The sequence below is a fragment of the Cryptomeria japonica genome, chromosome 8 (assembly GCF_030272615.1).
Source record: "Cryptomeria japonica chromosome 8, Sugi_1.0, whole genome shotgun sequence".
NCBI classification, from domain to species: domain Eukaryota; kingdom Viridiplantae; phylum Streptophyta; class Pinopsida; order Cupressales; family Cupressaceae; genus Cryptomeria; species Cryptomeria japonica.
Genome location: NC_081412.1, coordinates 7457581 through 7529669, shown reverse-complemented (window position 1 = coordinate 7529669; position 72089 = coordinate 7457581). Strand labels below are relative to the sequence as shown.

Genomic DNA, 72089 nt, shown 5'->3' with positions numbered 1-72089 from the left:
ACACTTCATCTCACAAATGAGATCTTACGTTTATACAAAAACTAAGACCAAATGTGTAGGTCGGCTCACTAAGAATATTAAAATTAAATCAATTACAAATAAGTCTTGATGCGATACAACATGTCGGCTCAATACATTTACAACAATATCCAATCAATAAATCATCTCCATAAAGTGTCATGCTGATCTAGAATAGATAACGTATACCGGTCCATAACCTGGACCAAACTATTGGTAACAACAAATATGTCAACCCGATTAGACCAACAACCAAAACACCAAAACCAAGTATCCAAACCATGTCTTAGACATAATCAAGTGATCTTCAAATGATAACAAGTCATCATCTATGTCGGTGAACCATAAAACCTATTGGTGAGCATATACCGGTGACTGTGCATAAGTCATTGACCTTGCTGGTGAACACAATGTGTCGGTTCAACAGTAAACCAATATAACCATAGCGCCAAATCAACAATGTAGATCTCCAAAAGGATAAGTGTTGACATCAATGACAAAACCAATGCAACGCATCCATAATACCAACAATCTCTCCCTTTGGCATTAATGTCAACACTAGATGAAAAAATATCTAAGTGCCAAAACAGAATGCCAAAAACCAAAAATCAACAATCACTAGAATAGATCAATACCAGAAATCAAAACCAAAATACAAAGAGTATATATCTCTCCCCCAATGAATAATGTTTTTCCATAGATATCTCTCCCCCCTTTGACATCAAATTCTTCTTCATCATAAGTGTGTATCCATGTCTTGAGATATTGCAGCTTCTTCGACTTATTTTCTAAATCTTTGGGCTCAGGTTTCAATCATGAAAGTGAAATGACCTGGCTTGGATGAAATGGAAAGGAATGACAAGGTTGATGAGGGGAAGCTAAGATAATGTCACTAATTGAGAAAATAGTATAAAGTTGTCTTGCAAGATCCTAAGATGGTGATCCAAATGATAAGATTAGGACTATGATAGATAGCTACAAATTGATAACTTAAGCAAGATATGACCTCCTAGGAGATGACAAATTCCAAGACCCAACTCAAGAGACTAAGATGGCACCCAAGATGATAAATCTGATGGGGGAACCACCTAATGAAGTCAATGTATACTGCAAGATAGATGAGGACAACAAAACAACTTTTGACTTTTTAAGGAAGATTTAATGTTTACGCAAATGTAAGGACACCTAAAATGGGAGTATACACTACTTGCAAGGTTTTCATCTAAAATTAATAAATTCTCATTATCTGTATGCTGCGCAGCCATGATAACATTAATCAATGCGCAGCCTATGTCGTGGTTATGGAGTTCTTGAAGTTTGTATGAAGTTTTGCACTGCCATCCTTTTTTTATCTACTTGCAGAAACCAAGTAAATGGTTTCAAAACTAGTAGCACGTACGAAGATGTTTGAATTTTTATCTACTTGCATGGTGTTGGGAAAACAATGTAGTTTTAAAACTCTTTTTGGACTCTGAAGTTCGATTCAAAATTTTATAACTATTAAATTGTGCCAAAAGCAATTAAAACATCCACATGCCTTTAAACTTTGCAGTGAGTTCAAAACCTAGTGGGGTTTAGAAAACCTCCCATAAAGTTTTCAAATTCACGTTGGTCGTATTTGCTTTAGAAAACCTTGTTTGATAAATTTATTTTGTACATTTATGGGTCGCATTAGTTATACCCCATGAATTGATATTTCTTGGAGACATTTTCAGCAGGCAACCAATATATCTATCCCAGTCTTGAAAATTATTTGTGTGGACTGCCAATGATCTCAATTTTATTTGAAATTCGATGCAGATTTGCAATGCCAAGCTCATCTTATCATTTAATCTCACTTCCTCATGCAATATCTTTTCTATATTGGGACGATTAGTCTTAAATTGCACACATTAAGCAACATATTAAGTTTAGAGAATGTTAGTCAATTATGAGTGTTTAAGACTTTTAAGTCTAGAAGTGTATTCTTAATGTGACCACACACCTTAAGCAACATATTAAGCCAAAATAATGTTAGTCAACTTTCAGTGTTTAACACTTTTAAGCCTCAAAGTATAAGCTTAGTGTGTGTGATTTAAGTCATTTTGTCTTGGACATTATTCTTGCCAACTTTCACAAAGCATGATAATGATCTTCTCACATCTGTATTATAAGGTGATGGTATTCGTGGGGCCTATATTTTGCATTGGAAAAGGGTTTCAAAGGTGTTTATGATGGTTCAATAGGATATGAAAGACTAGGAAAGCTCAAATTTGGGTGTACTGAAAGTAGGCTAACAATCACGTAGTATATCATATTTATAATTTTTAATGTAAAAATTAATTAGACATTAAGAGAGAATAGATTTCCATAGTTCATTAGATTATTGCTTAGTTTTTTATTTCATTGTGTTAGCTTTATTTGCATTAACGTTTTATATCATACTCAATGATCCACCACCAAGATTGATCCAACTTTCATCCCAATGATGGATCATTGAGTATGATCCAAAACATTGATGCAAATGAAACTTACACAGTGAAATCCAAAAACTAAGAAGTAATTAGACATTATTTACTTACCAACACTAATGTTCATTCTACAACGAGGCAACCTTGTAGGAAGTTGGATGTTCTATCTTTTTTTATTTCAATAATTATAAGGTCTTCATCGTTAGTTAGGAGAACACTATCTAAATGAATAGATTGTATTTTCTTTTGTCTCTTATAATTGGCGCATTTGGCTTTTACTTGCCAACTTTTTTCTAAAGCTTTAGGTATTAATATATAATTTAAAATTGGAGTGTACCCTACTTAGTTAAGACTTTTGCTTCTTTATAATAAATTTGAACTTTTTAATTTGTGTCATTTATCTTTAATAAAGATCTTGTCCATTTAACAACTATGAGAAAGAAATGGCCTATTATTAGATAAATGGTTTATAAACATAAATATGTACATTTGGGTTAAATTTTATTTGGTTATGTGTTTTTACTGAGAAAACGGTTTGATGAAGTTGTATGTTAATGAATAGTGTAATTATTTTGTGAAAGTTAATTTATTTTTAAAATTTTAATGTTTTTTTCTACATACATTTTCATATATTTGATCTTACTTAACTTATTTCTATACATTGTTTTATATACTTAACAATTATATGTTGAAAATGTTATCTTAGTATAACATGTGCATCAACCTAGAATCAATATACTTTACACTACAAATTATTAAAGCAAGTGTGAATGGGGTTGACTATAGTCCTCAAGGGAGAGCCAAATAGTCTTGGTTATGATTAGGGATTTATTGAAGGTGTGTACTAAACTAGGTTAAATGAGAATTATGAACAAGATTGATAGAATACTTGAAACTTAGAATAGAAATACAAAACAAAAAGACAAATCTAGAAATGGAATGCAAACAAGAACTTGTCACTGCAATCTGGGGTTTATTGGATATAGGAGCATTGGACACTAGAGTCCAAGAGGAGGTGGTTGCAAAAGGCAATGTTAGAAATCACATCTTGAGGTCACTAGGTTGTTGTCATTAACAACTTAGTCAAAACCAAGAGGACACTAACATTGGGCGCTATATTCCTAGGGTTTTGGGCTCTATGCAATCTAGAATTGTTTGTTATTGTCTACTCTATCCATTTGTAACTTGTGATCATTGTCAATCTACATTTGTACACATGAATAGAAAGGAAAATCTTTTTGTTGTATGAGGGCTTGCCTAGTCAAGCTCCATGTTAGTGTTCCCACCTCCACAGTAGAAATGATGATGATGATAAAAAGTGTGTTCCATCATGGAAGTAGAGGAAAATAAATATCATAAAATGAAATGATTAGCTTAGGCATAAAAATCTTGCTTAGATCTCATGCAAGGTGATGTAGACATACTCTCATAAAGTCATATGTACAAAATATTAATGTATCATGATAACATCGACAATTGAAGATGTTTCATATTCTTGATTATAACCTTTAGATTTCTTTATTAGAGATTGTTGGACATTGGTTGATATGTTGCCATTGATGTCAACATATGGGGAGATTGACATATGGGGAGAATTGTTGGATAGAGGAATATATTAAATGTGTTCTCTCTGTGTTTTTGTGTTGCAGTCAGATTGAATGAGTTGATTTAGCCTGAGTGTTGCAGATGACCTGATGCGGATTAATGGGTTTTGAGATACTTATCTCTAGTTGATTCAACATAAGTTTTAGTGATCCACATGATGATTTGATCGGTTTATGAGGTTTGGTATTGTGGTTGATATTCAATTGTTCCTATTATTCCGTATTCTAGTTTGTGCTCCATATTGCTCCGGATTTGTAATATCTTTAGTTGTAGATGTGTGAGGTATATTTTGGACATTGATCTATGTGTCCTCAATTCGATTGGTACATGATTTGGAAATCCACAAGTAAATCTTTCAAGTTGACAGTCAATTATGTTAGTGTTCTTGAGCTCCGGTAGAGAGATGATAATGATTCTAGTAATCTAAGTTGTTGAACTTGTTGTGGTGCAATTCACGTTGATTGTGAATGTTTCTAGATCATGTTCTATGTGTATTGGCAGTCTACATTGATTATTGTGTACGTTATTGAAGATTTTCCTTGTCCAGTGATGTTCATCGTGTTATGCGACATTTGTGATATGGTAGCGTGTTGCGGATGATTGAGGCATAATTCTTGGAGGTGTTTCATATTTGTGGTTGTTGTTTAGGTCCAGACTATGTCTTAGCCGACATTATTTTGGCCTGCATGTATTGTTGTAGCATGTGAGGTTATTGTTTTGTAATTTGTGTTGAGCTTTTAGCCGACCTTGAAATATAGGTTGATGAATCATATAAATGAATGTAATAATCATTGAGAGGTATCATGTGCTATGTGCAAATATTGTATCAATCATTCAGTGGCAGGGATATTATGCAAAGTTACGCAAAGTAGTGTGTTGTAGAGAAGATTTAATAGTGAGGTAAATCAGAATTGTACTCAGACATGTGGAGATGATATTTCATCAGCTCATAATTCTTTGGATGTAATCTGAATGCTTTTGTAAGTCAGTGAGACTTCCTGTAAGACAATGAACCTTCCCTAAGGGTTGTATCCCTTCTGGGTTTCTTGTTTGAGCAGTGAGCTCTAGGCAATGTGCCTGAATGCATGTGCATTCACCATTGTAATATTTCACTTACTCCTAATAGGGTATTATCTCATTGTGGGTAGGTTCCCATCGTGTTTTTTCCCTTAACCAGGTTTTTCATGTCAAAAATCTTGGTGTCATGTGTGTTATTGATGTGGTGTTATTTCATCCTTCAAACTGTTAATTATCAGATCTGATTTTTGGTTTAAGTTGTAGTAAGTTTTTGAGAAAACTGATTCACCCCCCTCCCCCCCACCGCTCAGTTTGTTGCATTGTTGCCAACATTATTTTCTTGTTAAATATGCACTTTTGTAATAAATGAATTGAATTTATTGCTTGATCATTATAATTTATTACAAGATTGAATGGGTAGAGAATTAGACTTCCAAATGTGGAAGGGAGTCACATTAATATGTTTCTTGCACCTTTTCACAAATAAATTTTCAAGAGAGGTCGACAATAAGATACAATCATTAAAGGCCCGATATTGACATTCAAATACTTAAATTTGGTGCCAAATTAGGAGGACACTAGCGTTGGGTGCTAACAACCCACCATTTTTTGAAACACAAATGGTTAGGCCCTAGCTAGAGTGACTCATGTATTGCAAATCCAAATCAGGGACAAGCACATTCAAATAGGTTTAGGCACAACCACCAAAATGAGTGTTAAACTAAGATGAAATTGCCAAGGGTATACAATTTATGACGCTACATTTATCCCCTCTTTAATGGGGGTATTATCTTACACCCATACATGTGGTAAAGTGCGAAGAAGCCAAAATATTTCTATCTAAACACTAAATGGACATTATGACTCCAAGTTGAGAGATGTGATAGCCCCCAAACTTAGGATACTATCAATCCATAATGCCAAGATAAAAAGGGGTCATACACATAGAAGACACATGGAAAGAAGACACACACATGCACATAAGTTGTAACGTAATCATAGTTAGCATTATAAATAAATCCACATACATGAAGCATACATGACAAAAAAAGACATACAAGTTATGGCATCTCAGACTAGCATGATATCCAAATCCTAACAAAGATCCATATCCACAAATACACAAGGTATGGCATCTCAAACAAGCAAGATCTACATATCTTGACTAGGAGCCATATACAACAACATCCCTAAGTCAAGGGCTAACAAGCTTCGTTTTGCTAGGTGGCTTATGGACAAGTGAAGAAATCATTGGCTATCAAGTTGTGTTATGCTAGATGAGCTCCACAAGTAGCATATGAAAACAACATAAACTAGTAAAGTCCATTGTTTACTAGGCAAGTTTCATGTTGACAATGTTAGAAATTAAGCTAACCAAGCATAACATGTTGTTTGCTAGGTAACTCTAATAAAGTGCTACAAAGATGATTGACAAGTGTTGCAAGAGCACAACCAACTTCGTGACATGTACACAATGTGAAACGCATAATGAATGTATGCCTTCACCTTGAAGAAATTGCTAATGCCAACCAAGAGCAATTGACTTTAAGGTAGAATGAACGATACATGTAAAGAAAGTTACATCATTGCATCTAGGTGAATGTTAAGGTGAGTTATTCAAATGAGAGAAAAGTGGAAAGAAAGTTTAGTGAGAAATAAGAGTTATAGAGAAGGAATTGAAGCTAATAAGCTATGACTGAAGTTATTGAGCAAGGGTTAAGTTGTTAAGTGAGTGTTGAAGCAAAAAATTGTTATAACAACCAAGTCAACCCTTTTGCCTATCACAAAGGTTAAAGTGAAATCCAACTAGTTTAATTATGAGTACCCAAGATGATATTTAAGCATGAAAGAGAAGTTTAAAATTAGGTTACCTAATGATATACAACTAAGTGTAGAAGAACCTAACAGGTTATGGGGAAATGTTGTATCTATGAAAATGAAACAAAGAGACAACACAACAATTAAAAAAAGACCAATATAAAAAATAGGATACACTAAAATGAACTTGTGAAGAGATTCATATTAATGAAATCAACCCTCTTACAAATTGAAGAGAAAAATGTCTACATCTAAAATATGATTGACTTAAAATATAATGACCTATTTGAAGATCATCTAAAAGTCTAAGCATAGAAATATTATGTTGAACCTATTATATGATCATTGTAATGCACTGATAATATATTAAGGATATTTTTTATTACTTGAAAGGAATATATGAGAATTAATGATAAAAGGAAGAAATATTTAATCTATTATGTGATCTCTCTCTAAAAAAGAAATACTTGTTGACTAAATATTATTTCTGTTGGTGTAATTATTTATTCATGTTGGATATTATTACACCTTAAGATTATTTAGGAAATGCATTTCATAGTAGTTTGGGTATGAGACACTTGGGTGTTTATGCCACATTGGGATAGTGTGTGTAGTAGAATTTCCACCTTTTATGGTGTGATCTTGTTACTACTTTATCATATCCACTTATTGTGGAGTGATAATTCCACCTTCAGTGGGTGATCCGCCTCATGTGGAATATTATATTGTTTCTCTAACCTACCACACCTATTTCCTACCTATCCTTGTTTCTTATTGAGCCACATGTCATACTTGTGTACTCACATATCCATATAGCCTTGTCTTTATAAGCAAGTTTATCCTACATTGCCTACATCGTATGTAACAACAACAACAACAAATCTTGATGATCCAGTTGATCACATTTTGCATCAGTGATAGGAATACAGTTTATTCTTGTCACATTTTGTTCTCTCTTATTTGTGCTTTTCATTGCCTCTAGATCTTGGCAAATTCTCACAATTTCCATAAGTGAGAATAATTGGCATATGAGAGATTTTTTTAATGAGTATGCATATATAATTATTAACTATATTCTCTTTTCCTCTTCAATCAATTTTGTTCTCTTGCTATCATAGAGATCTAAAATGTTAGCAACAAAAAAATCTATATGATCGAATCCAAAAGAAAAATATTGAAATGCTTATTGACTAAATAGTATTTCCATCAAGTGAGAATAATTGACATATAAATTTTTTTATGAATTGTGGTAATGCTAAATCTTGAATTTTGAAATTGTCAATTCCCACATTTAGTAACTTCGAAATTAAAAATTTTCTCAAAATAATAATTTCAAATTACAAGACTGCATTGAGAATAATTTATCATAATATTATAAACACAAAATTTGAAACAAACAGTCTATGTTTCTCTTTCTAATTTTACTTTAAGAAACCATTAGTACATAACCATCTACTAGTTTTTACCATTTCAAAAAACAATATTTTTTTCTGTCATTTTTAATAATAAGTAACATGGTCCATTCTCGTACGAATTCTAAAATTTTAGTACTAATGGTGGATTAGAGTAGTATCCCTGTGGAATCACCGCTTTCCTATTCCCAATAACATCAAAATAATAAAATACACATGTTTTTGTGGCGAGCCAAGCATAAAGAATTCAGTTTGACTTCCTATGCTCACTTTAATATTCTTTTAGATTTATATATACTCCTGCAAAAGAAGAGGAAAAATGTTATACGAAAAGCGAAAGCGTTTAATGGTGGAATCATTCTTTCAGTGATCCATGGTGGAAGCGAAAGCGTTTAATGGTGGAAGCATGGCTTGAATCGCAAGTGAATATTTATTTTTATTATTATTACTTTTAAAACAACGATCAGAGGTCTGTGTTGAAGGGATAAAACAAAAAATATGATTTAATGATGCAGTGTAATTCAAAAATCTACTACATATCTTCATGCAGTGTGGAAACTAGTGGACTTTAATTAACATACATCACGCTATTAGCTTTTCAATTTGGAATTGTCCTTAAGAGTTTTGAGAATGGAGTGGGAAGTCTCATGAACCAGAAAAAATTATGCTACAAAATTATTTAGAATCTTTTCTTGAAAAATAGCAGCCCCTACTTTTTAGAACTGCAGATTTCCATAGGTGGAATCGGAGTAGGGCAGATTTCCATAGGTGGAATCAGAGTAGGGCTAAAAGTTAATCGTGCATAATGACAAACACAAAATTTTGACACCATTCCCAATTTAGCAAGCCTAAATTGTAACACTTCCATCTAAGGACATTGGGATCTCTAGTTAGACCTCACCACTAGTATTGATCATAATTCACAAGTGCACCCTTTGCCAAAGGACTATATGTGTTCTTGCTTCCAAATGAGACTGAAGTCACAAATAGTTTTCTTCACAAAGTTTCTTAAAGGATGCCTACACATAGGTTCCTATAATCAATGTTTTATTAATTACTATATCTTACTTCAATTGGATTATTTTAAATGATTTGCAATAGTTAATTGTGCATAATGACAAGCACAAAATTTGGACACCATTCTCAGTTTAGCAAGCCTAAATTATAACACTTCCATCTAAGGACATTGGGATCTCTAATTAGACCTCACCACTAGTATTGATCTTAATTCAATATGAGCATCCCAAAACCCTTACAATTACATATTGAGGATATCTAAAACATTTTCTTACATGAAGAATCAAGTTTCTTGGTGTGCTTGGTTTTCATTGGGATTAGACAACATTTCCTCCCAATTGTTACAATACAAATCATTCTTTTCCAATTTTTTGGAAAGGGAAGGTAACTATAACTGATGGATCGAATATATTTATGAATTCGCATGCTAAAGATTTGCCAAGTGATGTTCTTAAGCAAACAAGGGAATTTTATATTGACTTGATAATGCTATTTAAAAATGATTATTATCTAAGCATGTATGATCATTTATTTTTATGCACTTAATTTTCTTTTGCAATCATGACTCAATTTATGAGGTGAAGAACTACTAGTTAAAACACTTACCACAAAGGTTTGAGATTTTTTTTAAACTATTTATTTTATCTCCAACAGTCAAGGATCTATGAAAACTGTTGTAGAAACACCCATCTCAACAATGCTTTAAAACTATTAGATACCACCCTACATTTTTGTGTAATAAGATCACCATTATGAGTGCTGATAAGCTACAAAATGAATAGATTTCCTATGACGAGGTTAAAGGAGATGGAATCCTTCAATATATTTGTTATAGAGGAGGTATAACTCCTTTTTTGGGATGCCTAAATCATTACAATGAAACCTCTCCATTCAATTTGCCAATGCATGGAATGACAAGGAGGTCCAATGGGAGGGATTAGTTTTGAATTGAGTGAAGAGATCATCTCCCAAGCCGCAATAATTTCTTGCAAAGGTAAAAAATGAAAGCAATAGAGCATGTTACATAAAAAGAACATGGCCCTATTCTTCAAGGAGGGTGAAGCTCCTAAGAAGCTACATGGTGGGTTAAAAAAGGGAGATACTTCCTCCTCCCCCAGACAAGGTATGTTCATGATCATGAAGTACTTTACCTTAGAAGTTCATATAAACAACAACTACCATTATCATTTTATCTCTTGAATAATTTTCAAGATAGAGTTTGTCTCAATTTTCCCTTATACTTGCTTTCTTCGCTAGAATCCTCAATATAAAAAGCTAAGGACATGGTTGCTAAAAACCTTGACAAAGCCTATATTCCACTCTATCAAGGGCTAATTTTCACTTGTACAGATTTTGTTTATGTTTATGCCCACTGAAACCCATTAGAGTATGTCATAATGATTCCCTACCTACAAGTTAAGTATAGAGCCCTGCTAATGTTATGCCTCCCCCATCCCTCTCAAAAATAAAAAAAAAATTCCCCCATTTGGTGGTCATCCCAAAATCTTCTCTAAATGTTGCCATAAAACCAATATCTTCTCTAAGTCTACTCAAAATCAAATACCCTAGGACCCTTAGTTTTTCACCTTAGAAGGATGTTGTTGTGCCCGTCTTTGCACCCTTTTAAAAATAGTCCTTTGATGACATATTACAAGAAAGACACATGCAAATTGGGAGTCTTAAAAAACCTAAAGCTAAGAAGGCCATAAAAAGATTTAAAATAGTCCTTTGATTACATATTACAAGAAAGACACTTGCAAAAAGAGTTATTTTGGGAATCTAAAAAAACCCAAAGCTAAGAAGGTCATAAAAAGATTTAAAATAGTCATTTGATGACTCACATTATGGGAAAGACACTTGCAAAGAGTTATGTTGGGAATCTCAACAAACCCAAAGCTAAGAAGGCCATACAAAACTTTGTTTAGTTTATTGATGAGGAAGACACGTCTATCATGGGGGAAGGGTTTATCCCCAAGGAGAATTTTGAAGTCAGGGAAGTTAGTTTGGGGGTAGTTATGTTGAGAATAAGGAGATCCAACTATTATGGGGGTAGTTAGGGAAGGTGGCTATTACTCAAATTATTGGTATGGAAGTTAGTTTGGGGGTAGTTAGGGGATGTGGATATTACTCAAGTTATTGGTATGGAAGTTAGTTTGGGGGTAGTTTTGTTGAGAATAAGGAGATCCAACAAAGTCATTGGTTGCCCAACCCCTAATCTCATATATGTAGATGCTTACAATGATTCTATTTAGGATGACAAAAAAGATAACGAGGAAGAGAAAAGCAATGAGACCTCCAAAATTATTTGTGTAATCTATTCAAAGAGATGAATTCCACAATCTCTAATTTGCAAGAAATTGATCTACTAAGCTTGTTGATGAATTTTCCTAGAAAAGTTACCCCAAGTGTGATCAAATGATGTAGGGAACTTCCCTAACACACCCACAACACATTCTCTTTTACACTATATGAGGGTTACTCCACCCAAGATTCATGGATAACATAACAAATAAATTGCATACAAATTGCAAGAATAGAAATAACTAATTTTCTATTACTTTAATACTTCAATATAAAGAAACAAAAATGTTCAAACAATATTTTTTTTGTCAACTCTCCCCTATCTCAATCCTACCCTGAGATGAGTTGGTACTCATTGACATGAATATTTATATGTACTAATATTTAAATGTCCTCAATATTTTCCATTACTATAAAGTCAATTCTATCAAGAAGGTTAACCTAGGAGCAAACAACCCGTGGATTCTATACAAACTCCCCTATGCATTTATAAACATCACCAATCATTAACATTTAGAGAGGAGTAGAATTCAAGATTGAGTACAAAGTAGAAGCACGAATTTAGCAAGATCAACTCCATGTGTTATCGAATTGATTTGTTAATATAGAAATGATCTATTAGTGTGGATTCAACGTGTAGAAGATAGACCAATGATAGTTTATGAGATGGTCTAAATATTTTGGAATCATTTTTAGTATAGAGACATATATGTTCAATGTCACATCAAATTTATCCTCCGCCTATTGTTTTTAGATTTAAGTGCCTAAAATTCATATGCATTCTAATTTTCTAGCTTAGCATTTAATTGTTCAATTATCAACTCTATAGTTATAATTTATTAATCTAAGTTCATGTATATTTATGTATGCATTTTATTGGATGAGTATATATTAAGTTTAGAAGATATTATCTTCTTTTACATTTTTGGTGAACATATTCAATCTTACACCAACAAAAGGTTTTAGCTGTAGGATTTACACCTTCACTATTTTTAAGGCTTTAAATATATACTTTTTAATGGAATTAGTATTTTCAAGATATTGTTAGGGTTTACATTCATATGCATTTCTCTTTTAGTTTTATATTTCTTTTATTAGAGTTTGTTCTCTATTGCAAGATATCACTTTTTCCAACCCTTTCGTCACTGTAGAGTTAAAAATTACATACTTTGCAAATTCTACTCTTTGTATTCACTCATTTAAGTGTACATTCCCTTAGCATGTTATAGGGTGTATTTAACCTACTCAATATTTTTACCTTCACCAAATTCATTAATTTTATCTCTTTCTATTATTTATTAGATCATATATTTTTGTAAGCCCGTCTTTACTTGAAAATATTTGCAATTGTTGAGGTGGACTTGTATTTGTGATAGCATTCTTGATACTTGAATCGATATTTTCAAGCACTAAATTCCATGTCCATACCTTACAACATGAATAAAATCCAATTGGTGCCAAGGAGGAAGAACTCTTACAAAGTAAAGGTTTTTTTTAAAGAATTTACCATTTCAATATCGATAGTTTCTTTATTCTCTAAACTTAAGGTCTATTCCAATTGTCTTGCAATAGGGTAGGTGTCATGTGAGAAAAGCTTTAATGTATTGATTATAATGAGGATGAAAACAATAATTTCAAGAAAATATTTATTTATTTTGTTTCTAATGATAGTCAAAATTTATTGTTTTTGAATTTAAATTAGAAGGTGGGTGTTTGAACATTTCATGGTTTTTATTTCAATTAGTTTGAAATTTGGAACATTTTATGATTTTACCACCAAAAAAAAAGTTTTATTTTGTTTGCTTTAGATTAAAAAAAATATTTGAATTAAAATCTAAAATATTTAATTTAAGAAACATGTATAAACAAAAAAATATATAGAATTGAATAATTAATTATAGTGTTTTTAAAATTATGTTTTTGTTTTTTCAATTGAATAAAGAAACTTAAGTATTTGAACTAGTTGATGGAAAATTCCAAGATGAAAAATTTAACACTAATATTAGAAGATGCAATCACAAGAAAGATTTATTTTATTTAACATAAATTCACTTGATAGATAATTGAAATTATTCCTTTTAACTTTTCCATTTCAATGATTGTATTTATGAACAGGTTAATTATTCCTTGTAACTTTTCACTTTTCATTTCAAAGATTGTATTTATGAGCAAGTGAAAAGGCTATCAATTTTATATTTTATATTTTCATATTCAACTTTAGAAATTTATGCATGATAAGTTGATTACTAAAAATCTGTTGCAAATTTGTTGTTTTAATTGAACTTTAGAATTTTTTCATATTCAACTTTAGAATTTTATATTTTCATATTCAACTTTAGAATTTTTTTAGCTAGTATATATGACTTAACTTAAATACTAGTATACCTATCTTTAGAGAAATATAGGTAAAGTTCGCCGAAAGATATCATATTGTTCATTATTCCACTTAAAAACTAATTATATTATTATATTGTAATCAATATTAAATTATTATTATAATATTAGATTGACATAATTGATTAATAATCAAACTCAAAGTGAGTAGTAGTTGAGAGGGGAAAGTAAATAAAAATATTTTTTTATTTACTTTTCATTCATTTAAGTGTCACAAACACGTCAAATTTAATGCTTCTAATTTTTATTAACATTTGTACATCCATTATGTGATCGAGATAGACAAAATTGATTAATAGTTAAACTCAGAGTGAGTGGTAGTTGAGAGGAGAAAATAAATAAAATATTTTTTTACTTTTCATGCATTTAAGCATCAAAACACATCAAATTTAATGCTTCTAGTTCTTATTAACACATATTTGTGCATCCATTATGTGAATGTAATACATCTTCGACATAACAAGAAATTATTTAATAATTAATTTACTCATATTTTTATTGGTTGAATGCATTCCTACAATCTTTAGCTCAAATACTTATGAACGTTATTAGTTGAGAGGTTAATCATTGAAATTTTTAGTGGTAGAGGTCTATGGGTGTGGATGAATTTATAATTATGAGTGATAAATTTAATGTGTTAAGGTGAATCGAGTCTTTTGGTTCTCTTCAATTGGGTCTATAGTAGTTGAGTTATTTTTGTGCTTGGGAATTTAATCAATTGTTTATGAGATTATTAGTCTTTTGGCTCTATTCAATTCAGTCTAGAAATTATATATTTAAGTTGAATCCAAGGAAATCTTTAGTTGGTCAATGCTAATAAATGCAAATGTGAGAAAAAAAGTAATTAAGCAATAAAAAATTGAGAGTGGTATGAAACATATAGTTTTCTAATTAGATTCTTGTGAACACGACCTTACTACCATTTTAGCTTTGTATTTTCCACAAATTTAATTAATTATTTACATGCATGTTAGATTTGTGTTTTTTTCTTGATCATGTTGACCATTGAGATATATGAGTCATTTAAACTAGATTCAAGAATTTTTCAGTTGATTATTGAACTGATAGCTACAAGTGCAAGCAAATATTTAGTAAATTAACATGAATTTTAGTGTATATTCAAATATTTTGATGGTGAATAGATTCCTAGACATGACTTGATCTATAGAATATGGAGCTTTTTCTATTGCATTGACTTAATGGAATCAACTATATCTTCTTTGTATCTTAGTTGTTATATCGTTATACAATGCATACTATAACTTAGTTTTGAGAATTTGCCTTGTAAATTACTAAAATGATGTAAATTTTGGATAAATTGGATGATGAAAATGACACCTTAGAAATTTATGGATAATGTCATTAATTTTGTTATGGATCAAATTAAGAGAGATTTTTGGGATGATTTATTTCCACATTGTGTCAAAAAAGACTATACTTCATGAGTGCAAATACAACAATGTTATAAACAAAAATTTCATTATATTGTGATTGTCATAGCTAAGTAATTTTGTTAACAAAAATTGAATGGATGAATTGTAGAAGAGTTTAAATTGTCCACAAATTCATCCACTTATATATTAGTTTAAGTATGTTTTGTTTCTAAGGAAGGATTGCAAACACAAGTTAAACCTATACCTTTTAGCAGTAATTAGTGAGTTCTACAATAACTCGATGTCTATTGTATATTGGGTACTATTATTGATCATTTTATTTCATAATCTAGACTTATGAATACCTTAAGCATGTATGACACTTGAATTGTGACATTTCTTGTTTATCAATATACATTTAAAAAAATTAGATAAACAAAAAAATAAAATGACATTCATATGTAACAAAAATTGAAACAATTTAATAATATGATTAACCCACATAGCACTAAACTAACTCATCTACCATTTAATCCTTAATAAAATTTAATAATGATGAAATTGATCACCTTCAAAGTTATAGTCATAAGGGCATCACTCAATTAAATAGAATAAAATTTGATTAAATTACTTGAACATTTCTTTAACTAACAAGGATAACTAAAAATTCACAACTTTTACCTCATAATGAAGTTTATCACATTAATCATAAGTGTCATGCTTTGACCTTTTAAATTGAAAAAAAATGAACATATAGGGTAACTATATCAATGGTGATAGTATTGATTTTTTCCCCCTTGTTAATGGGGTTTATGGCATTGATTCCTCTTTTTTGTGAGTTAAGGCAACATGGACACCACCCAATTCAAGATGGGTAAAATTGAATTTTGATGAGGCCTTTAGGAGAAACCTTGGACCTTCTAGAGTTGGTTGTATTCTTTGCAATCCTGAAAGAAAAATGTTATTCTCATCCTATCCCCCTTTGGTTCTAGGAACCAACAATGAAACAAAATTTGAAGCACTCATTCATGGTTTGAAAATTTGTGTCTCATCAAATCTCCCACCTTGAAATAGAAGTGGATTCAGTGGTGTTATAAATTGATTAAGTAAGCGGTCTACACCTTGTTGGAAACCACAAAATATCTTAGAGGAGGCCTTAACATATGTGGAATGTATTCCTAATGTGATCGGTAATCATATTTTTTGTGAGGCCAATGGAGAAGCAGGTCAACTATCCAACTTAGCTACTAATGAGGTGGCCACCTATACCTCCATTTTTTGGCAAAGATTAGGAGATGTCGCTTGTGGGACTCCAGGAAGTGAAGGTGGATTCATGCTCTCAAATTTTCATTGCTTTCATCATCTTGAGGACAGTGTCAACCTAGTGCCTATTTTTGTGATGGCAAGGTCATTTTATTTGCAACCACCCTATACATGTGTTGTGTTTACATTGCTAATTTAGGACATATGGCTACTTGCATCAACTTATGGCTCAATTCATGTCATTTCCTTCTTATATCCATGCATTCACATCACATTTAGAAGATTGATATCTATTAAATGTTTAGTGTGGGATTTTACTCTCCCTAGTTTCATCTACGATAACCATTATTATCCTTAACCATGGCATGTAAAGTTTTAGCATGTGAAACTCACCCTGAGTGGATTATAAAGTGACGGTATAACCAATTCTTGGGCATTCATCTTCTTTCATCTAATAATATGATCCTAGGGTCTGAGAATGGGAATGTAATTTTATTATTATACATTCATTGTTATTTCATTTTGCTTGTTGTCCTCTAGATAAGAAAGAAAGAAATCGCAAAAAATGTTCTTCATATTTAAAATTGTGTTTATTCATTTGTTGCATGAAGATATATTGCTTGTTTTTTTTTTAAAAGAGAATTCAATGCTGTTAAAATAGAATAGCATTCTAGAAATAAGAAGAAACATCTTTAGAAGAAATAGATATTTCACTATAGTGTTACTTTTGAATGAATTATATATATATATATATATATATATATATATATATATATATATATATATATATATATATATATATATATATATATCATATTAACAGTTAAATAAACTATTTTAAAAAAATTAACATTAAACAAAAAATTGATGAATATCGAATGGGTGTTGGGGGGCCCGAAACTCTCTCTACACCCCCCCTTAAATTTGCAAGCCCACGCGGCCTTCCCTCAGCCTCCCCTCTCCCCTTCTCTTTGTTGTTGATGGTTTACACTTTGTCACCCGTAGATGGCACTCTGCCACTCGGGTTTGGGCTCGCCACCATCGACTATGTGGAAACATGGCTGCTATGACCTCGACCATGGCCTCCCATCTCATATATCATTTTAGAAGAAACCTAAAAGGGCAAGTTAAAAATATAATTTAAAAATAAACTTAGGGTTAGCATAAGGGCTAAATAAACATTTATATATATATAATCCCTAAATGAGCTAAATAGAATATGAATATAAAAGGGGATATCCCATTAAAAATAATATAATATTAAAAGAGGGGTTTATTTTGAAATTCAAATAAAGTTAATGGGGAAAAATTCCCTCCATTTTAGGCAAAGTAATTTTATAATGATATAATGAGTACTTTTATTTAGGAGGGAATTTCATTAATGGTAGATGATTATTTAAATCTCTAAGGGGATAATTTTATTGTATATAGTTATTTAAATCTTTTTAGGGGATCAGTTATCAATAATGGAAGAATTAATTTACTAGGCAAAATAATTAATGATTTAGTTAATTTAATGACATTTGAGAACTTTACATTTATTTGCCTAATTAATTAATTCTAACAATTGCACCTTAGTGTGCAATGGGTACGCTGAAGAGGAATGGAAGGTCAATTAGGGAGAAAAAATTCTAGAGTTTTGTATATATTTATATTATAGATGAGTTCAAATGGTAGAAAGAGATATAGGGGTAGAGAGAGAGGGAGATAAAGGGGTAGAGCTTGTTCATATAGAGGACTCATGTTAAGTGTGCCATTGTGCTCTTTAATATGCTTAATATCCTTAAATTGTCATATCATCCAAACTTGGTCTTTTCAATAAAATAATGCTCCATATTTGATTTAGATAGTAAAAAATCATTGATAGAGGGATTGATCCTTATGAATTGAATATTTTTTTATAGAGGGATAGTAAACAAATCACAACTGTCTGTTTGTTTTATTAGTTGCTGAGTATATAATTTGTAATTATATTATAAATAATTTATTTTCTATTATAACAAAATACAAATTATATTATAAATTATATTTATATTTTATAATTTTTAATCATATAAATTCTTTTAAATAAATATCAATAAAAATCAACTAAAATAACTCATCAGAAAAACAAAAGCTTTAAATGAAATTTAATAAGATTTCAAAACTTTTTAATTGAATGAAGCAGATTAAAAAAGTATACAATAACATTTTCAAAATTATAAAACTTATTAAGATTTCAATTTTGTAAGTCGTATCATGATTTTATGAGTATGAGAAGGATATGAATATATTAGAACGTGGAAAGCATATCTAAGCATCTTCCTTATTAGTTCCTACCCCGTTGGAACTATTGGCAAGGCTTTGCATAAATAGTTAATAATCATGTGTTTGTATGACCAATAGCGTGGTTGATTTATTCTTATTTCAAAGCTATCCTAAGTCTAATTCCACCTTTGATAGAGATATGTGATCCGTTTTTAACCATTGTCTGCAAAGTGGGAGCGTTGGCAGACTGTAGATGGCGGATATGAAGGCATTGTAGACCCCAATGCAAGAGAATGCTCATTTTCGCAAACAAGACACACACAAAACAAGTTTTGTGGGTGCGAGGAACAAAGTTTGTAGACAGATGGCTATTAGGGTTTTCGTTTTGGGCATGCAGGACACAGGTGCGAGATGATAATGTAATGTTTTTTTTTAATAAAGACATGATTTATAGTTCCTGCCTGCTGCAACTATTGCGAAGGCTTAAAACATTAAAAGGTGATTAAACTTTTGTTGTCCCACCAATAACATCGCTAAGATTTGTTGGATTTATTTCATTTTGTCAATGTCTAATATAGAAGTTGCATATTTTTTACCCAAATTTTGGGTACCAAACTTTTTTGGTCACATTTGATTAGCATGGGAAGCAACCTGAAGCATTCACAGAATTCAACCTTTTTGGCCACATTTGATTCGCATGGGAGACGACATGCAGAAGAATTCACAGAATTCAACCCTAGAGAACCTACGTCAAATAAGGTCTCTGGCAGTGAGCTGGTCCAGAAGATAGATAAGATAAAGATAATTAATCGTTTCTACAGTTGGCGATTAGGATTTTAGAACGCGTGGCAAGTAATTAGCATGCTCATGTCTTCATGTAGAGGAGCGTACAAGCCATTGTTTTTGCTCAGATGTCTCCATGTTCGAGTAAATTTTTCTTCTGAGCCTACGTCCCTGGTAAAGATGTTTCTCACTTTTCATGCAGCTGAAATGTTTATGCCAGATTGAATGGTTGGGTCAGTCTGTGTATTATTTTTTTCCTTGTATTGATTTAATTGCATCTACTTTTCATGAATCAACTCAAAGGAGAAGATGATCAATCACATTTTATAGCTGGACTATTTCCATGTATCGGTTCAAGCACTGGGAAAAGGATTTATTTTGCAATAGGGCTTGTGGCCATAGGCAGTTTCTCTCTTCAATCGCCTATAGGTATATTCTTTCTTTATCTTGTTTAGGGCTCTCTACACTCGAACAATTGGGATTTATGTTGTTGGAATGTTATTTTATTTCAGGTATTTTACAAGATGCTCTCTGTTTTTAGAAAGGGTTGCTTGCAGAACGGGTTGGCGGGGCTCAAAGACTGGAATAGCTGTAAAAATGACCACCATCCCTGTGTGCCTTGAAAAATTTATAGTGTAAGTTGTTCCTATAACTATACTCTTAGTTTTGACATACATCTTCTCTCTCATCTTGTCATGTTCTTACAGTAGTTAACTCCAGGTTTGCCTAAGCTCATTGTCATATTCTCCTATAGATTTTATGGTAAGCCTGGTTGTTGAACCATATCACATGCTCTCTTGGTTTGCTAAGTACCCAAGTCTATCTAATGAAGGATTATATAGCATCAGACTATGGCTCTGTGAAGCATTTAAATAGTTTTCTTACCCTTCCTACACTTCCAGATTTTGTATTTATTTCTCATTATAGCATTTGCAACGATAACGTAGATACTAGAAATCGTTTATTCACTATGCTTTCATGAATTCTTATAAATCGATTCTTGCCCCCATTTTGGTATAGCTTGCTGGGATGGTAGAAAGGATTTAGGAGGTTGACTTTGCAACCACTTGTTGCATTTTCATAAGTCCATTTGGCATTTCTATTGGCAATTTAAATGTTCCATGAGTCAATATTATTGTTGGGTACCGTTAAACATCTAATAGACCTTGTTTTTTCATACCTATCTGCCATAGCATTGTAACAAAAACACTTGTTGCAGCCATGCTACCTTCTTGGTGGGGCTATTGGGTTTATTCCTTTGAATTTTATCCTTTCAATGTTGCTTTATAATATAAGTTTCAGGCCAGCTCATGCTTCTATGATTTTCTCAATCAACAATCTAATCATGATCATTTCCGCATTTGTGGGAATCATGGGTACAATTTCCTTCGTCCGTCAAATAGTTGATGCAAAACCATTTAAGCTATTTAGCAGCATTCTAATTGGCTAATTGCTTCTCTTTTCCGCTGCGTAACTTCCACTAAATTTGCCCAGTAACAACATTTTTTATTTTTTATTCCATACTCATTATAAATGTTAAAATTTTGATAAGCCAAGTACAGAGGCCTTCTTTGACTGAGAATTTAAATTAAAAATTTGACTGTCTATATAGGATATTTTAGAATCCTTAATATCATATATTATCAATGACATACTTGACAGATTTTATTTGGGAAACTTCAATATCTAGTGTACAGCATGTATGCCTTGATTTTTTTTGGCGAAGCATGTATGTTATTCTTTGGTCATGTGTATTCTTCAAAAGCATCAGTGAAAGAAGATTCTTTATTTTGGGCACATATGCAGTTGGTTGCATCTCATGAAACTTTTACAGCCATACGGCCATCAAATAGTTATTATCAATCAAGTATATACTCTAACTTGTTTTCTCACCTGCATTTTGCATATGCGAAAAAATCAGGTTTCTCTCATTTTTTCCCAATATAGTTTTCCAAATTATTATGAATGAGTGTATATCCTATGTGGTTGGATCAGCTGAATGTACTTTCTTGTTTCTCTTTATCGTTAAATTATAATTATTAAATAGAAAATATTGTACATGTCTATTGATGATTATTCAATATACAATTCACTTGTATAAATTAGTCCCATTTCAAGAAGTCATTTCTACATTGCTTCCTACAGGAATGCATTAATTGGAATCAAATATCATATTTGCATAAAGATTTGTTTCTATACTACAACTTTGCGTCTCTACATATTAGTCATTTAAAAATATAGATTATTGAATTTTAAACTAGATTATTGTGTTTCAAAATTGCTACCAAAATATCTTGATATAACATAACAAAAATCTGAGCTATTAGTAATAGATATAATTTAAGCAAACTCCTAAAAAATAGAGTAAACAATAAAATCAATGAATGGCACATTTGTGAATACCCCATCAGAGGAGACAAATAAGGTGCACGATGCCAAGCCAACAAATAGAATTGATTTAGTTTGTTCCATGAGAAAATACAAAACCCTATACCCAAAAACATAATTTTCACTTACAAGACTCAAGTTCTAGATGAACTACATGTGTGCAGAGAGAGTCATTTTATGCCTATTTTAGAATTTTTTTCTCTATAATGGCTATGTTTTTACTTTTGGGGGACACAACTTGAATTTTGTACCAGATTACCAAAGCTGCATCTGGATAACAATACATCATTAGTATGATTTAAAAAAATAATATAAGAGACGCATATGGAGTAGTTGCTAATATAGCATGACATGAGCTCTGAACATTATTGTTTGCTATTGTGTTGGCACACTATTGCATAGTGTCTCATTTTAGAACTAGGCTCATGTCTAGCTAGGGGATGTTGGAGAATTTATCGGTAATGAAGTTAGGTATTACAATGTTAGAATTAATTTTACAGTTTTAGAAAACAAAACATACAAAAACAAAAGGGGATAATTTAATCAAGTTAGGTATTAGAATGTTAGAATTAATTTTACATTGTTACAAAACAAACAAAAACAAAAGGGGTCTTCCCTTCTTTGGCAGGAACTTCGCTGCTCTGCAGCACTTGTTAGTGTTTGAATTGAAGGTAATTAATTTTTAATATAAACAATAATCACTACACTATTGTTTCCTTATTAGTGTTTCAATTGAATGTAATTAATGTTTCTTGTTACTACATTATTGTTTAATCTTTACATATCTTGAAAATCAATCACATGCCCACTTTTTGCAGAAATCGGATTTACTTCACCTCCATCTTGGGAAAATCAATGTGGCTTGCTCTGGAGATTCCATCTACCATGGGCCAAATAAAGAGAAGAATATACTTCGTTTTTAGTTTCCCATTGTGTTTCTTTGATGGCTAAAGTAAAGCAAATATACAAACACATGGAAGTTCTCTCTTTCCTTGGGTGCCTAGCTTACTGGTAATCAGACAATAATTTCAAAGAATGGCACATTTGAATTAGGTTTTTTCAGCCCAACTGGAAGCAATAACTGGTATCTTGGCATCTGTTATGCCAACATAGCTGAGAAGATCATTGTTTGGGTGGCTAATAGGAAGAGCCTAGTGAAAAACAAGAATGGTGTTCTGAAGCTGTAAAAAGAAGGTACACTGCAGGTCATACCAGCCAATGACAAACAAAGAAAATCCACGGTCAAGATGGCTTGCATCATCTTACATAGCCTCTTGAACAGTTTCCATCATTGATTTCAAAATTCAAGTTGTACATTCCATAGTAGGAGATGCCTTCGGCGTAATTAATACAATGAAATTTTATTAATGTTAATTTAATATATTTTTGGAATTATTTAAATATTATAAGGACACAATACTAACTCTAAATTTAATCAAAATTGAAGATGGCTAATTGAGCAAATAATTAATTATTAAAGTTCTGTTGATTTCATAGGTTTAAATTATTCAGCCTTAATTGGAATTATTGTACATGTTAAATAATTAAAAATATTGTTAATTAATTAATCGCTTTGGAAAAAAAATAAAAATTTCTTAGCCTTCTAATTAAACAACTTAAATTATCGCTCATATTAGAGACCCATTCATATTGACACTTGAGATATCTTTTTAGTGAAACTAATTAAGTTATCACATCTTAGTAATTTAGTGTTATAAAAAAAAAATTGTTGCGTTTTTGCCTAAAAGTTTGGGCATCGCAGTAAAATTGTTTATGGTTTGGTTTTGATTGGCTTGTATACTTTTATTTTTGCACTTGTAGCAATAGGGTAGCTTCATGGGATTTGTATATTCCTATCTGAAAACTAAATCCTGAATGCGAATTTGGCTGATGGGTACTGAATTTTTTGGAGGTTTTTAGTTTGTACGGATTTGTTTTCGAGTAGGGTGGTTTTGTGAAGTTTTTTCTTTTTGTCTAGAAGTTTAGAATCTTCGTGGATGTACTTTCTTTCTATTTTTAATAAAAAACACATATTATCAAGCAAAAAAAAACATATTGAATACGATTAAGTTTCAAATTGTTTATCAAGTTTTAAATAAAAGGCAAAAACTTTAAAAACTAAATAAATTTTTTATATGAAATGAAGTCATGAATGTATGAAAAAAGAGGGCCACCAATTTGTTGGAATGGATGAGGGAACTATTCATGCATGTGGACTCTATGCATTCATACCTTGAACATAAATATTGAAATATTAGATCATTTTGTTTATTATTAATTTATTTTACTTTCATAATAATTATAGAGTCTTTAGATAGCTCATTAATCTCAACCTATATAATTCAAATATTGAGGTGATCTCTTTAACTTCAAATTTTAAATTTTATAATGTAGGTATGTAATATATTGTGTTTATATTCTTCTACAAATAGGATGAGGTATTTTCATTGCTTTAATCTTCCATCTATTATAAGTAAAATATTGTATCTAATTTTTTTCTATTGGAGCATTGGTAGGGGGTTTGATTAATACAAGGGTGTTGCCCCTCTGCAGTTATTAATCTATTAAAAAAAAAATATTGTGTCTAAATTTATTTCAAACTAGAAATGAAGTCTTTCAATTAAGACTTTCTCAATGTTAATCAATTAAAAAGTAAAATTAATCATTATCAAAATGAATATTAATTAAATTTCCTTTAAATAAATTGATTTATTTATCATGAATATAATAATTCAACACTAAAATCTATTTTAATAATATTAATAAATTAACCTTTTAAAAAATTATTTTCAAATATTTTAATTTATAAAACTTAAATAAAAACATTTGACCATGTCTATATAATCCATTTCAGCCAATAAGCTTGTGGCATCCCACAACATGAATACCGCCACGGTTGTCAGATGTATAGAAGGGAAAATGTAAATGTTTGTGAAATCTGTTTATATTTATTTATTAATATTTTTCAAATGTAAAATAATATATTTCATTTAATTAATTTTTCTATGCTATATTTCTATGCTAAAAGAAAAATAAGATTTATATAATCATGTAAAACAATAGAAATTTCATTCAAAGATTTTAATTCTATATATGATTGGTAAAGCTAGTAAAAAAATTGAATGTATAAATATCCTCTCTTGATCTAATAAATACTATCACAATTATTGAACATATTCAATTAATAGATTAATGCAAAAATTTACACACTTAAATCTAAAAGTCAAAGCAAGAAACTGTATAGTCAAAGCAAGAAACTGTATAGATTGTGGAAAGTTGATAATATATATCATTGATTAATAGATGCTCTCTACAATAAAAGATATCATTGATTAAGTGATTAAAAAGATTCAATAAATATTTTCACTTGCCCTGCTTGACTAAACAGATATAAAAATCACCCAAAATTGTTTTTACATGTATAACACAACTGATGACTACATTCTAGACTAGAATTATTACCTGGTTATAGATAAAGATGATCTCTGTGGGAATCTACCTCAGCTGGGTTTATACCCTGTTGTTAAAATTGTGGGTACTGTGGAAACATGACCAAAGACTACTGTGGAGAAGGTTGCAGGGAAGGTCCATGTACTGCTCAGACTTCCAATACCTCCTCAGACGATCACTGAGTATCCCTGTGCTGATGGAAGGAGTTATCATGCGCGTGATCCATTACAATTAAGTTTGGCAAGTTTTCTTGCACTTGCAGTTCATTGATCTATTTTCATTAGTTGCCAATATTACTACAAAATTAAATTAATTGTGAAAGTAATGAACTTATAATCTATAGAACTTTCAAAAGGTAGAAATCTACTCAATAATCTCAAGTTTAAAGGGAATCAAACACTGCCTATGCATAGAAAGTGTCGTCCGGCATAGTTTGCTCGGTTATATTTAGGACTTAAATTTCTGAATTAATTCATTAGAACTTTAAATTAGGTTCAAATGTAAATCCATACCAAAAGACCAAACTGGTTTACAAGGAGGTATGCACACAGAACTGTAGGAATTTGAATTTGGATCCTTATACATATCAGACAGGATTGAAAGGCTCCAACTCTTGTAATATTAACCGTATTAGTGGTTACTTATCTTTGTACAGGAACTACATGTATGGACGTGCAGGGTCTTACCTCAATTTGGACTTACTAAAACAACCACCTTGTATCCACTAACTCTACAATCTCCTTCAAGGCTTCCCTCTGGTTATGGATGATCAGTTCTGACTGTCACACTGCCATTGTTTCTGGACAGGGCTTCATAGAAACTGTTAAAAGTCTAGATATGGCGGCATGTGATAGCCCTCGGGATGTTTCCTTGAGGTTGACAGCTACAAATATTACTGTCGCCTATATTACTGTCAGCTACTTGGCGTAGACCCTGGAACAAATCTAACATGTGACATAACATCAATATCCACTGGAGGAGGAAGCAAATCTTAAAAACTAATACCCATATTGTTGGGAAGCATAGGAGGAGCAGCTCTCCTATGTTTCTTGTTCTTTTTCTTCTTCAGGTTTCGCATTAGACAGCTAAGAAGACATAAATCAGGTACAGGTCTAGGTATGTACACATTTGAAAAAATATCAGTTCATTAGTTAGTTACAGTTGCCATTTCTGTCAGCTCTAACATTTTGAAAGTGAAAATAGAACCTGCAATTATTAATTTCAATTACAATTATGAAGTTTTTCAAGAAGCAACTGAAGGCTTCTGTGCTGCAAACAAACTTGGGCAAGGAGGTTTTGCTGAAGTTTATAAGGTAAAACTTTAAGCAGTCGGTAGATATATCTGGAATATGCTTCCACCACTTTCCTAAGTTGTGTGCAAATAACACCTTAGTGCATACACCACGAAAGTACATAGTTTATTCAATTCATACTAGCCGTTTGGAAGGCAGGTTCAGTAGACTACCTAAACAGTTCATTTTGTTTTTCTTCTACTTGCAATGGTTGTACTCTTCTTAGTGTGTTTCCCCATTAGTTAAATATTCAAGTTAATGTAAACCAGTCCTATCTCTTCCTTATTCTGTAGTTTTGATTTCGAATTGACCTATTTCAATTACTTGTGGAAATTAACACAGTTTCCTTCTTTCTTACCTTCCAGAGCGGTAATTCTCAAGTGTTTTACGTTCACACTACTCCTTGGCTACATAGCTTACACATACATCACCAAAATTCCATGATATTCTAATTTTCTATGTTCATACATCTGCTTCTTCAGATTGCTAGATAAATCGTAGGAGCAGGTGGTGCTAAATTTTCAAGTGAACAATGATATTTAGAAGATGTTTTACTGAATGAACCATGAACTTATTTGCAGGGGACACTCAAAGATGGAAAAGAGATTGTTGTTAAGAAGCTCTTTGTGACACAATCAACACAAGCAATGGAGGAATTCCTTACAGAAATTAAGATTGTTAGTGGTTTTCTTCATAGAAATCTCATCCGTTTGCTTGGGTGTTGCAGTAAGGGGCAGGAGCGATTCCTAGTTTATGAGTTTATGCCAAACAGGAGCCTTGACCAGCATTTGTTTGGTAATGAGTTCAACTCGCTTCTTTAAAAAAATGATTTCCAAGTATACTATTTCATACTCTCTTTCCATGGTGACTGAAACTCTGGAAACAAACAGGGGAGGGGGGAATTCATCTCAAATGGATAGATCGTTTCAAAATAATAACAGGCACTGCTCGTGGTCTTGTATATTTGCATGAACAATCTCACTTTCCCATTGTACACAGAGATATCAAAACTCCCAACATCCTTCTTGATGAAAACCTGCAACCTAAAATAGCAGATTTTGGACTGGCCAAATTTTTCCCAGAAGATAAGACACATCTTACAACCAGGGTGGGTGGAACCATGTAAGTCATTAACTAACTGATTTACTTTTCCTCTGGAAATGCATGAAGTGCTCCTCTTGTTCTAAGCTAGCAGTATTTTCACTGCCCTTTGAGATGCTTTTACCATTTATGGACTACAGTATAATTTATTGTCTTTCTTAGTTACTGACGTAAGTTTGCATTGTAACACTCCAAGTACTATAGAATCTCGCAAACTCACACTTTTTTATTAATTACAGTGGATATACTGCTCCTGAATATGCTGTGCATGGCCTATTAACACAAAAAGTAGATGTTTATAGCTACGGAGTGATTGTCCTAGAGACTGTGAGTGGAAAGAAATGCAGCAATACTGGAATTCCGCATCCCATGGAGCTTCTTTTGCAATGGGTATGTATGCTTCTTAAATTTATGACGCAACATATGAAATGAAATGGTGTTCACCATTAGTCTGGTGGACGTTTTGTAGAATCTATTGGAATTAAAATCATACATACAATGATATAAATTATAATATTAGTTTCTATAATATAAAAATTTATACTGGTGTCCACAAATAACTGAAATAGGCAAGAATGACCATACAAGTAGAATATTACCAGAAAATAATCACCTACAACATTGTGGAAGTATCAAAACAGCTAACTAAAAGGTACAATCCGATGTTGATCATCATGAAAATAGCTAACTAAAAAGTACAATCCAATGTTGATCATCATGGAGTGTGAGATGTGTCTCGAAGATCGAGTCTACCAATGCCATTTAGAGAATGATCCGACGTGAAGGCAAACGTTGATATTATTCTTAAGGATGGAACATTGGCATTTGGATTCAAACACGCGAAGCTGTAAGCTCGCTGAGCTTCAAGAGAGAAGCTAGCAGATAGTATTAACTATTACGTATTCTTTCTTTGAGAATAATTGAGTGTTTTAGTTATTTTCATGTAAGTAGTTTCTCTCCTCAATCTACATTGTATTTTATTGGTAGTTCCGAAAAAAGTAATGACAATTTGATAGATTGTAGATAAACGATGCACCACCAAAACTGGGACTAACTAAATGTCTCTTCCCATATTTTAAGTTTAGTTGAGAAAATGGGGAGGGGGAGGATGGTGGGGCAACAGTAGTAGTTAGAAACTGTCCTGTTTCTTGGGGAAAAATAAATAAGTGTCGATAGTTTGGTTGATGGAAGAGACAAGCTGTGATAGATTTATACAGAGAGGAGCTAGAAAAGGGGTTTTTGTATGTTGTTATTCAAGCAGTTCATATAGAGGCATTTTGGCAGACTTAGCGGGGACAAATAAAATGGTTTCTGTAGTTTTCATTTTCGGATAATAAGAATTCTTTGTAATTTCTGATAACTGTTTGGTATTGCTTATCTTCACTGTATTTTCACTTTTGATTCTGCTGTTCTCAATTTATGTTTGATATTGCTCACCTACACTATATTTCTCTTCTAGTCTGTTGTGTTCAATTCTATACCTGGAACAGGATTATTGAATTTGCAGCAATAGAGGTTGTTTGCATCAATTTAGGATCAATCAAACAAAGATGACCCAAAGGAAGGGGGAATCCATCTGAACTGAGGGGCAAGATGCAGAAGGAATCTAGGGCCATAGATAAATAATGGTGAAGAATGGCTTAGGAGATTAGAAGCCATTGAAGCCATAATAAATTAAGATGAGTCAAATGCATCTAGGGCAGTAGAACATTCATTGAAGCTATGTCCAAACAATGATCTAAAGTGAAGGTTGAAATTTCAGATTTTAAAGGTGAATTCACCTCAGATTTATTCACAGACTAGGTCCAAGAGTTGGAGTGGAGAGGTATTTTGAGATGGAAAACATTGATAAAGATAATCATAAAAAGGTGAAAATTGAAGTCTCGTGATGCTCTATGGTGGGAGAATTTGTTAAGTTCTAGGAAAGATAGGGAAAGCACAAATCAGGCTGTAGCCCAAGATTTTGAAACACCTTAAGAGCTAGATTCTTTTTGTGATAGATTTCTGGATGCTCTGTTCAAAGAATTTCAAAACTTAAGGCAAAGGGGTCAATTGGTACAAAGCTATATAGAACAATTTATGATGGTGCAAACCCAAACTAATATAAAAGAGAATGAAGAGCGAGAAGTAGATAGGTATGTTAATGTCCTAAGGTTTTAGCTTCAAGATAAACTAGCCTTAGTAAAGGTCCCTTGGATGAGACATATGAACATGCCTTAAAAGCAGAGAGAAAACTAAATTGGAAGAGCAAATGGCAAATAAGAAGGGTGATAGCAACTTTAATAAAGAAAAGAAAGTTCCTCCAAATGAGAAGAGCCCAAGGGAAATGTGAAACCTGACTTTAGAGGAAGGGAGGGCCCTAGAGGCAGGGCATGATGATGACAATCTTTTGGAGATTGGAAGCCCTTAAGATGCTTCATATACAATGAAGCTCACAAAGCTCAAGATTTCCCAATAAATCATAAAAATTCAAAAAGAGCAATGCCAATAGAAGAAGAGGAGCCACAGGCCATTGAACTAGAGGCTGACACTGGAGAAAATATGATGCTATGAAGGACCTTGGTGGAAGGAAACAAACCATCTACAAACAATGATTGGATAATAACATATTTTAGACTAGATGCAAAGTGTCAAGGAAAGGTACGGAAAAGTGATAATAGGTGGTGGATCAATAGAAAATTTCATAGGTACTAGTAAGATAAGGTACTCTGTGATATAGTACCTATGGATGTTTGCCACTTGTTACTAGGCGAGCCCTGGGAATATGACAGAAACGCAGTCCACCATGGCAGACAAAATACTTATAGATACAACAAGAGGGGAAACAACACATTTTGAAACCCTCTAAAGAAGGCTTGACTAAAACATAGCTCTATCCTTGTTTATGGTGGGCTAGAAGGAGTGAGTTTTTGAGTCTCTCTAAAGGATATATTTGATCTTTTAGAGAAAAGGCAACGTCTAGTCAGCAAGAGGTCCCATTAGAAGTGCAGAAATTGCTAAATCAATATTCAGATTTGACTCATCAAATTTACCAGCTGGTTTGTCTCCTCCATAGGGCATCGTCCATCAAATTCATTTAATTCCAACTGCCAATCTCCCAAAATTTGTCAGGGAAAGCTAAGTTCATGTGCGTTAGCTTCTTTTCTCTCCCTGAAGAAAAGAGGGAAATGGAGGTTATGTATAGATTCTAGAGCCTTCAAAAAATCGCTATGAAGTACCAATACTTATTGACAAGAATGGATGATATCTCAGATTTCATCTCAAGTCGTCGATATCTTCTCCAAAATTGACCTCGAACACAATTATCATTGAATTCAAATTCGTAAGGAGCTCAATGGAAGACTACCTTCGAAACCAAGGATGGTTTATATAAATGGACAGTGCTATTGGCTTGCCCAATGATATGGCTTCTTGCATGTGAACAATTAATTCAAGTATTTTCACCTAACTATACCAGGCTTTGATAAAACAAATTACAGTAGAGTGTGATGCATCAAGCTGCCAATCTCCCAAATCAAGTTGCTTATAGATTCACTCCTCTAGATAATGAGGAAATGAAGTAGCAGATTACTGAATTATTGGACAAGGGATTCGTAAGGGAAGCATGAGTCTGTGTGACACACCTGCTTTGCTCTCCCCCAAGAAAGGAGGTTATATATGCACTCTAGAGCCTTTAAAACATTAAAAAGTTCATTGTGAAGCACCAATATCCATTACCATGAATGAATGACATATTAGATTGTTTGTCAAGTACCAAGATCTTCTCAAAAGTTGTCCTCAAAAGTGATTATTCACGAAGGAGATGAGTGGAAGACCGCCTTCAAAACCAAGGATGGTTTGTATAAGTGGGTAGTAATGTTGCTTGGCTTGTCCAATGCTCCATCTACCTTCATTTGAACAATGAACCAATTATTTATATAGTGAACTTTGAGAAAAAAAATTACAATAGAGTGTAATACATCTGGGGTAGTTATTAGAGGGGTAATTGAGGTAATTTAATTAATAATCATGAGGTCCACAATTTTTTTGGGGAAAAATCGTGGCCACTGCCGAATCCCTTAATGGTAACAATCGCAATTTTTTCACGACTTCTGCTTCTTTACTAAAAACTACCCTGTTTCCTAGGTAAAAAAAACAGACATCAATAGTTGCCATTGTCTATGCAGCACCCAGACTTACATTTGACCATGTTTTTAAAATAATTAAAAATAAAATATAATAAATATTTTTTTCATTTAATTATTAAATTAGATCAATGGTAAATTCTCGGTGCTGGATAGACGTTGCCTCAATAGTTTGGTAGATGGTAGAAAGTTGAAACCAGCTGTGATAGACCTGTAGAGAGAGGAGCTTAAAGAGGAGTTTTTTATCTGTTGCTATTCTTGCAGTCCATTTAGAGCTATTTTGGCAGATTAAGCGAGCAGAAAAAAAAAAGCTTTTGTTGTTTTCATTTTCTGATAATAAGAGATCTGTGTTTTTGCTGATAGTTGTTCGGTATTGCTTATCTTTACTGTATTTTCATTTCTGATTCTGGTCTGCTTGATTTTTGTTTGGTATTGCTCATCTACACTGTATTTGTTTTCTATTCTGCTGTTTTCAATCCTGTACATGCAATAGGGTTACCTAAGTTGTAGCAGTAGAGGTTGTCTGCATCAAGACAGTACATTTAAAAATGGAAGAGCTGGGGAGCTCCATAACAATCGGTTTATAAGACAACAGTTTCTAAAGGTTTTGGAAATGGATTGGGAAGCTAAGGGGTTTGATTGTGAGAGAAATTCTATAATTCAGTCACTTGATAGGTGTTCTTCTGGGAAACCTTGGTGTTTAATCCTTGTAAACATGATACTTGATAGCAATGAGAGCTAAGAGGAAGATTCTTTTGTATCATAAAATATGAATCAATGCATATCAAATAGAAAAGCTAAAAAAGCATATTTAAATCCACATTTTCTTGATCATCAGGTATAACACAGAATTTGATCACATTCTGTTGAACCTGATTTCCAAGAAAGTAGTTGAGTCATAGATTTCTTTTGAATTTTTCTGGATTCGATTGTGGGAAAAAAAATACATACAATCGAATCTAGAAAAATTCAAAAGAATACAGCATGGATTGTGGAAATCTCATAACATGAATCGTAGATTTTTAGAACTTAAGAATTGAATTTCAGATACCTCTTAAAGTTGAAATCTGCAAATGGAAATTTTTGCATGTAATTTTTGCCCCGCCAATAATCTTCCTATAGGGTTTATCTGGGAAATAACAAAATATACTATTTCGTTTCATTTGCAACACTCATTGATGATGTTAATCTATTTTTGATTGATGCAGGCTTGGAATTCATATGAAACAAACGAGAGCTTGAGCATTGCTGATCCAAAACTGCAGTTAGAGACTTTATCTGAAAACGAGCAAAGACAAATATTAAGAGTTATACACATTGCTCTTCTTTGCACTCAAGGCTCTCCTACTAAGCGACCATCCATGTTTAATGTTTTGTCAATGTTAACAAATGATTCAGAGATTTCCGGTCTACCCACTCCACCGGCTTTGTTGGATCTTTCAAAAGACTTAATTCCTACGCCTCGCCCGGTAATTGCTGGAACTTCATCTTCAACTTTAGGAGATTCTTCCTCAACGTCACATGGATCCATTAGTGTATCTCTCTTTCCACGCTAAGAGTTATAATTGATGGTACTAAATGAAGCATTCCATGTTTAGTTGATGCACTCATGGAATGGCCGAGGAAGGAAGATATCACTGTACAAATATTTTTAAACACAATAGTACAAACACCTGCTTATTTGCAGTAGAATAAATGTGCATACTGCTGGTTACTGCCATATAGAATGGCCGAGGAAGGAAGAACTCTTACAAACTAAAGGCTTTCTTCAAAGAATTTCAGCATTTCAATATTGATAGTTTCTTTCTTTGTAAATTTAAGGTCTATTCCAATTGTCTTGCAATAGGGTAGGTGTAAATGTGTGAAAAGCTTTAATATATTGATTGCAATGAGGATGAAAATAATAAGTGTCATGTAGTCGGAGTATTGTTTGTAATAAAAATATTTGTTATAATTTTTAATTATTATATTTTTTTAGTGAATAAAGTAATAAGGAGAAAAATAATACACAAAGAATCAACTGTGAATGAAAACATAGAAAATCATAAGACTTAAACAGCTCCAAGGGAGCATACATCATAGCACAACATAACACAACTACCTTTTGACCTTGCCAAAGAGAAGCCAGAGAGGTGAGAACCCACTACACTCTAAATTTAAGCATTTGTTCAAGTAGCTTAGAACAAAAGGCATCGCTTTGGTATGGTTGTAGTAGCTAGTATTTAATTTTATCAAGTTGCGGATCTTCCATTGCTCTTTGGAACATCCCTGTAGTTGAGAGCACAAAAAAACAATCTGAAAAGTGATCTCAGAATAAGGTAACCTTAGAAGCTCTCCTTCTTGATGAACCTTGTGATTATAAAAAAATGTCATGCATCTAATTTTCCAAGTGTTAAATAATATAGATTGTCTAATAGACTCACCCACAATATTTTTTTTAAGATTTGGACCTAAAACAACTTCTTTCCAACATAAAGCATGATAAAAAATAGATGGAATATGATTAAAAACAACGTTCCATTTTTGTTTGGCCCAAAAAATGTGCTTCAAATTTTCAGCCTAATGGCAAAAATGGCATTTATCTAGTTAAACCATCAAATATTTCAGCTTGTCACCAACTAGCAGTTTGAAATGTAGAACTTCCAAGCCAGAATTTGGGCATTAGCCTCTACTTTAGAATGCCTGAGTATTGTTATATATATTTTTTTGATGAATATGGGCATCAAATTTCATTAATTAGAAATTAGAATACATATTCACAAAAAAAAGGTGGATGGACACACGATCACACCTCGAGAGTCATAGGGAAAAAAACCCTGAATCAAAAAAGACTAGTCACAAGGGAAATCCCAAAACAGAAAACAAATAACAACATATAAGCCGCTAAGTGGCAAGAGCAATTCCCATATGTGGCGGGGGCAGATCATTATCATCAAGTTTACCCCAATTGTCACTAGGATCAGGAGTGACATTAGGAATGGACCAGCCATCGTCACCTTTGTCATCTTTTTCTTCTTCAGGAGCCACCAAACACTAAGGAGAAACAGCAAGGGCGAGCGAAGGGAACCCTTTGGAGGGCGCGATGGTTGGCCAACTAGAACCACCTCTCTATGAGGCTTTGACACCACCAGCAAAGGCTCTAGCCCCTCCCGAAGGAGGCAGAGAGGCAGAACACCGATGCACAACTTTAGAAGACCCATAGCCAGACCGCCAAGGGGTAGCCTAAGCCTTGGGAGAGTGAGACTATTGTGTAGAAAAGCTCCACCCTCGCCATCAACCCCAAGAGGGGAAACCACCATGAGGGGAAGAAGGGTCTTTAGGAGGAACCCTAGCCACAACACAAGGGGCGTTTCCCCAGTGGTCGAGGAGAACCTCACGAGAACCTGCAGGTGAGCCACCTCCAGAGCAACTTTATTTGCTTCAACTTGAATCTGTTAAAGCACATTTGAGCATATAAGAGCTTTAGAATAAAGCAAAACATTGGTATCCATAGGGTTGTGCAAAAAAATAACTGCATTTCTATCCTTCCAAGTCATAAAAAGAATCTCCGCCCTAAAAGCATGCTAGACTCCACCCTAAAAGCATGCTAGAGAGGAGAGTATTTCTTGGGAAATCAGGGAGAATCACCCAAAAGGACCACGTGCCAAGAAAAAGGTTTAGGTCAAAAGGGCTTGAAAAAAACATGAATCCAGACCTAGAAATTATAAGTCCTCTTGCAAGACCAAAAGAGGTCCTGAAAGGATTCAGGATGCCCACTGAAGGGACATCGAGTGTCTTTGACTCCCATATGCACCAACTGGGAGCCAATAGGAAGGCCCTGGAAAAGAATACACCAAGCAAAGTGTGTAAGCTTAGGCTCAAGCACAACTGACCACACATTATGAAATTTGCACTGCCAGACATAGATGGGTGATTGCAAATACCACTTGGAATTCAAAGCATCCACCATGGGGAGATGGGGAGAAAGCCATTTGTAACCCATATGAGGTCTATAATTTTGGGAATTAGTGAATGGAAACCATTTCCAATCCTTACACCATAGAGTGATGGATTGAATGCTAATCTTGTGTATCATTTCCACAAGAAGGGCCTCTTGGAGAACCAAAAAAGTCTCATGATCAGATCGAGAGAGACTATATCTACTTTTAAGCTCCTCCCAAGAGAGAGAATTCATATAAGCTTTGGAAAAAAGATCAGAAGGAGTTCAGATTCCTTTTTGTGAAAACACGGTGCCTTGATCCAAGGTAGATGAGCAAGAGAGAGCCCCTGTGATTGAATGAGCGAAGACCACCAAAGTTTGTGTTGGTTGAAGGATAAGACATTCTTAAAGCTAGAGCCATCCCAATGGACCCAAGGTTTGGCAATCTCCCAGGCTTTCCAGATACTTTTGGCAGCAAAAGTGTCCTGTATGCAAATTGGTTCATGAATAAATAGAAGGGTTTGAAAGTTGATCTCCTTCCAGGCCGGGAAATGAAGAGGAAAACCAAAAGAGATACAATGTTGATGAAGGATTTCCAAGCCTCATTGCCAGAGACGGTCCAAACAATCCATTTAACATATAGAGAAAGGCTTTGGCATTGGGTGGAAATCAACCCAAGGCCACCAAAATTTTGTGGAAGGCAACAATAATCCCAAGCGACTCTATGGAAGCCTATGTGTTCCTCAGAAGAAGCCCAAAGAAAATATGTGAGGAGTTTCTCCAGTTTTGAAGTATGAGGCTTTAGTGCGAGCCCAACAAGAAGAGTGGTAAACATGAGTAGCCGCGAGGATCTTGGAACAGATCTGAAATTTCTCTGCCAAGGAAAGGGGTTTGGTAACTCAGAAAGTTAGATTCTTCTCAATTCATTTGAGAACATCATTCCAAAGTTCAACAGGAGAAGCCATGACGGGGTGGGTGAAACTAACTGCCTATAACATTGAGTTTTATGCCATTGAATGGAATAACCATAGGCAAGGCGACAAGTGTTCATGCAGTGAAGAGCCTCTTTGATATTATTCTCATCCTCAAATATAGTAAGGAATCATCCATGAAATGACCATTAACGAGCTGAGAAAAAGAATTTGGTAGAGAAATGCCATGAACACGACCTAGAGCAATGGAGTTGGCAAGTAGATAGCCAAACCCCTCCGTAGCCAGAACATACAAAGTGGGAGCAAGAGGGCATCCTTATCGAATGGAACAGAAAAGGCCAAACACAGAGGATTGTTTGCCATTAATGGTGATGCAGGCAAAGGCATCTGCACAAAGTATTTGAACCAACTGAGGAAAACATGACCCAAACCCTAAGGCTCTTAACATAGCCAGGATGAACGACCATTCAATATGGTCATAAGCCTTGGAAAAATCAATTTTAAGAAAAAGGGCTCTCTTCTTAGATCGCCACACCCACTCCATACCTTCCTAGACTGCAATAATATTATCAAGAATAAACCTGGACTTAATGAAGCCAGTTTTTTCAGGCCAAACAATCAAAGGAAGAAGGTGACAAATTCCCAAAGCCATGGCTTTAGCAATGATTTTATAATAAACATGAAGAAAATTGATCAGGCGCTAATTGCAAATATCCAAGGGATCCCCAAATTTAGTTATGAACTTGATATTTCCTTTGTTAATAAGCTTGCCCAATGAATTAGAGTAGAAAGCTTCAGATCAAGTCCCACACAATCCCATAGAGCTTTATAAAATTCACAGGGAAACCATCACAACAAGGTGCTTTATCATCCACCATGGAAAAAACTGACTCTTTGAAATCAGCCAAATAGAGCAGCTGATCACAAAAAGTTGTTTGTTCTACTGACAACCGACGTGGAACAGAGCCAAGACACTCTTGGAGAGTACAATCTCGCTCAGGAGTGGGAGGCTGAGCTACAAAAATCTGCTCATAATGGTGTATAAAGGCTTGCAAAATATTAGTTAGCTCAGAAAGGACTTGACCCCCTTCTTTGATAGCTTTAATGCCCTAAAAAGAGTGTTAGGCACGAAGCACTGAAAAAAACTCCTTTGAAGCACAATCACCCGCCTTGAGCCAGTGGAGCCTGGCTTTGATTTGGGCACCCCAGGCAACATGCAATTGTCTACAATTTTCTTTTTTTGTTGCAATTGAGCAACTTCAGATCGAAGATCGCCAGAGAAATGATTATCAACAAGAGCGTCGATGGAACGCCAAGGCTTTGAGGAAGTAGCCTCATGTGAACATCGCGGGAAATTACCAACTGTAAGCCATAGATGTGGAGAAAGCGGGTGGTATGTTGAAGGGCACAACACCACCACACAATCCAATATGTACATTGACTAGGACATGCTTCCAAATTCCAAACACGCTGAATATGGGACAGTGTGGGCTGATGAGTCATCAACGACTTATTCAGAAAAAACTCTGACTAGGCCCTTTAAAAGGCTTAGTCGGACCCACTTGCCACTCACTCTAGAATTTAATGGGAAAATGATCAGACAAAGTAACCTCTAACAAAGGCAAGACTAGCAAGGGAGATGTGGAGGCCAAATGAAAAAAATATTGTGCTGAGATCATGGCACAATCAAGCCTCTTAAAAACTTTTTCAAAAACAACACATAAGTTACAACATGTATGCCAAACCATCTAAGATTGATGTCGAAACATATTGGGATCAAAGAGGCCCAACTTGTTTCACATGTAGTACCAAGCTTCTCACTCACCAACTGTCCATCTAAAAGGAAGGACACCATCCTTATCTTCTGTCATCTCCACCATATTAAACTCACCACATAAGAGCCAAGTGGAAGGTGGCATCAAATCGACTATCCATCACCACAAGGCAGATCTTTCCATTGCATCATTGGAAGCATAAATGTTGATAATCCCAAAAGAATGATTACCCACATTCATGAGGAGAAAAACGGACCAATGAGTCGGATCAGACCCATGGTCCACCACATAAGAATGCTAGTGTGGTGCAAGAATAGTGACTGCACCTCCACGACCTGCCTCATGATGAGAGAGGGGTAAGGGAAACCTTTGGGCCAGATCACACAATAAGTGACAGACAACATGAAAGAGGAAATTTTAACCTCTTGCAGACACAAAACATCAATACCAAAATATTTCTAAAGAGTATCCCTAACTGATAGAAATATTTCGGGCTTGATAAAAACACAAAGGCTCAGTCGCCTAGGAAGTTCTAGCATGGTAAAGGTAAGCCAAGGAACTCAACCCAAATAGGAACTTTAAGCTTTTTATCATCAGAAACAAAAAAAAATCTTGAGACCAAGGTTGAAAAACTAACAAGGAAGACCAAAGATACCAAGGACCATTTTGGAGAATGGCCTGCACATGGTTAACTTCGGTAAAATGAAAAAGAAAAAAACCCTTGATGAGATTTTGAACACCCTCCAAGCGAATCCCATGTGGGGTCCAGGAGCAGGCAACCCAATCTCTCAGCATGGTTTTAGGGGGGACCCTCTCAACAAATTAACCTATTAAAGTATGTTTTTCAAGCCATTGACAAGCATTATCAATCTCAGGGATGGGAAGAACCATATTCATAGGGGTGTCAGAATGCATACCTCGTGAAATACTTTTGGGACGAACTTCTTGGGATGCTTGTTCGAAGGATCCATTGTTATATCCCGCAATAAATGTGGAATGATAAAAGAAAAAACCAAAGAAAGTATGCAAACCACCCAAAGCCTAGCAGACTCAACGATGTCACCAGCAACACCAAGTAGCCTTTTACCATATTGATTTTGCATATTATTCCACTTTAAAATTATTATATATTTACATTGAAGGTGTACCCTATTTGAAGTGAATGAGTTAAGTCTAATGATCAATGGTTCACATCCTCTAGAAATTGATGCAAGATTATTAAACATCTAGGGACAATTGATATTCCATTCACAAATTTTAATACTTTTACACTATCCACGTGTAACTATCCACCTGTAAAAAACTTCATTCATCCATCTGCTTGCGTTTAATTGCATTTAATGACAATGCTTTTTCCATTGCATGTTTTCTTCCCTTTAACCTTGTTTAAGAATTGCATGATTATAAAAAAGGTCGTGGAAAGTTATCCAATAATATCATTTCCCAAAATTATGCAGATTTATCCACAAAGTTAAAAAATTAATATTTTTATGCCGAAGGTGTATCCTATATGAAATAAACCTCATATATTTCAAAATCAACGACACAGACTGTTTGAAAAGGAATGCAAGGCGATGCAAGATATCCTTGTCGTTCATCATTGTCGGTTTCCTTTTCTGTGGAATTAACATAAATGCGTCATGTTGGCCTCCGTTTAAACAATTTCTAATATTGATGGGAATATATGCTTGGAAAGGCAAAGCACTTTATAAGCTATTATACATACCTCCCCAAAAAAAACACCGCATCCATCTGTGCTATTATACTTTGAGTCCATGACCTATTTAGAAGCTTTCATAGTGGTGTGCAAGCTAGAAAAATGTGATTCAAGAATGACGAATCGGTTTCTTTCTTCTTCTGCTTCCATTGCATAGGCAGAGCAAACACTAGCACAGGTTGTAGCTATTGGTTCTACACCTATCGATTGCATTTTCTTGATAGTTTCAAAAGCATTTTGAACAAATATAATGTGCGTATACTGCATTCATTGCATTCCATAAGACCACATTTCTTTCAAGTATTTTGTCGAGTAGCTCACATTCATTTCATTCCATAATACCATGTTTCTTTTGGGTATTTTGTCAAGCAGTTTCGGTGCTTTGTCTGTGCTTGAACAATTTGCATACATATCTACTAGACCAGTTGCAACTACTTCTCTTCTTATTACTCTTGATGGATGTCCTAGCCTTTTTCCCATCACACATCTACTTATCCCTTTAAGAGCTCACATAGACCTGGCTCCCCCTTTATCACAAGAAAACATGTTCATGATGAAAGTTGTCGAATTGTTTTCTTTTGCTTTTCTCACTATCCTTCTACATGTTCATTTATTTCCTCTCAACATTTTTTTGTGGTTTCTCCTCTATTCATAGGTTTGATGGATGTCCATACTTTTTTTTAGGACTCCCATTGTGGCATCCTTCCCAAATGTACTCAAGGAAGTGAAAGTTGTAGAAGGAATGCAGTTGGCAGATGTAAATGAGTTCACAATTTTGATGTCATATTTTATTCCTTAGGATTTTCCTTGTCACAAAACCATTTTTTCTAGGATAAATTTGGCTTTTTAACATGGATGAACGTAGCCTATGACAAAAAGTTGTAGAAGGAATGCAGTTGGCAGATGCAAATGAGTTCACAATTTTGATGTCATATTTTATTCCTTAGTATTTTCCTTGCCACAAAAGCATTTTTTGTAGGATAAATTTGGCTTTTTAACATGGATGAACGTAGCCTACAACAAAAAGTTGTAGAAGGAATGTAGTGGGCAGATGCAAATGAGTTCACAATTTTGATGTCATATTTTATTCCTTAGGATTTTCCTTGTCACAAAAGCATTTTTTCTATGATAAATTGGGATTTTTAACATGGATGAACGTAGCCTACAAAAAATCCATATGGGATTATCTTTATATATATCTAAAATTAAAAAAATCCTACAACAAATCGATATGGGATTACCTATATATATCAAAAATTAAAATAAAAAAATTTAAATTAGAACTAAAAATTATATAGAATCGATGTTAAATCTTGAAATCTAAAGGAAAGAAGCATCTTAACAATTAGAAATGAACAAAAAAATGTTTGGCATTCCTACTCCCACTCTTTCTACAATTTCAAATGTCTTTGCCTGCAACAACTCTCCTCTTCCAACTACGTCCGCTCCTACTGTGTTTGATACTAACGCTTTCCTGCCCCTTCCACCTCATGTTGGAATTGTAGGTGTCCTCATTGGTTGTGCTCCCCACGCGACACCTCCTCTTGGGTCGTGTGATGCTCCCCTTGTTGGGGTTTTGCCTTTTGTGGTGGGTGTTGCTTGTGTGGGGGGTTCGTGCCCTCCCCCACCTATGGCTTCCCGTTCAGGGGTTGTTTCTAGTGCTCTTGATGATGCTCCCAAACCGACTGTTGTTGATGTTGTTAGCACTATGAAATGGCCCAAACCTTCTTCTTCTACTTGCAGGTGTAGCTTTTCTCATGTGGCCAGACTTGTTGCCCAACACTCCAAGGGGGTTTTCGTCCTCTTCCCTATGCCAAAAATTCCCATGTGGTGGCTTGTGGACAGGATGTGGTGGACAACATTGGGTTCTACCAACGTTGTGCTCTTGTGTACAGATTCTCTAGGCTCTGGCCTTCACTACTGGATCTCCATCATTGGGTGAGTGAATCCTAGAGGCCTTTGGTGGCTCACAATATTGAGCTATTTCCTTGTGCTAAAGGCTTTTTCATTGCTTCCTTTACTTCTCTTCCTGATCAAGATTTCATTTTGGACAAGTTGTGGGCTTGGGGAGTGCATTCCCTCTTTGTTAAGCCCTTGTCATCCTCTTTTAACCCTCTCATTGAACCACTTAATGTGCGTCTAGTTTGGGTTCGCCTCCCAAATATCTCTCTATATTTTTGGGAGCACTCTTTCTATGAGGCTATCGGTAACTCTTTTGGCCAATTCTTGAAGGTCGATGATGCTACATCCTCAATGGACCACACTACCTTTGCCCACATCCTTGTGGACATTGACATCTCCTTGCCTCTCTTGGGGGATGTTGTTCTTATGGTGGGGGATAGGCCTTGGACACAATTGTAAGATTTTGAGGGCCTCCCCTTTCGTTGCTAGAAATGCTTCTCTACGGGTCATCTTGTTTCGGACTGCTCTATGTCGCGCCACAAAGGTGCTGCTACTTGGTGGAAGGATGCTACTACTGATCACCTGACTATCCAATCTATTTTGGATGGCTCCTCTCAGGAGGTTGAGGTGCCTCTTACTGTTGTTGATGTTGTTGTCGATGTTTTGGCCCCTTTGGTGGACTCCTCTTCTGCCCCTATGGTTTCAACTCCTCTCGCTCCAGCTTCGCTACCCCATTCCTCTCCTACTGATGTTGTTGATTCTGCTACTGCTACCCCTCTGTAGCAGCCTTCTGCTGCTCTGCAACAACACTGTCTTGGCACTTCTGTTTGTAACCTTACGGGGTCCTCCCCGCTAAACCTATCTCTTGTTGGTCCTAAAAATTGTATCACCTGGATTGTGGTTTGTCATAGGCGGAAGGGGAAGTCCTCCCTGCTCCCCCAAACCCCTCCTCTTCTTTGAGTGGGTTTGTGTTGTTTTACTTTCTTTGTTCCTTTCTAAGGGTCTGCACCCTTGTTTTTGTTGTTGTTTTGATAGTCTCTGGCTATGTTAATGGTCAGCGCCTTGGTTACGCTACTTTTTTTAATTAAAAACATTTAGAAATGAACATCTAGATAAAAAAATATTTGAATGAATATATACGCTTTCAGTGTTACATGTGAATTTGGTCTAAACTGATTGTGTATAATTTTACAACCACCTCATATTTAATAAATAAAATATTAAACTAGGAGACTTAAATAGAACAAATATAATGTATTCTAGAACTTGACATTTGTTGTAGTAATCATCATCCAAATTGATAGATATATTTAGATAGTAGTCACAAGCCAAATTATCATGAAAGAGATCGAATGCTATTATTATAGCAAAATGAGGTTATATAATTTTTTATTTATAAATATAATATTATCATTACATTTAAAATTGTAATGTTATATAGATAATATAGTATGTATTTGTAAGATAATTTTAACAATAAAATATATTTGTAATAATATAGTAAACAAATATAAATATTAAATATCTAATATATTTATTATAATTGTATAATTTCATCATGGGAAGTCTATCTTAAGGATTAGGGATGAGAAATTTAAGAAATGGGAAAGGGATTAAGATTCAAATTTTAGATTTTGAAGCTAAATCAATAATAATGTTAGATCAATGAACCAAAGTAGTCAATAAAGTATGCAATACAATGTAATTCATCTTGACCATTTGAATCATAGAGTACACCTTAAAGTGTCAATTCAACAATTTCCCATGTTACTTAGGTGATTAATTTTTGTGATCATGGAATTTAATCTACCACATTTATTCATTGACACATGATGTCACCATTGGGTCCCGAATCTGATCTCTAGTCACTCTCATTCCTCATCCTTGACAAACATGCCACATTCACCAAAACTCTTACACCCGATCATCTTTCTCAAAACATTAGGTATCTCCTAGCACTTCTTCGTGGCTCTCATATGCTTTCCCAACTTCTTCTTCACTACTTTAAATGCATGTTTATCCTTCCCTACCTTCAATCACTCAGTGATTTAGAGTAACATACATACAACATATTATAACCTTGACAATAAATAGGGATTTCACTCTATTTTTGGCCCTTTTATGAGCACATCATTGGAGGAACCATTTAAAGAAGCACATCAAAGCAACTCTTCACCATTTCATCATATGTAGGATATTCACCACCACCTTCTTCATCCTCTAAGCTACCCTCATAGGGTGAAGAACCAAAGGACCCTCCTCCATCATTATTGGCTAGGATTTCTGTTGCCCTCGCTCTAGCTCTCATTTCCATAAGACTTATTATTGATGACATGTTGATTATATCTCTTTTTCATTTTTATAGGTTCAACTTTACAAGAAAAAAATATCTAATACAACATACTAATCTATTATTTTTTACCTCTAATTTTATATAGTTTTCAAATTTGACTTATGCACAAAAACCCACATAACACATTTTAATTTTTATTCTCTAATTGTAGTTCATTTAGAGCAACTTTCTTCCTTATTTCCAAATTTCAAAAAATGAGTCATTAATATATAGAATATTGTGTCTATTATGTACATTGTTATATTTCCAAAACTTATGGATGTGAGTAATATCACTATGGTTTATTTTTCAAATGATATAATCTAAAAATAGTTTCTTTCTTTAATATATAAATTAGATGTGTATTTTATTTACATCAAATACAATACATCATATGTACAATTTCAAATTATCTAAATTTTCCTGGGCGTATCCATTGCACACCAAGATGCAATTGCTAGTTAAAACAGTATGATAACCTAGAAGATTGGTATAAGTCCCAAGCAAATTAATCTGTAACTGTTATCTTTTTTTTCTCATCAGCCAATTGAACTGTAAAAGATTTTGATTTGTCGCAGAGTATTTTGAATGTTAATTACAGAAATAGAAAAAATAAAATTGTTTTAAATTTTATGAGTTTCTCACCGAAAAAAATAAAATAAATAAATAACAGTTTTAGCAAGTTAAAATTTAAGATATGATATATGTTGTTTTAATATGGGAGTAGATAGAGCTTCCATGGCACAACGAAATCCACCAGTGGATAGAAATTTTAGTGAAAAAAAAACTATAATAATCTGATCTAAACTGTTTTCACTCCATGTTTTTTTCCCTCTTGTTAGTTCCTGCCTCGCATTGAACTATTGCTGAGGCTAAATTCCTAAGCAGTGATTAAACTGAAATGCGATGAACCAATCTAATTTCAGCTTTCCTTTATATTTGATATATATTTACTTCTTCTTTGAATGAAGTTGCTTGTTTTTTAAGACTATATTAATTTGAATTTTTTTAAGCATACTCTTATTGGCAAGGTTTACAGTTGCAGGCTATCAGGACAGGGTTGCAGGACGTCAAGTAAGGGTTGCCATCGTCTGATTGGGATTTTAGATTACTTGCAGATGTATTCTGCAATATCAATGCTAGAGAACACACTTCTCCCAATGCACTGCTCTGAGCACTTTGGAGGATTGCAGAGGTTTCAAGGCCAAAGTTATTTGCATATTTTTCGATTTGTGTAGGGAGTGCAGCCAGGGAGAAATTTTAGGCAGCATTTAACTAACAATTAAAATTTAACCAATCAAAATTCTAAATTTCCTCACTTAAATTTAAATTTTATCTGCAATGTTTAGTATGTCTAAATTGTTAATATTTTAACCGTTTATCATGATAATTTTATTTTATTGAATGTTCATGATTCATTATTAAAATTTAATATTCATAGATTCTGATTGGACAATACATAGGAATTCACATCTATCACCGTCTGTGTAGGAGTTTGCAGATACAATGGTTGAAATGAACAGTTGACAACTAAGGTTTTATGTTTTGCATGCAGGTGACATGTGGCCATTGATGACGGTGCCAGTTGTAGTCTATGCCATACCGATAGATAAAGCAGTTTGCAAAATAATAGGAAATTTATTGATGTATTGGGCCACTGGTTCCCACATCTTGTTGGTTTAGCACGATCTTATGCAACTCATATTTGGTTCTACATTTGTTTGATATTTGGTTCTACATTTGTTTTTGGTTGTTCATCAAGTGGAAGGTTTGAATTTATTTTTAAACCTCTGTCACTCGATGCTCTCATGCGAATTTCTTTTCAATCAACTTATGGTAATTTTGGGTGCTTTCTCACTCTATGCCAATTTGTTGTATATTATAGCCAGCGCTTTACAAATACAGAGATTTAGTTGGCCATGTATTTGGTGAGCACTTACATGTCTACCCTTATAATATAGATCATATACAGAACTACGTTTATTATTTATTCAAATTTATTGATCATGCAGGGAAGAAAATGTAGGATATAACCCGCTCTCTACAGTTTGCACATTTCATACTCTGCAATATGGAATTCCTACTACTTTCTAGGAGATCTCTCAAGGTACTGTATTTCATTCGCCTTTTCACCTATATAAATCCAATAGTAAGATAGAATTTTCAATTAGAATTTCCCTCCACTTGTCTGACAATGTGAGGATAACAGCTTGTATCATTCGAAGGCTTTTGTCTTTTTATATAGTTTCAAAGGGTATGAATGGATAAACTGAATTATAACAAAAGCCTTTGTGGAAATAAAAATCTACAGTTTCTTTTAAGCATTGAAATATGACATTATCAATCCTGTTGTTGACAATAGTGTTGAAAGCTTAACCCTTATTTGTTGATGATACAGGAAGAAAACAACAAATGGAGGACACTAAAAGCGTTTTTACTATTCATAAGACCTATTTGCTCCATAAAATAAAAATTTCCAATATGACAAAAATGTTCAAATGTTTTTAATATGTACACAATATCATAACCTTCCCAGACACATACAGCAGCATGCTCTGCAATGGAGATACAATATACAACCAAAGGTGCTTACCCATGCTTCAGTGCACTTAGATGGATCTGTGAATAATCTGTGAATACAGTAAGAATAACTCGAGCTCAGTGGAGACCAAACTAAATGAATCATTCAAAAAAGGTTACCTAGTACAATTAACTTACCAAGTAAAATTGTCATTAGGTTTGATTATTATAATAACAAATAAACATCGGCTTGGATGTTATTTCATTGTCGCTCAAATGATGTAGAGCTCAAAAAGAAAACAAGTCATGTAGTGTAGAGTTTGATGAAATTGTAGCTATTGAAGAGATGGAAGTCTAAGCATTGTTATAATTGTGCTTGGTATTAAAGTAGCATTGGAGGTTACTGGACACTGACAACACTATTTTTGTTGAATCCTCTTCTAATTAGCCTTTTGGAATTTGCTGGCTAAACTATCCTATAACAAGTAAAATGATACAATTGTAAATAATTTAACCTGCAAAATGGCTGGGCATTTTTCAGCCTCAACTGCTGCTACAACAGCTGCAACTGCCTCAAGATTGTATACATTGAATGGCCCTACAGTATATTGACGTCTTTCAGCTTCCTAAGAAATAAGTTAGCATTTTTCAGTAAATATAGTCTTAAATTTTAAGAAAAATCCATGCAATGATTATGAGCTCTTACCAGAAGGAGATCTTTCATAGAAATCAAACCACTTAGATGGTTGAAATCAATAGACAGTGATAGTTATTAAATCATATTGAACTGAGTTTGCTGATTTTAATTAGCACATATTAAACTCTTTCCAGAGTATAATGTATCTACTTTTCCACCGAATTATCCAACTGTATCATCTCTTACAATTTTCAGCTAAACATAAAATTCATTTCACTGTTCAAAGTATTCTTGGGAATGACATTAGCATACGAAGATGGTTTGGCCTCCATGATGCAATTTAGAAAAAAACCCAATTATTGTTACCCGAGCCCAAAGTACAAAAACATACAGACAAACCCCAACACTAACGCTTTAAACAGAAAAAAAAAAATTTAGTATAGTAGATGATAAATCTATAAAAATAATGCTTCACGTGAGAAAAAAATGTAGTTCATGGTGTAAGAGGAAACATATTAAAGAAACATTCCAGTTTATCCTCTCCAAAAGATGATAGGGACAATTCCCCTGCTGCATTAAAGGACTCTATTAGCAATGATAGAAACTCACATTGTTAAGCGCATGTTGTGATTCTTCCATCATTTATTAGTCAAGTGCTCTGTTATGGATTTCTATCTGTCTAAAAACAGGGCAGAGCATGTTAATTTATTGTAAATGTCTAAAATCAGGTTAGAGCATAATTTGATTTGATCAGCAATGGACACGCTACTGATTTTTGTATTTTTTAAGGGAATTGTTTTACCATTTTCATTTGTTAAATGGAATTGGATTGAATTTGTGTTCTGTATAGTTTTATCTTTTCAAATGGAGATTTCTATGTACTTTTCTCTTGTCTGAAAAAATAAATAGAAGTTGAATTCCAGAGTCTGAATAATTATATAATTCATTGTTTGGTAAGTTCAATCAAATTGAAATGTAAGGAAATGCTTGAGACTTATATAGATTATTATCAGTTAATTTGAAGAAAAGAATGATTTTGCTTTGATTATTATTTACATATATTTGTTGTGTTGAAAGAGTATGTTTTTAAACTATGAAACTGTATTATTGGCAGCTAATTGCCTATGTTAAGTCCTTCCTAATGATAGGAAAATCTATTGAACAATTACAAACAACCAAAGTCCTTCCTAATGATAGGAAAATCTATTGAACAATTACAAACAACCAAAGTTAGGTATCCAGTTTGGAAATATACTTGAATTGGAACAATATACTTAAATGACATTTTCAAATTGAGTACATCATCTATATTTTTGGTTTTAGAAAGTCTATTAATTTCAGTGGATAGGCTCTGAGTTTCCATAATCAGTGACATCAACAACAAGCTGGGTTATTCTTCTAAGCCTGTCGGAAACACAACAAAACAAATGCACAGCTGTTCTTGTGCTCCTTGGCACAACTATTATTGTACAAATGCACAACTGTTCTTTTAGTCCTTGGCAGGAACTTCACTGCTCTGCAGCCCTTGTTTTAATTGTGCTTTACATTGCTCATTTTTGGGTGCTTAAAATCTCATCTGACTACTATAAGTAAAAGACAACCTACCTCATATTGAACCATTTAGATCATTGTTTCTCTGCTTCCACAATATGTTTCTTTACAGAAATTAGCTTTTTTTTACAGAAATTAGTTTTTTTTACAGAAATTAGTGTATAAATTTTCCTGACAAAAAAAATTCAATTGAAATTATTTAGTACTATTCAATCTTTATTTTTTTCTTTCAATTTTGATTTTGTATGTCCTTAGTGGGAATCATTAAAAATTGTTTGTCATTCCAAAGGATGCGGTTTTAGTATATTTTCATCCTTCTTGGTGAGGTGCACTACAGTAATATTGGGAAATGCAAAATTATTTTGCAGCATTAATGTTTAATTTTTTTTTATCTCACAAGCAATTTATTCTCTAAAGATTGGAATATGTGTATTACCTAAGCCTTTTCCTTACAATAGTGACTGTAGAACATTCACATATTTCTTGACATTCAACAAAAATCAAGGCTTGCCACTCTATAGTTGTTGTTAAATGAATTAATAATTTGAAACCTAGCCTAAATGTAAAATTGGATTTAGTAATATTTATTTATTATATAATAATCTATAATGTTCTATTGACTCTTAATAAGAAAGAAGGTTAAATACAAAAGCTATTGCTATATCTTATATTATAGGAATATGTAGTTTTGTGCTTGAACAAATCTTGACAACTTTGGTTTTGAAACATTATGTTGAGCTTATGAATGGTGCATACCTAGTAATAGACATGCAATTTTTTTATTCAATATAATTTGTTCATCTTCATATTGGAGCTCTATGCTCTATTCAAACGCAACCTTTTCATGTTGAATTTGACTTGTGTTCTTTGCCATGGCAAATTTGTTTAAAAACTCTATTTCTTGATCTCATATGTTGATGTGTATTTACTTAATCAGGTTATTTTATTTGTTAATGTGTATTTGCTTACTTTGGTTATTTTATGGTTGATCATATATTGTGACATCTACTGTACTAGATATATTTAATTAAAGATAGTCCATCATTAGCAAACCAAGCGCATAGAGTTTCACATGCACTACATTTGGGGATTATTCATGGAGATACTACTAATATTTCATAAATATGAATTCCAATTAGATTACTAGTTGTAGTGTCCTAAATTGTACTCCCTTACAATTTGGTCCACATTTTGGCCCTCCTCCTAGTGTTCATGTCCCAAAGACGGAATAAGACCTAATTATGCTCATACCATTCAATTTAGGCCTAATTTTCACTTTTCACATCGCATGGCCCTTTGATTTCAGCCCTAAAATGGGGTAGGACCAGGGCGTGGTGCCATGGTTCTCATTGGGACCAGACTGTGGTGCCTTGGTCCTCTCAAAAATGACCTTAATTTGGCCCCTCTTAACAGTCACAATGCACTATCGAGATTGTGATCTCCATGTTGGCCTATGCCAAAAAATTAAGGTATTTTTTGATGGGAAAGTATACGAGGGGATCCATACCTCTCATTTGATCATTTAGGAGATATATAGGAGAATCATAAGGCATCCAATCAAATCCGTATTCAAGCAATCTATCATTTAAGAATTGAAGCATTCATCATCAAGCATCTCTAGAGGTCTTCAAGGATGGATATTCTTCATTCATCCATTGTGGAGCAACACTAATTTATTTATATGCAAGCATGTGTGTGTGATTAGGGTTTTGTCATGTTCATGCCATTTTATACAACATATGTGGTTACATTCAAGAAACAAAGCATCATTATCAATCATTACAGATAGGAGGTATATCTTTCCATCATTTATTTCAGTATTTGCAATATTTGATTCAAGGTCAATTCCTAAACTGGGGTTTGACTTAGGCAAGCCCTTATTCCCAACCTATTTCCCCTTCTTTTTGTGTGTAAGAAACAAGTACGGAGTTGCGATCTTTAGAATAAGCAATCTTTACAGTGACGAATTGATCCCCCATTGGAGTATGAAAAGTTCGGAGGACCAGGGTGATAGGCACCACAGTCTCGACATTTTATGTGCTCTTTTTAGGAATATGTCCAAAACTGCTTACATTGCTCAGATCCAGGTTCGTGGCTCAATCGAACGGTTGTAGCTTACCATTTTCGCATTTCCATATTTATTTCATCTTAATTACAATAATTTCAGTAATTCAACTCATAAAAGAGGGTTTATCAATTCCCCCCCTTCAATCCAATCAGAATTCTCAGTCCTAATCCTTGTTGGTTTGTGACAAGATCTATTGGATTAGGACCCTCTTTTGAATGTAATGGTCTTTAAGACACAAATTAGCAATTTTCATCCTTCTTGTGGTGGGAACCCTAATTTTTTCACCATTACACTAGCATCTTCACCAAATCCTTCACAAAAGCAAGTTTCTTTATTTACAAGTTTTGTTAGGGGTGTCAGAGGTTTTTTTTTTGGTAGGGGGGGAGAGTGGGGGTTACTTATTATTTAAGATCTCTCTATTTTTGGAGGGTCCTTTCTCTCTCTATTTAGGAGGCTTGCATCTCTCTTCTTTTAGGGGTGATTCTCCTCATGGGTAATCTATTTGTACATGGGTACCTCATCAAGCTTCATTTGTCTAGATCTATAGTTTCACTAAGATATGCTTAAGGGGATGTTAATGTAGGTTATTTATTTTCCTTGATTGTATATTATGTATTTTCCTACATATTTTAGTTTAGTTTTCTTAGTTGTAGTGGATGGGTCATAATAAAGGTAGATAGTATCCTTCATGAGTGTAACTCTCACCTATATTTTGGATAATTTGAGTTATTTTTCTCATTGATTGATCTTTGCTCCCCTCTTTCCTATATATGTATCCACTCCTCTTGCTTGGTATTCATGAACATGCTTTCTGAGCTCTTGTAATGCCATTTTTCTTCTTGAGTATTTACATTTCTCTTGTAGGAACTAACTCTATTCAACTATTTTGATTTCATATCATTACTAGAATAATTTTATTTTTTCTATTTCTTACACTAGATTTTGAGTAGCTTAAGTTTATTTCTAAATATAACGTGTGGCAATGAAATTTGAAGTCACTTATGTCTAGAAATATTATAAGCAAAATAGATAAATCATGTGGGCATAATTTCTTAGAGTTTAAAAGTTGAAGTACAATATTTATAAAAATCTTTTTAGACCATGTGAAGAAGATAGTCAATGCATACATAGATCTTATCTAGAAATGCTTTGCACACTTTTCTATTGAACCCTTCTAATAAATTCATAGTAGGGTAAAATTACAAATGTGTGTCGCACTTTCAACCAACTTATCAACAAAAAAATAATTATTTTCAACTTGTACTGTCATAAATTGCATCCCGTGTGATTCCACACTACATAAGAACCTTCACTTTATGTTGATTAGAGAAATCCCTTCCCCTTTTGTCCTTTTATTTTGTTGAGAAAGTATGCCTCAAACTTGTTGTTTGAAACCTCTCTGAAAGGACTAGTTTCAAAAAGTTTAGTGTGACTCTTTCAGTGTCTTGACGAAGTCAAGTAGAGTTGTGGATTTTGGTGTAACATCTATGTTTGACAAGACTCTTCAAGTAGTTAGAAGAACTCATTCTTCTTACCGATATCGTTGAGAAATTTGATGGGTCTTGGTGAATTTTGATGTGACATTAGCTTTCGGTAAGACGTTTCTAACTTGTAGCAGAAGTCACATCTCATGGTTATAAGGGTTTCAATGAGACGTTGCTGAAGTCTTGTGGTGTTCACTGTTACATGATTAAGTCGATATCCGAAGTCATAGTCTTTCACTGAGGCTATGCAGGATGGAGGAGAAGAAATGAAATTAATTCTTTTTGCACCCCACGCAAGCAGAAGATAAAGGCGAATGAGGTTGCAGGATAGAGAGGAGAAAAGAGACTCAGTCTCCCTTGCCAACCCATGAGGAAATTAGAAAGAAGTGAAAACATTGCGGGCCAACGGGGTAGGAGAGGGAAGTCTCTCCCCATCACCCTGCAAGATATTTCCAAAGGTCATGGATTAAGAACGGGCTAGTGGGAAAGGGAAGGTGCATGCTTCCCTGCCACCTCGTGAGTACTTTCTGAAGCTCATGAATGAAGCGCGAGATAAAGGGGTAGTGAGGAATTCCTCTTTCCCATCACCTTGCGAGTTGGTAAGAGTGATTTCAGTGTGATATTGGAGTTCGCTAAGAGAATTTTAAGGCATTGTTGAGGTTAGGAACTCTTGTCGATAGGCCATGAGACTTAGTGGAGACCATGTTTGACTAGTGTTCTTCTACTGAGTTGGATGTTGATGGTTGGTCCAAGATGGAGTTCAATGAGAGCTCACAGAGATGGTTGAATGGAGCCATGGAAACTAAATTGAACTATTTTTGGGCAGAGATACAAATCATATGAAGGAATGGTTGTAAAGGCGATTCAGTTAGTTGGAGATGGTTGATTAGTTATTTGGTTGAATGTTAAATTGTAGACCGATTGTGAATGTAATCATTTGTATTATTGCTTGAATAGAGACTAGATTAAAGCATGAAATCTATAAATTGTATGTAAATTTTTTTTACTATAATACAAGAGATATTTCTTTGGTGTGCGGGTTTTTCACCTGTAAGGGTTTCCCACGTGAATTATGGTGTACTCTCCATGATTGTGATTTTTTTATGTTGCTCTGTTTTTCTTGAATTGTGTATCTTTGTCACTGTAATTTAAATTGAAATACATCTCTACTTCTCTCTAAGAAATTGACATTTTGGAAAGTGTTTCTACACTCTTCTTTCCTTACATTTTTGCTTGGCTTGCTTCATCACCTCTTAGTTTCTCCTTTTTCTTGACCTTGTTGATTGTATGGCTCATGGACACCTGTGTGCTACAGACACATCTACACACTACATTAGCGTCTTGCAAATCTACAATTCATAGGTGGTTGTTTGAACATTACGCCTGCGATTGATAAAGTTCGTAACACCCTTCTTAGCAACCATTAGCATCAGTTTGACTCCCAACATGCATATCTTTCCTCTCTAGCCTCATTTTGGCTAGCTAGCAACTCATGAAACCTCTTGGACACTCTTTGAGCTTTCTACACAACCTGCAGCTTCTTGATCATTGATCTTGCATTCCACCATTGTTTCATTTCATTCATCTTGTCACCATTGTTGTAGTTGTGTGTTGGACAGTTGGAGGATTCTTGGTGTTCAGCTTCACTTCAGCGAGCTCTCGTTTTCTTGGTGTTGAAGGGAAGTTTATTCCTCTTTATTTTCATTATAGCATTATATCTCCAACAACATGTTATTTGTGTCATTTATCTTGTATCATTGCATATCATCTTCTTTATTCATTATCTATTATCTTTTCTCTCCGTGGAGGTGGAAACACCAAAGCGGGGGTTTGATTGTTGTAGACATCTAAAACATAATCCTAACATTTTTTCCTCTTTAGGTTGTGTGTAGGTTTCATGGGAAAAGAGTTGCTTTGTTGGAGGCTTCAATTGTGGACTAGTTGTAAGATCATTTCCTTCCTTTCTTTCACTTATCTTCTTTAATATTTATTGTCATTTTTTGCTTTATGTAATACATTCGTCTAGTTTTACTTTATCGAGAACATGTATTTGACACTCTGAACTCTCTATAAGAACCTTTGTACTTTGTTCGTAAGAGATGCCAATGCATTGCACTGTCATCTATGACATGCACACGCGTTATTTTTAAAAATGATGAATTAATTAAGTATATGCATTTTGAAAGGAAAGGTTAAATAGTATTTGAAAATAGAAATATCTTACCCTCTTTGGCATTTTGAGATAGAACTGTAAGTTATAATTCAATTGAGAAAATCAATTTTGGCAGAAAAGCAATTTTTGCATATTGAATTGTTTGGAAAAATAATTTTAATGGAGAAAAATATTTTCAAAAAAAAAAGTGGATTTTTGGTCAAACATTCTCCTTTTAACCTAGGTTTTGAAAAATATTTTGGGAGAGTTAATTTTTGAATGGAAAATTTTGGGCATTTGTGGGAGAAGGAATTTCTTGAGCTTGCAGATTGGGCTCTTCATCAATTCATTCCCAGGATTGCTGATAAAGGTTGGATTCTTGTTTATCTCCTTGGTTTATGTTTAAAAGAGATTGTTTTGATTTAGAAGAAATCTGGTTGTGCTTGTTGAAAATCTTATATATTTTGTGGAATAAGGAAGAGTTGTAGTTAAATCTCAAATTCAAACCCTCCCCGCTTTCATTCCCAACTTCCGAATCAAATTTTGGTTGCTCAAATTGATTTCAAAAAATAATAAAAATGGGGTTGGATGTTCACAATAAAATTTTGTTAAAACTCCAAATGAATGTATTCAGATTCAAGTTTTAGATTGTGAAATTAGTTTGTGTTTGGCAAGATTGGTTGGATTGGTTGAATAAAAGTGTGTAAATTAATTCCATTTGCCCAAATATGGTATTTGGTTCGAGGAATTTGCCCAATTTTATCTATTCTGGGACTGGTTATTCAACAAATTTTTAATATATAAAAACCCTTGTTATTTTAGAAATATATATATATATATGTTTTTGTCTCAGTCTGAGACTGTGCTTTGAATTTGGGGGTTTTCTTTTAAATAATATATATATATATATATATATATATTAAAAAAAATATGTGATTGCATGTATGGGCATGGGGAGCCATGGCTCTATGCACAACCCACCGTGGAATTCCACAGTATGTAGCTCCACGGTTGTGGAAACAGCAGACCATGGCTACCATAGTCTGTGGCTCCACACCGTGGATACCACAGCCTGTGGCTCCACGAGTGTGGAAACCACAGACCGTGGTTCTCCACGACTGTGGAGACCGCAGTCTATGGTTCTCCACGACTGTGGTAACCACAACCCATGGTAACCATGGGTGTGGGGGCCACCAATGTGGCATTAAAACAAATAAAGAAAGCTTTTTTTTCATGTTATTTTGTTTTATTATTATTAATTTATTAATTAATGTGTATTAATAAATATATATTAATTGCTAAATTATTAATTAATGTATATTAATAAATATATATTAATTATTGTTCAATTATTAATTTATTAATTAAGGTATATATATAAAGATGTATATACTAACTAATATCTTTAGTTTGTATATTTGTTTAAATATATGCAAGGAAATTTTATTTCATTGGGAAAATGATTATCTATTTTAGTTTCTTTTAAATGTATATTTCTTGATAGTTCTGATACTAAATGTTTAGTACAGATGCCAAGCTAACAAGATGAGAGGGGGGGGGTGAATCATACAAACTTAATCTTTCATAAAAACAACAGATTCAACCTCAGTAACCTTATCAGAAAAACTGTAAAGCATGCAAACTCATAAACAGATAAGATCACAAAATATATAACACCAAATTTAATGTGGAAACCCAAATAGGGAAAAACCAATGTGGGATTTCGGACCCACTAAGAAATATACTCTTCTAGAGTATGCTCGGTTAAAAGAAAATCCTGTTAAAGATTACAAACACATTGCTAGATGTGACCCAGTTAAGGGATTTCCCTCAGATCTATTAGGATCTTCACTTTGTTAGAAGTGACCTTGTCAAAGGATTTCAAACACTCACTCAGAATGTCACCTTGCTAGAGGATTTACAAATAAGACTGTTAAGTCCACTCGGTTAAGAGATTTTCTATTACTTCACAAAATAACAGTAATAAAATATATCTGCAACTTCACATCTAAAAATGCTAAAGTAGATTCTTATTTGCTCAATAAAATCTATTCATAGGACTTATCTTGTCCTTCTGCTGGGCTCTATACTCTTTTAATCAAACAGGTCTTCAAGCTTTTGTGCTTGGTAATCACTATGTAGCATCCCTGTGCTTACATTTGCCCGCATACATTGTTTATCAACAATTCCTTATTTATAAACAATTTTCCAACCGCTTAATCTCCTTGATCACATTTCCCATGATCAATCATAGCCATCAGATCTTCAAACTTGACTAGGTTCAATGTATCCTTCGATCTGAAAAATGTTTTACCTCACCTTGGAACTTGCATACATTTCTTGCAACTTGTGCTAAGGTGTTGCGGTTCAATCTGAGCTGTAGATCTTCTTGCCAATCTTCCTTTGCCATAGATTCTTTAACAAACTTCATACACATTGTATCAATCATTTAATCATAACCAGCTCATCAGCTTCCATCATTAAATAATGCTTTTATTCATTCAATGCATTCTGTTCTTACTCGGTTGCAACTCGGTGAATACTAAACTTCACTTAGTAGACATTTCGCCTTCATTAACCGATAGCGATAACCTTAGGGTTTTACCAACTAGGTTCCTTAGGGTTTACTGACTAGGTTCTTTGCTCGATAACATAGAATAGTATTAACCTTACAAATAACAACATATGTAGGATATCAAAAGAATCTAAACATCATGATCTCATCATTGTCTAACTCGGTAATAGTTGCCCATTGAATAAATTATTTCTCCCCTTATTCATCATATTCTTTTTGTGTCTTTTACCAACATCTTAATTCTCTTCAAAACATACTTCTTAAGATATGGCAACATCATACTGAACTAGAAAATCAATTTCTTGACATCAATGACAAAATAATAATATTAAGACAGTAAACATCCTTAATCAGTTATATCCATAATCATCAACAACCTTCTCAATATCCTCATTTAAATGCCAACAATCTCCTATTGTAATTGGAATGCCAACAATCTCCCTTTGTCTGTTATAATGCCAACATTTCTATATTCTGGAAAGTATATCTTGGTTTTGGAAAAGATAAGTTTAGATAAAAATTTTCGAACAAATATGCAATGATGATTTTATTTTGGAAAATAAATATCAAATTTTGGTTAATTAATATATATTTAATTATATCTTAGTATGTTTTGCATATAATTATAATTATATTAATGTGATTTTGGTTTGAAAACTCATGATGAAGTATTTATATTATTTTATGATGCAAATTGAATTATAGTGAGTTAGTAAATCATGGGCGACATGTACCTAGATGAGATAGACAAATCACAATCAAATTAGATCTATTAGATAGCTTGATCGATCTGTATTTTTAAACAATATGGAAGAAGATTGTCATTTCAGATTTATGTCTATGCATGTTTAATTTTCTATAATCACATTCGATTAAGAAATGGCAAGTCCTTGATTGTGATTGTTGGATATTGTCATATGTTTATTTTGGTATTTGCTTATGTCCTTGATCTCGAGTATTGATTGTTTTCATGTGTCGATTTTGTATATGGTCATATCCTTATATGCAAGTGTTGGATGTTGTTATGTGGTCGACTATAGCAGGTCATGTCTCTAGTTAGAGAATCATGAGCTAGTGCACCTCGTATAAGGACTTGTTTGGCCAAGTGGGTATTCCTACCGTATTGAACTCTGTATGCTTGTCCTGGTGTATACCTTGGTTTTAGGGGTTTCGTTTAATTATGATCTAGTGTCATATGGAAGAGTGGCTTTCGAGTGGGGCTTGCACCCAAAGTGGTTGCAAGGTAACCCATCGAAAGTGTGTCTAAATAAGTGATAACCTAATAGCATATTAGAGAGTTTAGTAAATGAAAACACTAAGCAAGATAATTGTGCCTCACGGATGGGATGAGTGCTAGTACAGACTCAAAATGCAGTGAGAAGGCCTGAAATGGCAAACCAACAACCTTGTCTTCACAAAAGGATGTGTTGGGTCCAAATGAGACTCGGATGGGCCGGAGGTTCGAGAAAGGTTTCCAGGGTAACCCAGTAGATGGGGTCGGGACCTATGGAGGCCTGTCAGGGTAACCATACCAGGTTCTGTGATGACACTTGTCCCTTATGTTCACTAGTGTGCAGTTTGTGTGGTCTTTGTTAGGAACACTATTGTGGAGTCTTATCTATTCGTTTATGCCTTTGAGAGTACCTGATTTTCATGGTAGACCATGGGTTGCATATGATGGGTTGCGAGGACTTAGTTTCATGGGTTCTCAAGTTGTTCTTTTGAGATTGTTTCTTATCATGTTTCAGATGGATCCTTTTCCTTTTTGGGGGATCATTCTTGTATCTATTGGCCGATATGATCGTATGTATTATTTGTTTATGTACACCTTAATGGTTGGTTGTAATGGAAGTGAACCTTATGTATTCTTCACCCTATTATTTATTAGAGGGGTCTTGCAGTTGAACAGACCCGGAGATGTAACCCACTAGGGGGAACTCCGATATCAATTTGATGTTATGTGGTGTTTGTGTTCATTTGTTTCCTTTTTATTTAGCATGCATGGATGGCATTATGGTTAAAATGTATAATGTGGATATAATTATATTAATCTTAAAGATGTGCATGAAGTTATTAAATTCAGTAATATGGATCATGAAGCATGTAGATTGGCATAATTGAAAGTATTCATTAGTTTTTAATGCAATTAAAGTATGTATGGAAATTAGATGCATGACATATGTTTTAACGTAAGATTAGATGTAATGTATGGTTAAATTGTAATGGATGAACTTAATCATGTTATCTATATTTTTAACCTATCAAATAAATTTAACCATTGTTTTAGTATAATCATGTCATTAAGTTAATCAACTTATTTGGATTAATTAGCGTGAGTTGAGTTGAGTGTTGAATCAAGTAATCACATTGGGAAACTCTTTAGGTGTTAGTTAAGTCTTCCATTTTTTAATCTGAACTTAATGTTAACTCATTGTATCATTATGTTATTTGCACTCTATTCTTGTGTTTTATCTTTATCCCTTCATGGTTTCCTGGCGGGGTATTACAGAGGAAACTAATATTTTTTTTTTTGGCGAAAGTGGAAAGCCACATAAATATATATATAAATAAGATAATTGATTCAAGAGCTCAATAGGGAAAGAACTAGGAAGAAAACTCTATACCCTTGCTTAGATACAATGGAGAAAGAAAAAACTGAGCTATAAGGAACCCCTGCAAACCTCATAGAGGCCACAATTGAGATTAGTGGAACAAAATAAACTAAGAGAATTCCTAAAGTCGGCCTCGACATCTAGTTATCATTAGTCTTGATAAAATTGTGTGATGATGCCTGAGCACTGCAGACCTGCCAGCACCAGTGAGCATATTTGAAAAGCTATAAAGTGCAGAAAAAGGAACGCAACTGGTTGAATTATTTTAGAACTATAATATCGGTATGTTGTCCTTTTTACTAGTTTCAAAGAGGCTCCTTTACTGATAAAAAATTATCACCACCACCAAAACTGATACCGGTTACCGAAGAGACTAGCACCTGCTACCGGTGAAGATGTGAAGGCCAATATTAGGTCTTCAATCGGTGAACAATGGATTTCATTGATTTGGTCAAAGGAAAGTCGAGGAGGAGAAATGTTGTTCACCTGCATAGAAACTTCATCACCCACTATCAATACCGGAGAAAAAGAAGATGGCTCTTTTTGCCCATGGTCATGACCTAAAATTGCTAGGATGGCATGCATTTTAGAGAAAATTCTGCTTTTTAAATCTGAATTTCAGCTTCTCCCAGCATTGCAGGTAGCAACTTGGAAGGGTCTCACATTTTGTACGAAAATAGACCTCTTTATACTATCAAATATTGTAGGAAATTCCTCATGTGTGAGTAGAAGCTGCCTGAAGAAAAGTCCACCAACTCTTTCTTGACCATTCCACAAATCATACTGACGGATGACATCCAAGAGTTGATTATCATTCAAATAATCTGCCCGAATCATTTTATGAACGATATTTTTCAAGGGAACCCAAGACTGCAAAAAATCTACTAAATTGGAAAGAAATATAGAACACAATTGGGAAGGAAAGAGAAACCTTTTCTCCTATGGATAAAGTATTTCTTCCCCAATAATTTGCTTGATGCTTCATATGCAGTGTTGACAGGAGGTGTTAAAAATAGTACCCAATTGATCTTCAGTAATATGGTCCTCGAATGGCTTTTCGCAATCAGCAACTAACACAGGCACTCTGTAGTTTCACGGGGAGTAATCCATAATGCAGTAGAACATGGCAAACTACAAAAGCAAGAACATGCCGGTTGTGAATGAAACCTAGAAAAAACATTGTCTATCTTGAAATTCTCATACCCTGCCAAAATCATTTCATATCTTCATCTGATGTGAAATAATTAGTAGGAATGGGCAACATGCTTAATACTGAGATTATTAATTATTGTGTAAGGTGACATAGGATGTTGCATGTGTGAAATTAAACATTGAAATGATTTTGATCTCATGAGATTCATAGGGAGGTTGCCACCATACTTCCAACATGGAAGCTCATAGAAAAAACCAATCATGCCATACTTATAATCCACTTGCTGCAAGTGAGGAAACTACATTAAATACTCTCTCAACAAAAATAGAGTAAAAACATTCAGACGAGAGGTTGATGGTAGGGTGAGTGTGTCAACTATTTAAATGTTTTTCTTTTCATCATTGATAATGCTTGCAAGATGAGGAATTTTTCTATCTTAAAATTTGGAGATGCAGAATCCACTACCAGCTTATCACAACCCAAATTTGCTAAAACATCTGCAACTCTATTACCTTCTTTGAATATGTGAGAAATGCAACATTCCTCAAACGTGTCTATTAATGACCATGCTTGCTTTAAAATGTAGGAAATTTTTCAATTTAATGAACATCTGGAAATGCAAGCTTTAACTATTATAGAGGAATCTCCTTCAACATGTAACCTGTGGAATCTTACTTTTTTTGCCAATGTCAATCCATATAGTAAAGCAAGAGCTTCTGCTACATTATTAGTTCCAGGAGGAATGGAAGAGGATTTAGCTGCCAAGAGAAAGCCTAAATGATCTCTAATAAACACCAATTCCCAAATCACCAGGATTTCCCCTACATGAACCATCAAAATTTAACTTGACAAAGCCAATTGAAGGAGGTTGCCATTTAGTTAAGTTTTTGTTGATTGATTGAATTTCTCTACCAAATGTGACACAAAAAGAGGGGATAGCAAGACCTTTCCCAATTTTGCTAATGCAACAATCCCAAGATGAAAAATTAAAATTGCTACTTATATTCTTGATATGAGCTTTAACATGTTCTGAAGCATATTTCTCAATTCCTTCTAAAACCAAATCAATTGAGGATTCAATCTATCTAAAGATTCTTTTATTTCTTTCCCACCAGATTGACCAAATGATAGTTGTTGGAATGCATTTCCAGATGCTAGCAAACAAAGATTTTGTGAAAAGAGTAGGCCATGATTGAAAAAGTTCCTATAAAGTATAGGGCTATGGCATAGATATATTTAATTTCCCCATAATATGGAGCCAACATTGTTGAGCAAAAGGGCACCTAAGGAGTAAATGATCCATAGTTTCAGTTTTGGCTTTGCATAGGACACAAGAGAAAGAGTTAGTAATGTGTAATATTTCCAACTTATCACTTGTTAATATTCTTTTTCTTAATGCTAGCTAGACAAAACAACCTACTTTAGGAAGTACAACACTATTCCAGCAAAATGTATAAGCTCGACTCTTCACTTGCTGATTTTCCATATGTCGAGCAACCACATAACCATCTCTGACTGAATATTTGCCATCAAGAGCTTGAGCCCATAATAATTCGTCATCATGATTGGAGATATACACTCTTCTTGAAGACAAAATTTCCTGAAGACTTGACCTTTGATCATCTCTAATCGGAAGATCAATAGGATCTTTCCAGATAGCTTTCCCTGAAAAGATTTCCACCCCACTAACATAATCTATCAAAAGAAAACCCCAACATTTTTTTATAATTGGAATGACATCCAAAAAGAGTTTTGAAAATTTTAAAGGAGACATGCCATTCCAGGAATCCTCCCAAAATTGAATGCTCTCTCCATTATGGACTTCCCAGGATGCATATCTTATAATAATTTGCCTACAAGACATCTTGAAGTTCCAAACAGTTGACCCTTTTGGGGGATCAAGGGTTGTAATGACTCGGGAAGGATTTAAGGAGTCCAAGTATTTTTCTTGCATGATTATGTATTAAACAATTTAGACATTGCAAAAAATAGAAGATTTTCGAACAAAATTTAAATTATTTATTAATAAATAGATACATAAAGCTATAAATAGTATTCAATTGTGTTTTGTTTGGATAATTTTGAATAAATAGTAAAAAAAAATAGGTGACTTTGATCAAATTATTTGTTACAATATAAGTCATTAAGAAAAGTAAAAATTAGGGAAAATAGAAGATATGAGAACAAAATTTTAATTATTTTTATAATAATAAGCAATGAAACAGTAGCAACACAAAGATATATTACATCAATTATCTTCTAGAAATTTTAATCTATTTTATTCAGTCTTTTCTTTGCAAGTTGTCTACCAATTATCATTTTTTCGTAATGATCATATGTGAATGTTGGCATTATTTTGAGACCTTCTAGAGATTTTACTCGAGACATTGCCACAAATGTCAATCATGTTCTTTGTGTTGGTCCTATATCAATTGTGGATTTTGATAGATTCAACCCCTAAGATTAATGTATAATCCATGCCCATGCTAATCTCAATGGTAACTAAAATGTCTTGCCCCTTTGTACTGGTGTTATTGGTATTATATTTGGATGATGATCTTCAAATGGTATTCATGTATAATTGTCAAATTCAACCATGACATATGATGGTGGTTTAGGTGGAGAACTTCCTAGTTTATAGATAATCTTTCAAACATATCCTACAACTCCATTTACGAGTCTTGCTTGTTACCAAAAATTTGAAGTCAACATCACCCTTGAATTCTCATTGATCAATATCTCTAGATCAAGTTCATCAATTGAAAAATCTTCTCCTTGATGTATAGTTCCAACTTTTGTTGCAAGACTACGTGCAATAGGATGTTTCAATTCATATAACATTTTTTTGTTATGAATATGAGCATTTTAATTTGTAAAGAACAAATGGACAGTATTGTCAAACTCAACATTACTTATAGCATCTATGTTAACAGGGGTTCTTGTCATAAGTAATCTACAATCATCAATTTGTGTGTTTGCATCTCTTAGATTTGTCAAAAGTTGATGAAACCTTTGTTGTTGGTTGTTTTGTCCATCTTGTCTAATGTAACCACAATTTTGGATTCTTGCCACACTAATTTTGTCCGTCTATTGTTATCATATGTTGATCTATCATTGACTGAAGGCAATTGGCCCAAATCTCCAACCAAAATCATAGATATAACTAAAAGATAACCGACAAAAATTTATTTATAATTATGTAATAAAATTATAAAAAATTCATAGATATGAATTATAATAAATACAATATAAAATAGTTTGCTTGATTAGTCATAATGAAAGATCTACCTACAAAGCTTATGTTTGCATTTTGTGGGAATGCTTGTTGGAGCTAAGAATCTATGTTTTCCGACATGTTTTGATCAATGAAGTTAATTTCATCAATCAAAATGTATTTGATATATGTTATATCTTCTTGAAAACTTGCAAGTCTTGTTCCTTTTAGCTGAGAAAGGTCTCATATTGGGATTCTCAATTTTGAATGAATTGTAGAGGCTCCTATACTGAATGTTGCAACTCCTGTTGGTGCAAATAATAGAAGGGTAGAACAACCTTGCCCCATTTTCAAGGGCCTGACTAATGGCACCAATCAAATATGACTTTCTTTTTCCTTATATTCCTTTTATTATCATGAATAATGGCTCTCTATTTTGATTTCTATGGTTGTGGGTCATAACTATGTTGATTGCCTTTCTTTATTTGTTGTTGAGGGTTGTGTAGTCGATGTGTTGTAATATATCATCATGTATAAGACATCCATGATATTTCCTGTTGCTTATGAAATTGATTGCTTGAGCTATGTACTCTTCACCTTGATATTCATGAGACCAATCTATATGACTATCAATGTCTCTTCTTCCCAACATATCTATTTTAGAAACATGTGTATTTTGACCTCGATGCAACATAGATAAAATTTCTCATTCATGCTCAATGGTATTTCTTTGAACAGGTTCATTATCCTCAATTTAAGAATCACTAATATTTTCAATATTTTCTTCAACCATTGTTCATTCCACATGCCAAGTATTATAGTTGAATGACTCCCGCTTTGCATTTATGGAGTCATGATCATGACTAATATCTCTTTTTATGTCATGAAATAGTTTGTACAACAATAACTTTGAAAAACAAAAACCAATTCATTTATCTATGGAGGAATGGATACAAACGTAAGGATAATGAGCTGACAATAGATGCACTTTTCCTTGGCTCCCATTTGTTGTCTCTTTTTCGTTTAAGATTATAAATCCATAATCTAGTTGCATCAATCAATAAGACATGTTCCATGGAAGGAGGCCTTGTTTTATATCCATTAATAAGAGATATTATTTGTTATTCATTGTTCTCTTCAATATGTACAGTTATAGGTTTAAACACCTCATGTGAAATATTTAGATTAACAAATCTGCTAGTACTTTTTACTATTGGAAGTTATAACAACATGCGACATGTTTCTTGAGCTCCAAGGTCTCTTTCTATGGTTGTCTCAATTATAAGCCTTCTATATACCCACATAGCTAAATCATTAGGATTTTCTATGTTTGAAAGACACATCAACATTTAGGTATATGTTTCTGAGATTTTTTCTACTTTTACGACATACTTTGCAATATATTTGATTTCAACATGGTTGGAAAGAACAGGTTGTCAATCTATATTTGCTCTCTATAATTGCAGTATGTGAAAATTATGTGAATTCACTCTTTCGTTATTTCTTGTTGGTTCAAACGTTTTGTCTCCTATCTCCATGTCTTCATATAATTTGGATCATTCTAGATTCAACGACCAAGGGGCTTTACACCTATAATGAGTATGAACTCGTATATTTCATTAATTGGCATAATTTTTATATATTTAAATATGTGTTTTTTTTTACTAATTAAATAGTTACCTGCAAACCATCTTGCCTCCTTTTTCCTTAGGAATTCACCCTCACTACACACTATGTGTTGTTATACAGAGTTTAGTATCTCTTCATAGTCATGCTCAATATATGTCTCTGCAAGTTGTGTTGTATTTTTTAAACATGGATGTTGATGCTAATTTTGGAATGCCTACAATTGAAAATACAAAGAATGTATTAGCCATATCATCAAGTATAAGTAGTCTATGTGAAATATTAGATGTATATGTAATAATTTATGTATGTGCCTGCATATTTTGCTGATGTGGATCTTGTATAGGATTCCACGCGTGAACAATGGAATGAAAATAACTCTCAATACTTTTATTTTTCTCCTCATTTGACCAATCAATGTTCTCCATATTTGGTGCTCCATGCATCCAAAGGATCCCATGCACATGCGGTGACCCCCTATGTTTCCATTCATATCTAGTCTAGTAATCTCTAACATTCATTCATTTTTCTAAAATTTCTTTTCTGAATATTGAATGTCTTAAGTACATGTTATGTGCAACAATATGAGGATAATCTATAACATTTTGTCTTTGCCAAATTTGAGCTTCTTGTGGAGTACTTGGTGATGTTCTTGACATTAATGGATGCAAATTAGACTAATTCATGTCTGCAACACTCAATGTAAAGAATATTGTAGGAGAGCCGATTTTATGAAGCGTGTATGTCAATTTTGCATGACATTGACCCCAATATGACCTTGTACTCCTGGGTTTGTTTCCAAATCGCATTAGCCTATCAGCTAGATGAGAGTGTGGCATGTTTTCCATATGCTGGTGCAACTCATTAATGGTGATTGGCATGTTCTGAAAACTTCTTTTCACAAATAGTGCAAATGAATTATGTGTATGATGTCTCATTATCATATTCATCATAAAATATATGAATCTTGGATTTTGACCAAAACGATGATCCTTATACCTCAATAGATTCTTCACAAATTCATGTAAATGTACTTGCCTCAATTGGGGTTATAACCAGTCACATCGTCCATTAGGAAACAATGTTGGGAATGTCATATCAAGTAATCCTTATGTGACATAGTCATTGATAGGAGATGTGTTGATTCTTGGCCAATCAACCAATCCTGTTGTATTTGCATCAGAATTATTAACCCTTGCACAGATCAATTCCATCTCTCTACGAATAGTTAGAGGTTTCAAAGCCATCTCCATCGTTGGACCTACAAATATGATTTCATTTTGTTGGTAAACAAAATTGTCATTGTGAATTCTCCTTCAAAATTGACCCTGTTCGCCCGAAGAGAAGTGACAACTATTCCAACAGTTGGAGAGATTGTGGTGAAGCCATAATCTTCCTCTGCATTTGAGAGGGGTATATCCCTTGTATGATGGGGGTTTTTGATATTTATGTGTACTTTTAACCTGAAAGTACATAAAGGAGAAAACATAGAACTAAAGAAATATGAAGAACAGAAACCCCAACAATAAACATACGAATACTAATTGAGATTTCACAATAGATAACAATTACAAAGGGGATAAAGTTTTAGACATGATCTGATGATGAAAGAAGGACAACAAACCTCAACACATGAAGAAATAAGTTGTACTAATACATACAATTCAAGATACCAAGAAATGATATGCTTAATCAATTGCATTGGTTGCTAATGATTTGCATGATTACATAAAGGGATCATCGATTCAACATATGAGAAATCAAAAAATAACAACATAAGAGCACATTTAGAATATACAAACTGAAATACATTCTTGATTATTCTTTTGAAAATGTACAAGTCCAAAATCCCTTAAATGTGAGGTGTCAAACCAAAAACCATTACAATTTTCACCCTCCATTTCTCCAGAGTTTCTCTCTTTGAAAAATTCCCCCCCTCAACAATAAATGAAATAGCCTTGCCTTTATAGGCTTGATAGAATAACTACTTCATAACTACCTAGCCTAACTACTTTATGTAACCACTTAAGATAACTATCATAAGAAAACACTTAGGATAACCACCTAACATAATCCCTTAGCATAAGTTCTTAAAATAACTACCCAAGTGATCACTTGAAATAACTATCTCGCAACTACTTAGGATAACTACCCTTTTTGGAGACAAGTGACTATCACTTTTACACAAAGAGATAATTTGAGGTCCATAACTTCAAAGAGAGAAGTGAGATATTGGCCATGTTGAAGTGGCAATGTGTCTGCTTGTAATCATCAAGAACTTGGTCTTGGAAGAAACCCATCGTAATCATATTGATGATAAACCTTTCCTTCCATTTGACATTCTCTCCACATTTTGTGTATGCGTAATATGAGAATACTTCCAATTGTATGTGTTGAGCGTGTTCTTTCAAAGCATTTTTCCAAATAGCTTCAAAATAAATATATTCACGCATTGCAATTAAAATTGTTGTACGCTCTATCATTAAAGGTTGACTTATTTGCATATATTTGAAAGGTCTCTTCAAGGATGTTTTGATCTTTAACAGATCTTATATGCATTCATCGAATTCAAGAGATTGAATCCCTTAGAAGCATTCTGTCAAAATCTCATGTCTTGAACACACGGAAAGGACTTTAGTGAAGGTTGTATGAATCGGCCTTATTGGCCTAGCATTTGCTTTGAAGTTTCTAAAGCCTTTTTAACAAATTTATTTTGTGCTCAACCTGCAAATGCTCTAGTCCATGAGACATTATTTCTTTGTACCATCCTGCCAAATGGTCGATGTGCTTATCTATGGCATGAATGTCTTCGATTATAATATCTGACAAAAATCCTTCTCCTATCAGACTTTGATGGGTGTTCATGGGCTCTTCGAAAACTCTCACTTCGATGCAGGGAGAAAAGGTGTTAGAAAATATGTCATTTGGCTTTACTTCTGTCAATTACATTGCCTCAAAGACTTTCTAATCTTTTTCAACAAAAACATCTTGTGCTTTTTACAATCACCGCAATCCATTACAACACCTCTCTCTTCTATATTCCGCATGCATGTTGACTTGTTAAAATTGCAACTGCAACCTTGGATAAAAATTAATATGCTTTGACAGATGTTCATAACCTATTTTAAACTCTAGAATTGGCGTAGACAGAGAGCTTGCAGAGGCGTGGGTGGATTTGGCTTTGTGCTTGCCGATTGCATTTGCTTGAATATGAATACGTTTACACCTGCCAAGTGCATTTTCTTGAAAGTGAATAATGCCTTCACAACGAATCCATTTTCTACAAATCTTGCAATCATTGTGTTCCTTGAGATGACATCTCCTTTGAGCTGTTATGATAAAATATATGTACCCACTATGCTCCAATACGTGTTCATAACCTTCCAAAGGCTCCCATTTTATCACTGGCATGGAGGATGCTAGCATGGATTGTGACAGAAAAGTCTACCAACTTCTGAGGATTGTTGTTACAGACAGAAAGGATGGTAGTCATCCAGCTCGAGTTCATAACTACCTGGTTGCATGTGCTTGAAATCTTTCTGAAGCCTTTTCAACAAAACCATTTTATTGTATATCATATTGGCCAAAGCGTTTCCAACAATATTATCACACAAAATCCTCTGTACCATTATGCTTTGATGTAGTTATTTGCGAGTAGTTATAATAACTACCTCCCTCTTGGTCTTTGAGATCAAATGAGAAACTCTCGTTGTCAGCAATTTGTGAAATTTGGCCAACTTTTTGATAACTTCATTTATCCTTCATGTCTTCACTTCATCGATGACTTTTGAGAGTGTTACAAGTTTTCGATAAGCTTTCTCCAAATCTTTTTGGTGACTTTCGTTGTACACTCCACAACTTGTCACTGATGCTATTAGATGGGACATATCAGTGGTTTTTGGAAATTTGAGCAAGACACCGATAAATGAGTGCACTAGGGTCTTTCAAAATTGAAACAATTAATCGACAAGTAAAGAGCTAAGTGAGTGAATTGGTCTTAAATACTTCAGAAACTTTGTGAAATGAGCAATAAATATCATTTTTATATGCCATTTGATAAAAGATTCATCTTTGGTGATTTATTAAAATATAACAACTCATCGAAAATGCCTCAAGATTGAATACCTTGGCATCTTTGAAAACTTGGCCACATTGTGAAAAATTTTACTAGGAAGGAACATTGACACAAAATTTTAAATTTTGACAAGTTTGAAATTAGGGCTAACACATTTGCATTAGAATCAAATTCCATGTGTACTATCTTCAATTTGTTTTAAAAAAATTCATCACAATTTCTTGAAAGATCGTTGAGAGCATTTTCATCAATTCTAACATCAGAGTAAAACATATCATGCTTACTTTGTACTTAAGTGCTTTATATACATGATCCATAATGGTTGTAAAGTTATAATTGGTGCCACACATAGAAGAAGTGTTATTGTTGTATGGTTGGATGTCATTAATTGTGAGCTTATATTCTTGCATTTATTATTGATAGTGGATTAAGACACAAACCCATTTACCTGCATTAGGTATGTCCAGGGTAAACCTACTCGTTGTTTTGTGGTGGCTGAATATATTTTGCATGTTTGTTTGTCAATTCTTCACGTGATTAAAGAAATATAGCAACGCTCAAAAACAAATCTTCAAGGGCATAATACTACTTCCGCATAAATCAGTTATACAACTAAGTAATATTAATATAAATGAATTAGACATCGGTATACTTGAGTTATTATGGATCAAAATTCTTAATCAATCTTCTTTATTGTATTATGTAGTGGCTAATTTACCCTAATATGCCTTTAGCAACAGGCAGTGACAAATGGTTTGGACATTCTTTAAACAAGCAATGCCATATTTGTGTAACCAACTTAACCATTAATGAGAATTGTGTAAAAGCTCATAACCAATAGAAAGCTGAAGAATAACTAACACAAAGCTAAAAGAATGCAATTCGAGTGATAAAGCATTAGAACATCAATGGCAATTCCCCAGTGTGAAATCTACAAAACAATATGATAAAGTTGTGATATTGGCTAATATACCACATCCAATTTGTTGGGCAGGTTCACACAACAGAGAAATAATTCACACTTGTAGAGTCTGAAATTAAAACTGCAAACGAATGCTTAAAGATAAAATTGCATAGAAATGGTTTTAGAACACTGACATTTTGTGAAATAATACCCAAAATATTAGTGATTCCAAAAACATTTCAATGAAGCTTTCTCTGGAAAATCTCTTGTTTCTAATTACTAAATGAGAATTAATGACTATTGTATACTGGCAAGATATGGTAATTGAACTATATATCTTTTCTCAAGCATAGAATGAAATAAATTTTATTTAGAACAAAACAATAGGTTTTTAATGTCACATTGAAATAAATGTGAGATTATAATGGTTACAAGACACATCCTCATGCAAAAAAATATTTATCAATGGGGAAAGAGGCTAGAGGGTGAGAAGCATGAAATGGTGAAATGCATTCATTATTCTTGTCTGTTTTTATTTTATAATTATTGGCCATGAGATTTTCTTTGATAGTATGCTCGTTTTCAATACTTAAGAATTCAATAGTCTCAAGATTTTTGATCTTTCAAAAAATATTTGTTTTCTCAAAACTATTATTAATTTTAATCACTTATGAAACATACCAAGGATGTGGTGCAATTCTCAGAGATGAATATGGTAATTGTAAGGAAATGATTGTTGTTCCTAAAGGGTGCCAAACTAATCACAAGGTGGAAGTTATGGTTGCTCTCCAAGGTATTCTCGTGGCCAAAAGATGGAACTATCCCTATCTATGGATTGAAGGGGATTCTAACAACATCATCAAATGCTTGAAGGGAGCCTCCAAGCCT

General features: G+C 33.7%; 2 protein-coding genes across 2 annotated transcripts; both read left to right on the top strand.

Annotated features, from left to right (window-relative positions):
• The first annotated feature begins 19554 nt into the window (after positions 1-19554).
• On the top strand, positions 19555-27954 carry LOC131857356 (probable LRR receptor-like serine/threonine-protein kinase At1g56140). The gene is made up of 6 exons (XM_059209792.1): positions 19555-19739; positions 20211-20310; positions 26344-26462; positions 26714-26849; positions 27410-27623; positions 27719-27954. The coding sequence occupies exons 1-6, from the start codon at positions 19555-19557 to the stop codon at positions 27952-27954; spliced, it is 990 nt and encodes a 329-aa protein (XP_059065775.1).
• Positions 27452-33617, top strand: LOC131857325 (putative cysteine-rich receptor-like protein kinase 12). The gene is made up of 3 exons (XM_059209659.1): positions 27452-27950; positions 28169-28319; positions 33262-33617. Exons 2-3 carry the CDS (start codon positions 28299-28301, stop codon positions 33607-33609), a joined length of 369 nt encoding a protein of 122 aa, XP_059065642.1. The 5' UTR covers positions 27452-27950; positions 28169-28298; the 3' UTR covers positions 33610-33617.
• The last annotated feature ends 38472 nt before the right edge of the window (positions 33618-72089 follow it).

Bases quoted from the DNA above. Each gene is read 5' to 3' on its own strand.
- LOC131857356 (XM_059209792.1), top strand. From the start codon at position 19,555: ATGGGAAGCAACCTGAAGCATTCACAGAATTCAACCTTTTTGGCCACA. The intron at 19,740-20,210 runs GCGATTAGGATT...ATTTTATTTCAG, and splicing joins ATTAATCGTTTCTACAGTTG to GTATTTTACAAGATGCTCTC. The intron at 27,624-27,718 runs GTAATGAGTTCA...GGAAACAAACAG, and splicing joins CCTTGACCAGCATTTGTTTG to GGGAGGGGGGAATTCATCTC.
- LOC131857325 (XM_059209659.1), top strand. From the start codon at position 28,299: ATGGAGCTTCTTTTGCAATGG. The intron at 28,320-33,261 runs GTATGTATGCTT...TGATTGATGCAG, and splicing joins TGGAGCTTCTTTTGCAATGG to GCTTGGAATTCATATGAAAC.